General features: G+C 37.5%; 1 protein-coding gene across 1 annotated transcript; it reads left to right on the top strand.

Annotated features, from left to right (window-relative positions):
* Positions 1 to 27468: 27468 nt before the first annotated feature.
* Positions 27469 to 34809, top strand: SPRY3 (sprouty RTK signaling antagonist 3). The gene is made up of 2 exons (XM_036271566.1): positions 27469 to 27868; positions 33372 to 34809. Exon 2 carries the CDS (start codon positions 33475 to 33477, stop codon positions 34339 to 34341), a length of 867 nt encoding a protein of 288 aa, XP_036127459.1. The 5' UTR covers positions 27469 to 27868; positions 33372 to 33474; the 3' UTR covers positions 34342 to 34809.
* Positions 34810 to 72089: the final 37280 nt, after the last annotated feature.

Consider the following 72089-nt stretch of genomic DNA (forward strand, 5'->3'; position numbering starts at 1 on the left):
TTCTCTGCCAGAGCATTTGAAATACTGGGGATTTTTCTTATTTAGGTACCATTTTGATCTTAATTCAACAAACTGGTAAATAGAGATCTGTTTTTTGTTTTCCAGTAGATGGTGCTATAGCACAAGTTTTTTTTCCTTTTACCTGAACTACTGCTGCCTCTGGATTCACAGGGGTGGGGGGATGTGGTTGGCATGGAAATTAACTCCTGGATAACCAGGGTAATGATTGTCCCTGCTGAATCTGGGTTGCCTTGGTTTTGGCGCACCACCATTGTGGGGGTAGTGGGTGAAGGGCTGGGTTTGCAAGCTAGAAGTGCTGTGTCCTAGTTACTAATGGCCATAGGCCCACTGTGTTATTAGAGGCATCTCTGCTGCTGATACCAAGTTCTACCACAGTGGAAGGAGTCACCTTCTTGGGCATCAAGGCTGCTTCTGCCCCTCTTATCTTCCATTGAACCATAATGTGGGAGCCACATCCTAACACTACTATGTTGACTGGGGTCAGGGCAGCACCAAACATTGTCCTTCTCCCACCCCACCTCCTCTATGCATTACAATATGCCCACCTTCAGATGAACCAATGCATGGATCTCTGAGGTATGTCTGTGTGTTGAGCTGAGGAACTTTTTTCTGAATTGTAGTTGTTCAACTTGTTGTAAATTTAAGAGGAGATAAAAAGGGGTCTTCTCACTTGACCATGATGCTGACAGCAGAAAAGCCAAATATCTAAGTTTTTATTTAACTATTTCTCTATATTTGGACAATCTGTTTTCAAAATTTTTTGCAGCGTTGTAGAAAAATATTCTTGTACATGTCTTATAATACATGTGTGTGTTTTTCTCCAAGGAAGAAATGGAATTAGTGTGACATAGATTATTAACATGTTCAATTTTACTAAAATAGCCAGCATATACCCCAAAGTGGCTGTAATAATTTAGACTTTAACACTCTTGCTAAAATTAGATATTATCTTTCACATGTAACCTATGTAAAATCAATCTACCTCATGGTGTCAATATCCAAATGCTTGTCTAAAATACAAAATAAAAGTGTAAAATATAAAACTTACATTTTCCCTCTAAATATGCTTTTTACAACACATAGCACACTATCTTTCCAAAAATAATTTTCACTTATTTACTTTCCAAAATTCCCACTCATATGGCATAGAAGATAATCCAGTCTCTTTCTATCTCTCTCAAAATTGCCTAATACACTTATATCTAGCCGAAGTTAATTTTTCTTCTTTTAGTAGTTGTTTAAACTTTCGAGCGTAAGTCAAACAAATCCTGGTTTGTTCCATTTCTATCTCTTAACCATTATCCTGGTCTTTAGAACAAAGTCCAAGAACTGTGAGGACAAAATTCTCTTTAGTGGATTTGTGAGGATTAGAGGTTGTAAATACTTTTATTTTAATTCTTTTTCCTAGCATACGTGCTTGTGCAAAATGCAAGATTAGTTTTAAGTTTGAACTTTAAGCAGGAAGAATGCCTTTTCACAAGAGGGGTTTTAAAATTCCTCTCTTATGTACACAGTACACAGAAAAATGTAGATACTGAAGAAAAGAAAACATAGCTTCCAGGGAGAAAACAGATAAGAAGTACTCAGATCAGAACAGCTGCAACAAGTAGTACTAATAAGACCCTTTCTAGTTATGATTATTCTACTCATATAGTTTTAATAATTCTGAGCCTTTCAAGCAGGGCTTTCAGTATTCCCGTGATTGATTAACAGATATTTCTACAGTTCCTCCTATGTGCAAAGTCTAATATTGTTTAGTTTGTGAGAGAGGTGGAATAAGCATAGAAGACACAAGAGATATGGCATCTGCTCTTTACGACCTTTTGGTTTAGTTTTAGAGTGTCACTGTGATTAAAAGTACAGGCTCTGAGGTCAAACTTCATGGTGACATGACTTCACCACCTATTTGTCTGACCTTGGATATTTTAACTCTGAATTTCAGTTTCTTCATTTACAAAAGTACTAATAGTACCTATCTCATAAAACTGTTCTGAAATAAACAGTTTTTTCTATTCCTGGTATATCTTATGTAAAGGGTAAACAAAAACGTATCTGTCTTTTCTCTGATTCTCACCCACTTTTCCGTCAGAGAAATACAAATCAAAACCTCAATGAGATACCACTTCACACCCACTAGGATGGCAATAATAAAAAATTTTAATGGAAAATAGTGAGTGTTGGCAGGGCTGTGGAGAAATTAGAATCCTTGTACCTTGCGGGTGAAAATGTAAAATGCTGCAACTATTATAGAAAACTGTTTGATGATTCTTCAAAGTATTAAACATAGTTGCCACATGACACAAAAATTTGCATTCTTAACTATACCTACAAAAGAAGTTAAAACAGGTTTTCAAGCAAAAACTTTTTCATGAAAGTTCATAAGATTCCAATTCACAATAGCCAAAAGGGAGGAGACAACATAAATATTCATCAACAGAAAAATGGATAAAAAAAAGTGATCTATCCATAAATTGGTATATTATTCAGCTTTAAGGAATATAATTATGATACATGCTACAATATGAATGAACCTTGAGAACGAATGTTAAGTGAAATAAACCAACCACTAAAGGACAAGTAGTGTATGATTCCACTTATATATCTTAAATGTTTATATTATATAAAGAAAAAAAGTGTGTTTACATAGCCCAATTTTCTCTTCTCCTTTTGGGAGCTAGATTGCCCATAGGAAGGATGCAACACAAGGCATGCAATTTAGTGTGTCCTGGTGACTTTGGCAGGAGAGGGTACAGAGGGGAGGAGGAAGATGGAAGAGAGTCTGATTCAAGGTAACTTGCCACTCTAGGACTTTGGAAGTAAGCCCACTTGTGAACTAGGTAGAGGTTTGGGAAAATTAAGTCTGAATGTTCACAAAGTGTAACTCAATACAACTCTGAAACCGTGTGTGTGTGTGTGTGTGTGTGTGTGTGTGTGTGTGTGTGATTCCATGTAATCTTATAGTAGAAATTCCAGCCAAATGCTAAGAATAAGCAAGAATCTTGGAGAAACAAGAACAGCATGAACAGGGCAGACAAGATGCTATCTGAAAGATCTCCTGAGGTCATTTGTGTGAAAGAAGCCAACCTACCATAGTAATGGACAAGAAGTGATTAAGCAGCAGTAGAAGGGCTCTGCTTCCTGGGGCAATTGGGGTGACATTTTCAGGCAACAATCCTACCATCTATATCTCTGCAAAGTGTAGTATCGGTTTCACTTTGAATTTCAAGGAGAAGAGACTTTTCCTTGCAAACATAGTTTAAAGTGTTTCTCACAGTGTTGTGTTGTATAGAAAAACAGTAATCTCATGGAGAGAATTAGCCATGAAAATAAAACAAACAAACAAACAGGATAGAAAAGTACAATCCGGAAAACTAAAGTCAGAGAGAGAGAACCACAGTGTCACACAACCATTACTCACAATATTTAGACTCCAGCAGGGGTGGGGAACATCCAGCCTGTAGGCTGTATAAGGCCCACGATGTCAATACCAGGTAACATCACATGTCTCACCAAATTAGCCTGACCAAATATAGCAGGCTAATTTTTAAGTTGATAATTTTGTATGGCCCATGAATGATGTTATAAATATCCAAATGGCCCTTGGCAGAAAACAGGTTCCCCACCCCTGGTAAAGCATTACTAGAGGGAAACAAAGTCTTCCACAGGAAACCTGCTACACCAGTCTTAGCAATGGACTCCTTTCATTTGACCTAGGGTCATTCTACCTGTGGATTATTTTATAGAAACCTTTTCAGGTGACGCCTAGATTTTCAATCACCCTCAATTTATTGGATTGAGCCTCAGAGACTCTTTCTTATGTGTATCTGATTCAAATTTTATTTTAGATAAACATGCAATCAAAAAAGAATAGGATAGTAAAGTACTGAATGCAAAGGCCCTTTACTATTTTCCAATAATGTCTGAACTCATGTGTAAGGAATATAAAAGCCCCTTTCAATTCCTAGTCTCTTCCCACCACTCAGACATTCCTTATGGAGAATAGAGATTCGATGTGACTCCAGTCTCAGGAATAGCTCTTGAGAAAACCATCTTTCTCCAAGCTGGAGAAATTCATTTCATTCCACACCAATTTTAATTCCCTAAATTTTGTTTAAATGAAAGATAAGCAATTAGAATGGGTAAACTAGTTGGTGTTTTATAGAATGGTTTCCTTGAAGCAGAGGTAAAAGTCTTTGACTTATTGCCCTGGCCAGTTTTTCTCAGCGGTTAGAGCGTCGGCCTGTGGTCCTGAGAGACCCGGGTTCGGTTCTTGCTAAGGGCACGTATCTCGGTTGCAGTTTGTCCCCGGCCCTGGTCGGTCGTGTGGGTAGCAGCCACTCGATGTGTTCCTTTCACATCGATGTTTCTCTCTCTCTCTGTTCCTCTCTCTCCCTCCCACTCTACCTGAACAAAAAATGGAAAAAAAATGTCCTTGGGTGAGGATAAAAAAAAAAAAAAAAAGTCTTTGACTTATTGCTTAACTGTTTCTGTCACTAAGTGTGCATTGGAAACCTTGTAGTAATATTAAGTTACATTGCTACTGTGGAACCCATAAGACAGGGGTCTGGTATAAGGGCTATCATGAAACATAGCTACTGAAGGCCACTGACAACTTTTTATTGGTGTGGCTGAAAGCAACCAACAAGAATAACAGATAAAAACTTCTGTTGATGGGAGTAATCTGTGAGGACAGAAGCCAAAAATTCAGACTTGGGAGACCTTACTGTGGTATTCTAAGATACTTGGCCTTGTCATCAAAAAATAAAAAATAAAAAAATCAGCCCTGGTCAGTTTTGCGCTCAGTGGTTAGAGCATCAGCCTGTAGACCAGAGAGTCCCAGGTTCAGTTCCCACTAAGGGCATGTACCTCAGTTGTGGTTTGTCCCTGGCCCTGGTTGGGGTTGTGTGGGTGGCGACCACTCGATATGTCTCTCTCACATTGATGTTTCTCTCTCTCTCTTCCTCCCTCTTTCCCTCCTGCTCTATCTGAGATAAATTCAAGAAGAAAAAAAAGTCCTCGGGTGAGGATAAAAAAAAATCATTCTTGACATCAGGAGAGACTAATGATATTTCAATAGAGCTCTAAATGAGCAGATGAAACAATTTGACCTTGATAAATTTTTCTTAACCTTCATTGATCATCAATTTCCCCATCTGAACATAAGAATTCTTACCTCATAAATTTGTTGTGAAACATAATTGAGATAAAATGTATAATTAACCTTGCATAATGCTTGGTACATAATAAGTACCAAGGGTTATTAATATTATTATTTTCAGTAGTGAATATATCAGGGCTAAAAGCTCTGTAACACTGGGTAGGAACGTGAGCCAGCCATAGAAGCCTTGAATTGTAACCTGGCCTTCAGATTCCTCATCAGGAGGGTGGGACCAGGAGTAAGAGCGTTACACTTGGCACAAGTCCAAACTGCATGACTGCACAAACACTGTAACTGTTCTGTATTCAGACACATTTGAAAGATTTTTCCAGCATAAATTTCTAAATGTGCTGCTTGTTTTGTAATTTAATCTAGGGCAGCAGCAGCAGTGCTATCATTATTTACATTTCTGCCTTTCAGTCTTGGATCCAAGATATTTGCAGCAGTATGAATTGGCTCATAACAAAATTCTTCTCTTTTCTTAAAAAACATTTCACATTACCTTCTTTTATACCTGTAAGCAAATAACAATTAACAATCCTTTACATTGATTTGTTTTCTGGGACATTTGGTCAAAAATAATTTATAAAAATAAACTGATACACTAGGTAGTTTGACATTAAATTCTTCCTATTACTTTGATTTTTAAGGAATGATTTCAGTAGAGGGTAGCCTCATTAGCAACATACTAAGTTTCTAATATTATCACCTTTTTAATTATAACAAACAAAAGACAATATAAAGACCTTATAAAAATGGAACATCTTCTTGCTCTCAATTAACTTTTCTATTCTCCAGGATTTCATATCTCCAACAATAACTTGGATAGCTTTTAATCCTCACTTTATAATTGTAAGGGGGAGACAAAAATTTTTACTTTTGTATTTGTTAAGTCTTAAGGTGGTTCTAATAGTGACCAGTTACTTTTCACTTTTTGCTTTACCCTGGTTATATTGGGAGTCATATTCTCTAACTTTAATAAATAACTACACATCTGCATTAGTCTTTCTTTCCTAGGGTGGCCTGAAATTCTAGAAGTACTAATCTGGTTGATCTACAGTGGACTGCTGCATGACCCCAATAAATGAACTGCAGAATATGCAGCGAGTCTAGAATAGAAGCATGGGAATATGTAGTTTTTGAAGGATGAATGATTTAATAGTCAGGATTGATCTATGTAAGAAGGCTACTGGAAGTGTTTATTCTACATGCAATGTTTCCAGGTACTGTATTTCTGTCTATATTTCCATTCATTCCTTTTTTAAATCCTCATTCTCTCCTCTTGGATCTAAACTGTGGATCTGGGACACTATAGAACTCCAGTTTCAGCCCTCAAGTGCCCTCAGTATTACAACCTTTCTGAAGCATAACAAAATTTTTCTCTAAATTAAAAGGGAATCACAGGGCCTCACACTTAATGGCTCTTGATTTAAAGTTAATTTTCTTTCCTTAGATGCCTAAATTACCCAAGCCCATAATTACAGAATCTTTCTTTGGAAAAGACCCTAGAGCTTAATCTAATTTTCAACTCATTGCATGATTCATTATTACAGAATCAATGATAGTTTGTAAATCAGTCTCTGATTGAGTACCTTATAAGGAAGACTACTGCATTGGTTGTTGTTGTTGTTTTTAAAAAAAGTATATCTTAACATGAGGTAAAACCCTAAAATTTTCTTTGAGCAAAAGTTCATGGTTCCATATAAGAAGAGCCTGACCTATTTTCATTTAAAATGTTTTCCTAACAAATTATCTCTAAATGCATCACATGTAACATATTTTAACAGAAAGTATTCTTTGTGGTTTTATCTCTGTTAATCCATAGTCCATAATATTGTCCACTCTTTCAAGCTACCAGCCCTGATGCAGCATCTCAAACATCAGTGCCAAAACCAGAAGTGCATTCTCCTATTACATTAATAATAATTTTACAGTATGGTGGCAGGAAATGCACTTTCAGTCACTGGCTATAGCTATTATACTATACGGAAACAACTGCTTGGAAGGCAGCCAGGTCCTTTGGCTTAAAGGCCAACCATGAGGAAGACAAAGGTAATACAAGAAGGGAAACTGTGCCACCTGACCAAAAGCATTACTGAGACACTCTAAAGCAGGGCTTCTCAATTCTCTGTGGTAAAGAACCATTTATTTTCAATTCTAATCTGCCATTGACTTTTGTAAAATAGGAAATCATGCATTTGAGTATAACAGTAATGTCAAAATACTCTAAAAATGTCTAACTACTTACTTACCATCTGTATATTTGATCAGTATACTAATCATACTTGTATGATTTGTATGTTTATCATATTTATCTCATCAAGTATTGGTAACAAACACTTTTAGGACTGGTATTGGTCTGTGGAACATATGCTGAATAAGAAAGGATGAGAATTACATTAGGCAACCTAATCCTTTGAGTATAGTTCCAGTGACATGCTAGTTCAAGCATCCCTGCTTCTGGTAGGCACCAGATATGTTAAGTACAAATTGGTGGCTATGCTTAAGGTGATAGCAAACACCTGATTATATAGAGCATATCAATGAGACCAATTGCCAATTATAAATAATGTTTAAAGCAATTTAATGATGAAATCTTGGAATGTCATATATATATGGAGAAAATATGTTTGCCATATGTTTGCAGGTTGCATCAAATATCATTTTTTCATAGTTAAGAAATTACCAGAAACAGAGTTTAGATAGTGGCATGGCCAAACAAGCAAAAGAGAGACCTCCAAAAAAGTAATTTTGCTGGTAGAACCCTGGAATACCGTAGGTCAGAGGTAGCAAGAAGAGAAAGGGAATGGGTCATAGGATTATAGATGGCAGATTTAACTGGAAGACTGATAAACAGTTGCATGGATTCTCCTCATCACTGGTGTTTGACCCAGAATGAAAACTTGAAATGAAGAATTCTGACATTGAAGGCTTATCAGATTGGGCATTAGGGAATTTCTGGCTACTACATGGACTCAAGACTAATTAGAAGAGCACTATCTACCATCCAGCATGAAGAAGAAACTTTCTGGTTTTACCCTTTTTTCATGTGCAGTGAACTAGGGATATAGCAATCAGATTCTGCATTAACTGCCAAGAGAACAAGAATTTTTACATGTACAGAGGATATGAATTCAAGACACAGACACTTTTATTTATTTTTTTAATCCTCATCTAAGCACATGTTCATTGATCTTAGGAAGAGAGAGAGAGGAGAAAGAGAAAAAGATGTGAGAGAGAAACATGGATTGGTTGCTTCCAGTATGTGCCCTGACCAGGAATTGGACCCACAACCCTTTTGGTGCACAAGATGATGCTCCAACTAACTGAGCCAACCAGCCAGGGCAAGACACAGACCCTTTTAAATTTAGGTCTTCATGTGTACATATAAATAGATAATTAAGAATCACCAAATATTTAGTTAAAAAAACACTAAAGGAAGTCACCACACTCAACCAACACAGTAACTATCTAAGGAAATAGTAAATGGAGAAAGAAAGAAATCCATAAATATGGATAAATATTATTTAGAGAAAGACTTATAACACTCATATAATACATTATTAATACCCCATTCATAAAATAAAAAGAATTTTCTGTTCAAAAAGGGAAATCAGGGTTCTTATTTGTAAGCAATATAATCCATTCAGGCTAGTCTAAGCATAAGAAAATATTTATTGAGTGGTTACTGTGTGCCAACTATTCATTTAGAATTGGGGATACAGCATAAAGCAAAACAGACAAAATTCTTGTCCTTAAGGAGCTTATATTTCATTGGGATTTTAGAGACAATAAATAAGTGTATGATTCAGGACGTGATATCAAGCTGAGTAAAGGAGACAGCAAATGACAAGGGTGTGTGTATGTGTGTCTGTGTGTGTGCTATTATAGATGATGTGGTCAGAGAAGGCCTCTCTAATAAGGTACTGTTGAACTAGGAATTCAAGGAAGTGATGAGGTGAACCAAGAGGATAGAGGAAGAATGTTACAAGCAAAAGGAGTGTCTGGGATATATATATATATATATATATATATATATATATATATATATATGTGTGTGTGTGTGTGTGTGTGTGTTCTGATATCTGTAGAAACTTTTTTAAAAGTATTGCATTAACAATGGTTAAATCTCAGGTGTACAACTTTATAAAATGACATCTATATACTCTATTGTGTGCTCACCACCCAAAGCCTAGTCTCCTGTCACTGTGTGTGTGTTTGACAATTTTACCGTCTTTGTCCTCTCCCATCTCCCTCCTCTCTGGTAACCACCATTCTGTTGTCTGCATTTATGAGTTTGTTTGTTTTATTAATAGTAAGGAGACAACTGTGGCTTCAGTGGAGTGAATGAGGAAGAGTGGTAGATGTTGAAATGAAAGCGATAAGAATAGGCCAAATTATACGAGATCTTGTAGACCACTGTATTTTAGCTTTCAGTAAGATATATGAAAAACCACTGTAGGCTTATGTGCAGAAGACTGATGAAATTTAGCTTACATTTTAAAAGTTTCACTCTAGTGGCTGTGTAGACAATAGACTAGAAAGGGCAGAGGTAAAAGTAGGGAGACCAGTTAGTAGGCTATTACAGTGATACAGGAATGAAATGACTCTGACTTGGAGCAGGGTGTTAGCAGAGGAGATAAAGATTTGTGGTCAGACTCTGGATATATTTATTTATTTATTATCATCATTATTTTATATTAATCCTCAGCCAAGGATATTTTTTTCCATTGAGTTTTAGAGAGAGTAGAAGGGAGGGAAAGGGGGGAGAGGGAGAAAGAGAGAGAGAAAAAGAAACATTGATGTGAGACAGACACATCAGTTGGTTGCCTCCTGCACATGCGCAGACCAGGGCCGGGGACTGAACCTGCAACCCAGGTATGTGCCCTTGACTGAGAGTAGAACCCGAAACCCTTCGGTCTGTGAGCCAATGCTCTAACCACTGAGCCGTGCTAGCCAGGGCCAGACTCTGAATATATTTAAAGGGAACTATGGACAGGATTTTCCAGTGGATTGAATTTGGAGCATGAGAGAGAAAAGACAAGGATAACTCTAAGATGTTTCCTTGAGGAACTAGAATAACTAAGGAGCTATTTATTCTAATGAAGAAAATTGCAGAACTATTTTATTTTTGTTGGAGAATGAAAAGCTGAGTTTTTTGACATGTTAAGTAGGAGATGATGTCTATTAAACATCTAAGTGGAGATGTTGAGTAAGCAGTGGAATGTATTATTCCGGAGTTCAGGGGAGGGATCTTAGGCTATAGATACTAATTTGAGAGTCCTCTATATATAGAAGGCATTTAAAGTCATGAGACTGGATGAGATCAGCTAAAGAATGAGTGTAGAGAAGAGAAGAGGACCAAGGATTGAGTCTTTCATTACTTCAATATTTTTCAACTGGATACTAAAATATCACCAGAGAATACTGAGAATAAATACCCAATAAGATAGGAGCAGAAGTATAAAGAGATGTCCTGGAAGCCAAGTAAAAAAAGAGAGTATTCAAGGAGAGAGTATCCAAGGAGAGAGTAGCCAAATAATATATATGCATAACCCACAGGCACAGACAACAGTATGGTGATGGCCAGAGGGAAAGGGGTGTGGGAGCTGGGTGGAGATTAGCAAGGGGGTGGGAATGAGACATCTGTAATAGTGTCAACAATAAAAATAAAGTTAAATAAATAAATAATACTGCAAGTCAAGTATGATAAAGGCTGATAATTAACCTTTGAAATTAGCAATATAGAAGTCATTGGCAACCTTAACAAGGGTAGCTTATTTAAAAGGGTCATCAGGTGAGAGTGAGAAGGGAGTATGTACTAGATGTTGGAGGATTAGGGAAAGAGTAGATAGTACAAAATAGTCATCTAGAGAGTGGGTATAAAAATGTCATGGCTTTGCCAGGCAGCACTAAAGGCTCTCTGAGGTTAATTGTCATGAATTTGAAGACTAAAATTAAATGGATCAAACCACTTAACATGGAAACAGAATAAGTGGAGAATTGAATTTAATCAGGTTTGGGTTTTTCCCAGGTGAGTATGATGAATGGAAAGAGAGGCAAAGGAATTAATAGTATATGCCTGGGAGTGATTATAATGATGGACCATGAAATATAAAGTCAAGTAAGAAGGAAAGTAGCAGTAAAAAGTAGCAGGGTTAATGGACTGGAGGTCCCAGCTGGGTGAAGAAAATATTAGGAATCTGGCATCAGAAGCAGTGAGTAGAAAAGATAAGAAATGGTTTGAAAAGGGGATGCTGAAATTGGGATTATGTATATTGTGCAGTTATTTATTAAGGAAAGGCTGGAAAACCTAACTTAAGGCTGTTTCCAGAAACAATTGCCTAGGACTAATGCCACAGAACTTGCCTAATAAGAAAAACTGTTGCTTCCACATTAGATGCCAAGAAATTGACTTTACTGCAACAGCTACTGCTGCCAGCACTGATGCCACTACTTTAATTAAGAATTTGACCTTGCAATCTCTGCCATCCTTCAAAGCCAAGTTCCTTCACTACCACCTATTCCAGCAAAATGAAAACCACACAGTATTACTTTATGCATGTCTTCAATTCCAAATCAAAGTGTCATGTTAGGGCATCTTATTGGTAGACCAAGTCATATTCCTACTTCTTAGTTTCAGCACAGACTAAAAGTGTGAGGGTTTTTTTTGTTGTTGTTGTTTTGTTTTTTGTTTTGTTCTTTTATCCTCACCCGAGGACATTTTTCCATTCTTTGTACAGATAGAGTGGGAGGGAGAGAGAGGAAGAGATAGAGAGAGAGAAACATCGACGTGAAAGGGACACATCGAGTGGCTGCCACCGCACGACCAACCAGGGCCGGGGACAAACTGCAACCGAGGTACACGCCCTTAGCGGGAACCGAACCCGGGTCTCCCAGGACCGCAGGTCGACACTCTAACCGCTGAGCCAAACCGGCCAGGGATAAAAGTGTGAGTTTTGACTGCAACATTTGAGAGGTAAAAATTATAATGTAAGACTTTCCCAACTATAGAAAGGCTATTCATTATATGTTGGTCAGACACAAATGTCTGACAAATGTCTACTATAGAGGTTTTAGAAATTAAAAACATAATTGCCAAAAATGTACCCATTACTAAAGAGGTGACTGGCAGTATGCTAAAACAAGAATAACTTACTTGAAGATTGAATACAGAGATTCTCCCAGTATCCAATACCAAAACCAAATAAAAGGTAAGAAAACTTAGGAAACATACCAATCTTTATGAGAAAGCCAGCATCTGTTTAATGAAAATTTTAGGAAAGGAAGGTAAGATAAGGGCGACACAAAGATAGAGACAAGACAGAGACAGAGACAGAGAGACAGAAAGAAGATAAAAAGAACGGGAGTAAGGGAGGAGAGGAAGGAATCAACGAAATACTGAACTAAAATTTCCTTAAACTGAAGAATGACTTAAGTGTTCAGATTTAAAGAGCCTATTAAGTCTCCATCAGGATTAATGGGAAGAATGACACATACCTAGACAGATCTTAATAAAAATTTTAAGCTTTAAAGTAAAAAGAAAATATCCTCTTCAAGGAACCTTTGTACAGTGCATAAACTACACATTCCTATGGGGTAGCTCTGCTGGCTTACTAACATATCTCTCCACCAAAATAAATTCAAATGGATCAAATATTTATTGAAAAAAATGAAATTATCAAAATAGAAGAAGTAATAGAAGAAAACATGGGGAGATATGTCACAAAACCTAGATGTCAATTCCATAATGGGAAAAATTGATCAGTTTAACTACATAACAATTTAAAATATTTGCAAAGCATGAAGTATTATAAATAAAGTTAAAAGGTCAATGGCAAAGTGATAAATAATTAATGTTTGTGACAGAGGTCTAATTGCCTTCATGCTTTTTTGTGTGTGAGGGAGCTTAATATCTGTTTTCTTTCCTGCTTTAAAAAATTTATTGAATTTATTGGAGTGACATTGGTTAATAAATTATATAGGTTCCAGGTATATAATTCTATAATATATCATCTGTATATTGTATTGTGTGTTCACCAAATCAAGTCAAGTCTCCTTCCATCATCATTTATCCCCAATTTACCCTCTTCCACTTGCCCCTACTTTTCCTCTTGTAATCGCTATACTGTTGTCTGTGTCTGTGAGTTTGTGTTTTGTTTTGTTTTGTTTTGTTTTGTTTTGTTTTGTTTTGTTTCTCAATCTCTTCACCTATAAAACCCAAGCCCCAGCCCACTACGCTCTGACAGCTGTCAGTCTGTTCTCTGTATCTATGAGTCTGTTTCTATTTTCTTTGTTAGTTTATTTTGTTCATTAGATTCCACATATGAGTAAAATCATATGGTATTTGTCTTTCTCTGTCTGGAATATTTCACTTAGTATAATACTCTCCGGGTCCATCCATACTGTTGCAAAAGGTAAGCTTTCCTTCCTTTTTATGGCTGAGTAGTATTCCATTGTGTAAATGTATTTACTATATGCTTTATATTAATATAGATATTTAAATGTATATCTTACAGATCCATAATGAAACACAGTTCAATAGAAAAATGAACAAAGAACATAAAAATACAGTTCTCAAAATGAATATAAATAGCCAATTTTATTTATTTATTTATTTATTTATTTATTTATTTATTTATTTATTTATTTTTGTTACAGATGTTTCTCCTTTTTCCCTTTTCCCCCACTGATTCCCCCCTCCTCCTCCCTCCCTGCCCTTTCCCAAGATTGTTGTCCATGTCCACTGTTCATGCATACATGCATATAAGTTCTGTGGTTTATCTCTCCCCCACCACCACCCTCTTTAGGGGATTGTCAGTCTGTACCCCACTTCCACGTCTCTGGGACTAGCCCATTCCTCAGACTGTTATGTTCATTATATTCCACAAATAAGTGAGATCATATGAAACTTGTCTTTCTCTGTTTGGCTTGTTTCACATAGGATGATACTTTCCAGGTCCCTCCATGTATTCTCAAAGGATAAGAGATCTTTCTTTCTTACAGCTGCGTAGTACTCCATTGTGTATATGTACCACAGCTTTTTTATCCATTCGTCTACTGATGGACACTTGGGCTGTTTCCAGATCTTAGTGATTGTAAATAGTGCTGCTACAAACATGGGGGTACATATATTCTTTCTGATTGGTGTTTCGGGCTTCTTAGGGTATATTCCTAGAAGTGGGATCACTGGGTCAAATGGAAGATCAATTTTTAATTTTTTGAGGTGACACCATATTGTTTTCCATAGTGGTTGCACCAGTCTGCATTCCCACCAGCGGTGCACTAGAGTCCCCTTTTCTCCACACCCTCGCCAACACTTGTTGTTTGATGATTTGTTGATGGCGGCCATTCTGACAGGTGTGAGGTGATACCTCATTGTTGTTTCAGTTTGCATCTCTCTGATGATTAGTGATGATGAGCATTTCTTCATATGTCTCTTAGCCATTTGTATGTCCTGTTTGGAGAGGTGTCTATTTAGTTCCTCTGCCCATTTTTTAATTGTATTCTTTGTCTTCCTTTTGGTGAGTTGTATGAGCACTCTATATGTATTGGAAATTAACCTCTTATCTGATATATCATTGGCAATTATGCTCTCCCGTACAGTGGGTAGCCTTTCCATTTGGATGATTGTATCTTTCGCTGTGCAGAAGCTTTTGAGTTTGATGTACTCCCATGTGTTCATTTTTTCCTTTGTTTCTATTGCCTTAGGTGATGTGTCAGTGATAATTCTGCTGCGTATGATGTCTGAAATTTTGTTGCCCACAGTCTCTTCTATGATTTTTATGGATTCATGACTCACATTTAAGTCTTTTATCCATTTTGAGTTTATTCTAGTGTAGGGTGTAAGTTGATGGTCTAGTTTCATTTTTCTGCAAGTAGCTGTCCAATTTTCCCAGCACCATTTAGTAAAGAGGCTGTCCTTACTCCACTGTATGCTTTTGCCACCTTCGTCAAATATTAATTGAGCATATTGCCTTGGGTCCATTTCTGGGTTCTCTGTTCTGTTCCACTGGTCTATATACCTGTTCTTGTGCCAGTACCAGGCTGTTTTGATTATAGTGGCTTTGTAGTGTAACCTGAAATCTGGTATTGTGATCCCTCCAACTTTGTTCTTCCTTTTCAAGATTTAAATAGCCAATTTTAAATGAAAAAAAAAAATGTTACCCTTAAAAACAGGAACAAGACAGGGATGCCCACTTTCGCCACTCTTATTTAACATAGTACAGGAAGTCTTAGCCACAACAATCAGACAGGAAGAAAAAATAAAAGGGATCCAAATTGGAAAGGAGGAAGTGAAACTGTCATTATTTGCTGATGATATGATATTATACATAGAAAACCCTAAAGACTCCATCAGAAATCTATTAGACTTAATAAATGATTTGGCAAAGTAGCAGGATACAAAATTAACGTCAAGAATTCGATGGCATTCTTATACACCAATGACAAAGTCACAGAAAGAGAAACTAAAAAAACCATCCCATTTACCATTGCAGAAAAAAAATTAAGATACCTAGGAATAAACTTAACCAAAGAAGTAAAGGATCTATTTGCATAAAATTATAGGACATTGAAAAAGGAAATAGAGGAAGATATAAAAAAAGTGGAAGCACATACCTTGTTCATGGATTGGAAGAATTAACATCATTAAAATGTCCATATTACCCAAAGAAATCTATAGATTCAATGCAATCCCCATCAAAATACCAATGGCATATTTCACAGAACTAGAACAAATACTTCAAAAGTTCATATGGAACCAAAAAAGACCTCAAATAGCTACAACAATCTTGAAAAAGAAGGACAAAGTAAGTGGGATTACCATACCAAATATCAGGTTATACTACAAAGCTACAGTAATCGTAACAGCCTGGTACTGGCACAAGAACAGGCATATAGACCAGTGGAACAGAACAGAGAACCCAGAAATGGACCCAAGACATTATGCTCAATTAATATTTGACAAAGGAGGCAAGAGCATACAATGAAGTAAAGACAGCCTCTTTAATAAATGGTGTTGGGAAAATTGGACAGCTACATGCAAAAAAATGAAACTAGACCATCAACTTACACCCTACACAAGAATAAACTCAAAATGGATAAAAGACTTAAATGTGAGTCATGAATCCATAAAAATCATAGAAGAATATGTAGGCAACAAAATTTCAGACATCATATGCAGCAGAATTGTCACTGATACATCACCTAAGGCAATAGAAACAAAGGAGAAAATGAACACATGGGACTACATCGAACTCAAAAGCTTCTGCACAGCAAAAGATACAATCATCAAAATGGAAAGAGAACCAACTATATAGGAGAGCATAATTGTCAATGATATATCAGATAAGGGGTTAATTTTTCAAACATATAGAGAGCTCATAAAACTCACCAAAAGGAAGACAAGGAACCCAATTAAAAAATGGGCAGAGGAGCTAAATAGACACCTCTCCAAACAGGACATACAAATGGCCAAGAGACATATGAAGAAATGCTCAACATCACTAATCATCAGAGAGATGCAAATTAAAACAACAATGAGGTATCACCTCACACCTGTCAGAATGGCCACCATCAACAAATCATCAAAGAAGTGTTGGCGAGGGTGTGGAGAAAAGGGGATTCTGGTACACTGCTGATGGGAATGCAGACTGGTGCAGCTACTGTGGAAAACACTATGGTGTTACCTCGAAAAATTAAAAATTGAACTTCCAATTTACCCAGTGATCCCACTTCTAGGAATATACCCTAAGAAGCCTGAAACACCGATCATGAAGAATATATGTACCCCCATGTTCATAGCAGCACTATTTACAAAAGCTAAGATCTGGAAACAGTCCATCAGTAGACAAATGGATCAAAAAGCTGTGGTCTATATACACAATGGAGTACTATGCTGCTGTAAGAAAGAAAAATCTCTTATCCTTTGAGACAACATTGAGGGACCTGGAAAGCGTCATCCTAAGTGAAACAAGCCAAGCAGAGAAAGACAAATATCACATGATCTCACTTATTTGTAGAATATAATGAACATAACAGTCTGGGGAATTGGGTAGACTCAGAGACGCGGAAGTAGGGTACAGACTGACAACCCTCAGAAGTGAGGGTGGTGGGGGGAGGGGAGAGATAAACTAGAGTTTATTTGCATGTATGCATAACCCATGGACACGGACAACAAAGCGGAGTATGGGGTGGGGGGGATGGGGAGGAGGGTGTCAATGGGGATACAAGGAAAAACATCTGTAACAAAAATAAATTAATAAAAGAATTTAAAAATAAGTAAATGAAAAAATGTTACATCTCTTTTATATTTTAAAAAACCCAAGATACACATTTCTACTTTTCAGATGAAAAGGTCAAGAAATTTGATTATGTACTTGGGAAGAATGTGAGAAAATGAACATTATCCTAAAGTCTTGGTGGAAGTGTAAATTGGTGCAATTTTTTTTTTTTTTTGAGAAACATTGGATTATGTTAAGCAAAATTAAAATACATGTATTCTTTGTCCCAAGATTTTCACTTTAGAAATTTATTCTATGGAAAGTCTAGCACAAATATCCAAAAGTGTATGTTAAAGTATTTTTTTGCAGCACTGTTTGTAATACAGAAGTTCCTGTAATCATTCTAAATGTCCCATCAGTCAGGGATTAGACTTAGGCACTTTAGGCCAAGTAAAGAGGGACACATGACAGGAGTCTATTTTCATGAGGACTAAGGAGCCTCACAGATATATTCTTTTTAAAAATAGCTTTATTGAGATATAATTCACAGATAAGAAAACCTACCCACTTAAAATGAACAATTCAGTAGTTTTCTGTCTATTCAGAGTTATGCAACCATCACAACTATCTAATACCAGAACATTTTCATCAACCCCAAAAGAAACCACATACTCATTAGCAGTCACTCCCAATTTTCTCTTCTCCCCAGTTCCTGAATTCACTAATCTACTTCCTGTCTTCATGGAATTTTCTATTCTGGACATTCTATATAAATGGAATCTCACAATATGTGGTCTTTTGTGTCTGGCTTCTTTCACTTGTGATGTTTTCAAAGTTCATCCATGTTGTAGCATGAATCAGTCCTTTTTATGTCTGAGTAATAATTCATTGTGTGGCTAGACAAAATTTTATTTATCCAGTCATCAGGATGGTAGACATTTGGGTTGTTTCTAACTTTTAGCTATTCTGAATAATACTATTATAAATATTTGTGTACAAGTTTTTGTGTGAACATATGTTTAGAATTTTTTGGCCATATATTTTGGAATGGAAGTGCCAAATCATATGATAACTTCATGTTTACCATTTTGAACAACTTTCAAACTGTTTTCCAAAGTGGCTGTACCATTTTACAATCTCACCAGCAGTGTATGAGGCTTCCGGTTTCTCCATATCCTTGTCAACGCTTGTAATTCTGTTTTTATTTTAACTATCCTAGTGAGTATGAAGAAGTATCTAATTGTGTTTTGCTTTGCATTTTCCTGATAACTAATAATGTTGAGCAAATCTTTTCATGCACACATTGGCCATTTCTATGTCTTATTTGGATAAATGTTTATTCAAATCGTTTGCCCATTTTTCAATTCACTTAGTTTTGTTGTTGAGTTGAAAGATTTTTCTGTCTATTGTGGGTACAAGTTCCTTATCAGATATGTGACTTGTGAACATTTAATCCCATTCTGTTGGTTTAATTTTCATTTTCTTGATGATATGTTTGCAGCAAAAGAGGTTTTTATTTTAAGGAAGTACAATTTATCTATTTCTTCTTTTGTTGTGCGTGCTTTTATTATTGCATGTAAGAAGACTTTGCCTAATCTAAGGTCACAAAGTTTCATTCCTATGCTTTCTTCCAAGAAATTTGTAGTTTTAACCCATACAATGGGTCTATGATCCATTTTGAGTTAATTTGTGTGTATGGTTTGAAGTAGAGGTCCAACTTCATTCTTTTGCTTGTAGCTATCCAGTTGTTCCAGCACCATTTGTTCAAAAGACTGTTCTTTCCCCTATTAAATTGTCCTGATACTGCTCTAATTCATGAACATGAATGTTTTTCCATTTATTTAAGTCTTCTTTAATTTATTTTTATGTGTGTTTGCTTGTTTTTTTAATTTATCTTTATTGTTGAAAGTATTACAGATATTCCCTTTTTCCCCCTATTCACCCCCTCCTCCCCATTCCCACCCCCCACCTTCACACTATTGTCTGTGTCCATTGGTTATGCATATATGCATGTAAATTCTTTAATTTTTTTCAACATTTTATCATTTTCAGCACACAAGTCTTACACTTCTTTATTTAAATTAAAGTATTTTATTTTTTATGGTGCTATTGTAAATGAATTAGATTTCTTAATTTCTTTTTCAGATAGTACATAGTAGCTAGTGTTTAGAAATACAATTTGTTTTGTATATTAAGGTTGTATTTTGCCATCTACCTGAACGTGTGTGTGTGTGTGTGTGTGTGTGTGTGTGTGTGTGTATGTTTTAGAGAAGTTGCTCAAGAATTTTTCTACTATGGACTGTTGGGTAACAGTAGTGGAATTAAACAAGTCATTTGTATTGTTGAATAGTAATCCATTGTATGAATATAACCAATCCACCCCCCCCCCCCCCCCGTAGTAGATGCAAAATTTGCAATATATCTGTAGAAATTGCTTGTGTCTTGATAAATTCACATAGTCTAACTAGAAAATAGATTATTAGAGCCTAAAACTCAGAATTGTAATTCAAAATAAGCAGGAGAAAGTGAAAGCAAAAACTTTTTTCAATTCTTTTCATGTTTTATCTCAGTTTCTCTGAATTACTTCACTTTCACATTTTGCTTTAGTAAAAAGCAAAATTAACAAGAGTACAATTTTCTCAGTCAGCTGAAAGCTATTTCAGATCCTGTTACCCTTCCCATTTTTCCTTCCCCTGTAATGTCTCCCTATTTGTTTAGTAGGCATACAATACACACTAATCCTACTATAGAGAAGTAGTATGGCATAGGAGTTAAGAGTGAGAGCTCTGTAGTCAGACTGCCTAAGTTCAAAGTCCATTTATGGCATTATATTCACTATTTGGCCTAAGGAAACTTACCATTGCCTCTCTTGGCCCCTGTTGTCCCATCCTAAAATGGGGGTGATATTTAACGCCTTACTTGGAGGATGTTTTATTAGAGTTATATGTATAAAATACTTAGAAAAATACAGTGTTAGTGCTCAATAAATGCTAGCATGTCATTAATATTATATGACAATCAGTTGGCACATAAGAAGACAGACATAGCTATCTTCAGCCTGAGAAGATTTAAAAATAAATAAATGAAATATTTCATTTAGTCTTAGGGCATCTGTATTCTCTTGACCTATTGAGGGAGTGGGTTCCTAAGAAATTGTCTTCTTAAAACTTGAGGACTTCAAGAGGAAAGTGCCCAGGGGAGATATAGAGTAAAGGACATCAAGAAATCAGAGGAGAGAAATAGGAAAGAGAAGAAATTTAGGAGAAGAAACCAAGGAGGCCAGAGAAAGGAAAGTAGGTGGTTGGGGAGAGGGAGTATAACAATAATAAGTTTCATAAAGGTAGTGGAGAGGGGTGGGGAGGAGGGAGGGAGACTAACTTTGTAATACAGAGCTAAGAGCTTTATGGAAGTTTAACAGAAAAGAAACCCTTGTTTGAAAGGAAGAGACTGGCTATATTTAGTACTGGGTAGGATGTCAGTTCTGAAAATAAACTGCTCCCAGAACCGAATGTAATCCTCTATGCTGTTGTCACCTGTAACAAGCTGTCCTCCCTTTTAGGGGAGAATGGAACATGGACACATCAGTGACCTCAAAGCTCCTGCCATTTCCGATCACTGGCCCTGCTTTATCTCTTTACCTCATTGCTAAGTTTTAAATTTTCTCATTAATAGGGAGAAAAAAGTCACAGGGCTGAAGAAGGTGAAGGATATGCTGGTGTATATGTACAGCAGGCAAGTGTTCTGCTAAGTAAATACAAGAATCTAAATACCATGTGGCCAGATGCTTAGTAAAATATTCACCACCACTATGATACACTTTTGGTACATGAATGTGGACAGAGGGGCCCAGCAGGTAGTATGACAGGCCATATAAAAAGATGTTCTTGAAGCACACTATATGTGGCCTAGAGGTAAGTTCTGTGGAGATGACATGCCTGTGCAACTTAGGGCATGCAGCGAGGCCAAAGTCAGTATACATTAAGAAAAGATATTTAGATACACACACACACACACACACACACACACACATACACTTTGCGTTGGGAAAATATAGGTGATGCCTTTCACTGAAACAAAAAACAAAAACACAGAAGAAAAACAGGTATTTTTTAAATTTTATTTTAGCTTTTTTTAAATTTTATTTTTGTTACAGATGTTTCTCCTTTTTTCCCCATTGACACCTTCCTCCCCATCCCCCCCCCTCCGCCCCATTCCCAGCTTTGTTGTCCATGTCCACTGGTTATGCGTACATGCATATAAGTTCTGTGGTTTATCTCTTCCCTCCCCCCAACACCCCCTCTTCTGAGGGTTCTCAGTCTGTACCCTACTTCCATGGAAAAACAGGTATTTTGATGGAAGGAAATATAGCCAGAGTTCTAGAATTCTTACTTCCAATTCTATCTTCTCATCACTTCTACAGTTACTCCTCTCTCATATGACCCATTGTAATAACTTCCTAATTATTCTTCCTGCTTCCACCCTAAGTGCCTCTCCCAAATATATACACCATAGGGCAGCCAGAGTGATCTTTTAAAAATTACAGATCATATTGTATCACTCCTCTAGACAAAAACATACAATATCTTCTCAAAATATAAAATCATTAATATTGCCTATAGGACTCCACATGATCCAGCCCTCTGCTACCTCTCTGGTTTCATTTGCTGATCTCCTTGCTCTTCCTAGAACATGCCAAGCACAGTCTGGCCTCGGAGATTTGTATATACTGTTCCCTCCATGCAGGATTTGTCCCCATATAGCTTTATTCAAGACTCAGCTCAAATGTCACCTAATGAGAGAGACTTTCCATAACCACCATACATAAAATAGCAATCCCCTTTACATTATCTTTGATGGATTAAAAAAAAAAAAGATGATAGATGAAAATGTCTTATCGGCTGTTGGGTCTAGAGTTAAGCTAGGAGATCTGGACCAGAGATGTAGATTTGGAAGTTTCCATTTACTTCAGGCAAGGAAAATAGTGTTTATAATGGGTCTAGAGATAAGAGAAAACGTGGTATATTCAAGGGCTATATGGAATTCTTTGAAAATGTGGATTTTCTGGGTCTCACCCAATATCTCCTGAATAAGAATCTCTGGAGGTGAGGCTTAGCAATATGTAGACTGATAAAGTTCCACATATGATGCTGATGTGCAGCCCTGGTTGAGAACCACTGCTTGAAAGACACATGTACCTCCACCAAATTTACTACTAATTTCCAAATTTCCAAATTGAAGTACTTTATGTACTTCATGCATCTCACTTGATAAATCTGTTGGAACTGACGGTTAATCATTCTACTTCAAATGTACTTCCTTAGCTGCCAGACACCACATAGTCATGATTCTCCTGACTCCTTTCTGGTCATTCCTTTTCAGTCTGTTTTCTAGACTTCTTTCCTGTCGATCCCTTAAATACCTGTGTTCTCTGGGATTTTGACCTCTACCTTTCTGTCTTTCTAACATTCTACACACTCTCTGGCTAGGCTCATTCATTCACATAACTTAAATCTGTATACTATGCATGCCCATATTTCTGTTCTTGATCCATATCCTCTTTTAAGCTCAAAACCTGTGTTTAATATTTCCTAGATTACCATTTAGATATTACATAGGCATCTCAAACCCAATGTACTCAAATATCTTTAAATGTTCCCTCCATATTTTAGTAAATGATACAATGAATACTCCACATCTAATAAGTCCCCAAGTCTTGTTGATTCTATATTCTACTGATCATCCACTTTTCTTCATCCACACTGTCCCTATCTTGATCCAAGCCACAATGACCTCTCATCTGATTTAGTGACAGATTGCATTGCAGTTTATGTATTTACTTGTATATTTATTCTACTAGACTGTTAATAATGAGAGGATAAGGTCACTCATTTATTCATTTATTCATTTGACCTGTATGTATCTAGAGCCTACAATATATTACTATATGGTAATATTGTGTTACATTAATCTTTCTTCACATCAAGTATATTGCCTGACATTAAGTAGGTACTCAGTATATGTTTTTTTTATTGAATTACATCAAATCATACTATGTTACAGCTGAGAAAATAGGGCCTAGAGATGAGAAATGACCTTCCAAACCCACACAGCAGGTTAAGATACTGGAATTTATATTTTCTTACTCTTAGTCCAGCTTTTTCCCAAAGAACCACATTGTCCCTCTATCATACAATTCTATACTCTGCATCTTTTTCTCTCTGACTTTTCTATATCATTCTCTTATTGGTGATACTGTTCCTATATTTGTTTGCCAGTTTCTGTGGAAAACAAAATAATTATCACCATCCCCATAGGCTTCTTGGTTAAGAATTTGTATTTCTTTGGCATTGTTTACTTGTTCTGGCATCACCACTGCTGAATCAGGATGCTCATAGGTCAGCTTTTCATCTGGCACTTCCAAAGGGTTCCTCTTGACTTCAGTAGAGTATGGGTAGAACTGGCCTCATATAGGAACTTATAGGCTCTCAAATGGATTTGAGCTCTATTCTGGGAAAAAGAGAATGAGAGCCTGGCTGGTGTGGCTCAGCAGACTGAGCATCATCCCAGGGACTGAGAGATCCTGATTCAATTCTCGGTCAGGGCACATATGCGTGTTGTGGGTTTAATCCAAAATAGAAGGTGTGCAGAAGGCCGATCGATGTTTCTCTTTCATATCCATGTTTCTATCTCCCTCTCTCTCTAAAAAAATCAATAAAAACATATTTTTAAAAAGACAATGAGAAAATATTTTCAGAATTTGTGCAGAATACATGTTTTATGCAGATAAAATAAGAGAGAATTGGTTATAATTGTAGGCTGAAAGAATGTGATATTTGATTCGTTTTATGGATGAATATTCTGATAATGATTATTTTAGACACTGAATTGGACTATCAAACAAAGTTGGTTTTTCATGTATAATCTATTTCCACTTGCTACAATTTAGGAAAACCTAAATAAGCTTAGTACATTCCAGGAATATGAATAAAACATGTGGGTGGTGCCTTCTAGATAAAATTTCTGCTCCTAACTGGCTAAGGGTATGAGTGTAGGGTACCGTCTTAGAATGGTTTATAAAACGTTGTTTTCACATCTTTGTATTTTTGTTAATTATGTTATATCTGCTTGCAATAGTTTTTATTCATTCTTTTTCTATCAAATATTTTCTGAAAATCTTTTTTGTGCCAAGCATTATACTGAGTTTGGGAGATTCAGTGATGGTTCTTTTTGCAGTTCATCCTGTCATTCTTAATGTTACCTCTTGGCTTTTGCAAATGCTATTCCCTCTGCTGTAATGTCCTTCTCATTATTCAAATTTATATTTCAATGTCACCTTTTCTAGGAAGCATTCCATAACCCCCTCAATACTGGATAAGGTGTATTTCCTCTCTGCTCCCTTTCATAGCACTTACCCTTTATTATATTTGTCTATCTGTTATTCCTACTAAATTATGAGCCCCTGGAGAATAAGGATTCATTTATTAATTATATATTAATAAATAATATATAATTATTATATAGTTGACCATTGAATAATGCACCGATCCCTTGTGCAGTTGAACATCCATGTATAACTTATGATTCCCCCAAAATTTAAGTTGTCCTTCAGTATCTACAAAGAGCTTGGTTACTGAAATCACCCAGATACCAAAATGCATAGATGATCAAGTCCCCTAATAAAATGGAATAGAGCAATGCATACAGTTAGCTCTCCACATTCATAGACGCCCAACCACAGATCAAAAACAGTACAAGTATTTATTGAAACATTCAACCTGTCTTATGTTAAGAGGAAAGAAGTAGAATGTATAGAGTTGGAGAATAACTTGATTGACAGGCAGAGTAATTTAGACTTAATGTTCTAGAAATTAGAAATAACTTTTTAAAGAAAGGAATAAAGTGTGAAAATAAGCCACATTTAAGGAAGATATATTTAGCATATATTTGTTCAAATTTAAAGCTGGACTTTAAAAAATAAAAGGATTTCTAATTGAAATCAGTTTTTGCCTCTTCTATAGGCTACATTAGGGTGAGAAAAATTTATTAATATTCACATATACTGTTCATTGAGCATTTACTATATTTCAGACACATGATATACCTTTTAAATGCAAGACTTTATTCGATCTACAGGAAATAGCACAATCTTATGATGTAGGTACCTCTATTTTAAAGACGAAGAAACAGGCTCAGAGAGATGAATTGAGTTGCCTGAAGTCAGACAGCTCATAAAGTGAGAAAAAAAACTTGAACCCTGGTTTGTTTGACCTGAATCTAGTAAGTACAGCACTTGGTACAAAGTTGATGTGCAATAAATACCTGCTAAAAATGGGTGGATGAATATATCAGTAAATCTATCTTCTTCTGTGGATGAATTTACAGATTAGTTTTAATAGTTTTCATGATCTTGATAAGCTCAAGTCAATGTTAAGAATAAGGAAGAGGTTCGAGCCACAAAAGAGAAGAATTTACAAAGGAAGAGATCTGAATTTGTTTAGAAATTACATATATATAATGTTAGATGTACATTACATATACATTCACACACACATACATATTAGCAGAATATAGTTTGGAACAACTTTGACCTGACGGCACTCACATGCGCATGCAGACCCACATAAGCATTCATGTTTTTAATCCTGTGTTTTCTTTACCCCCCCCCCCCATGAGAGGGTGTAAATAGAATGTCAGAGCTAGAAGGTATCTTAGCAATTACCTAATCAGATCACCTCATGTATGTAGAAATTGAGGCACTAGAGGTAAAGTAAATTGCAAAGGTCACACAAAGAATTAGAGTAAGATTAAGAATCTGAGTTTCCTGACTCACAGGTTTGTTTTACTCTTAACTGTCACCATTTACCTTCTCAATTTTATCGATGGGATAACCAAAGCATCCTAAGAATGTTGATGGTCAAGCTCCTGCTACTTGTCCATTGAAGCAGGACTTGAAATCAGATCTCTTTTATTTTAAATATGAGGCTTGTTTTCATCTAAGTGCTTCTGTCTGGATGCCCAGAAGGAAGACCCCTTCCTGTTGAATTAAATAGTGAACTAAGGATAATTTACAGAAAACTTCATCTTTTTATTAAGAGAAAATGTTCAAAGCTACTTTATTTTCAGAAGCCTGGCAGTTCCAACCAGGCTCCCCAGAAACAGGGATTCTGTCTTTCTTATTGAAAGACACCTAGCACAAAGGAAGGTGCTCAAAAAGTATTTGTTGAATATATGACATACTAAAGGCAGAAAAGGAAAGTAGGTTGGTTAATGGTTTCCTAATAGATGATGGATGGATAATCTTTATTAGTGTTGAAAAAGTGGGAATGAATGTAGAAAAGAGGTGGGAGAAACCCTTAAACAAAGGAGAAGCTCTGTCTCCATCTGATTGAAGCTGCAATCACTCAGCAAGGGCTGAGTGACTTGGTAGGACTGTGGTTGGCAGAGATATTTAAATAAGGCCTCCTTAAAATTGTTACTCTCCACCCTGCCCCCATTCCCCTTTAAATTCTGTTTCAGTCATTACCCAGGGACCGGATACAGAGATTCCTATGGGGAGTTCTAATGGGTCGATTCAATTTCAACTGGATGACGCCACTTAGCCAAGCATTAAGAGCTACAGCTCCGGGAAAACAAACGACACAGAGAGAGGGAGAGAAATTATAACAAGGAGCAATAAATCCCTTCCCTCCCATCCTCCCCTATAACCCATTCACAAGACCTCCAGAAGTCATCTACATTCACAAAACAGCCAGCTAGCTGAGCTGAACACACTGCAATCTCACCTCCCTTCCCCCCGCTCTCTACAGATTATATACCAACACACCCTGGGCTATATAAATAATCACACACTATCTCTATCTATTGCTCTGTTGAGATACCCTGTGTCTACAACTGCAGTTTCTGCTGCTTCGGTTCATCTGTCAGATTGGAGGAGACAGAGGCGGAGGTGGAGGCGGAGGCAAAAGAGGAGGGGGAGGAGGTAAAGGAGGAAGAAGGGGAGGAGGGAAGGGGGAGGGGAAGAGGAGGGGAAGGAAAACGCTGGAGGAGGAGGGGGAGAAGGGGAGGAGAAAGAGGCGGAGGAGGAGGGAGAGGAGAAATAGGAGAAGGAGGAGGAGAAAGAAGAGGAGGAGGAGGTGAACAACTTACCCTGCTGAGCTTTCTTTGGGGAATACGTGCATCAAGATTTAGATCTGCAAGGAAAATCTATACAAAGTATCTGCCACTACAGGTCTGACTCTCCTCCCCCCACCACCGTTTTTTTTTTCCTTTCCGTTTTCTCTGCTGTGTCAGAAAGACCCAGACAGAACTATCTCTGTTTCTGGCTCCACTGCCGGTGAAGGAGTTTTCATTCAAGACTTTCTGTAAAGAGGTGGAGAAACCCAAAGACCAAGAGAAGAGGTCCTTTGAGCCAGATGGGGCATTAATTCTTCTGCTTTTCTCAGCATGGATAGATCCTTTCCTCAAGGTAAGCCATACGGATTAGCTCTTAAGGACCCCAGAATTCTTTCTATGCACAGATTGCCATTCATTCCAGCCATCGTCTGTGTGTGTGTGTGTGTGTGTGTGTGTGTGTTCGTGTGTATGTGTGTGTGTGTGTGCGCGCGTGTGTGCACGCGCACAAACGCAAGCGCGTGGGTAAAATGAAATGAAAACCATTTAAATGAGATTTAAATGAATCAGCTCTTGCAGAATACTGTTCTTACTGGATATTTATAAATCAAAATGGAACTTCAAAATAACCCTTATGTAGCCAAATGTCAATTTAATTTCTAGCCTATTGACCTTTCAATGCATTTTGGTGCTTGCCTAAGCCCCTTATAGTGCAGCCTAACCACGCAAACTGAGGATGTAGGGAGAGCCCATGCTGAGGCCAGTCTGGCTGCCCAGCGGGTATCCTGTCAGCGTGGGGCTAGTCGGCTATTGGCTCACAAGTCTGGGCTGTGCATCGTTCAGATTTCATCACATCACCTTGCCCTGGGTAGAAATGGCGCAAGCTGACACGGCATAACCCCCTACTTACATTGAGTCAGAGCAATGATTTAGAAATCTCTGGATCTATGCCTGGGTGTATGTGCACATGTATCTATGTGGCATATGGAAATTTTGTCAAAAGTGAGAACCTGTGAGCATGTCTAGTTAGCCAATAGGCATTCGATAGGACCTAGGGCAGTGATTTACACTCCTTTCTATTCTTCTAATTATAATGATCACTCACCTCTGCATGCTGTAAACCAAGTTGGATGAACAGAAAACAGACCTTGAACTCTTAAACCGAAAATCTATTTTGAAATGCAAACTACTGTTGCTTTTCTGGGTACATTGAAACTTCACTGTAACATAATGGGCTACCACATGAATTTAGATATACCAGGTGTTAAATCATGTTCCCAACAAGTTAGCAGCATACATACATACAAATAAGGTACAGGCTAGCAGTTTGTCTATAAGGAAGTATTAGGCTTTCCCCCTGTACCTCTAAATAAATATTTACTAAGACTTTATTGTAATGTTATATACATTTTGTTTTTTGTGTGTTCTGTTTTTTGCTCTCTCTAGCTGTGAAACAATCAAGATAGGGATCGGAGTGACTTGGAATTGGAGGTATTTTATTCAGAGTTCAGGAGTTGAGTAATGAGAAAGTGAAGAATTTAAAGGAAAGGAGATTCTTTATGAAAGACCTTTGAGACAGAAAAATCCAGCATAAAAAAAATTAGAGCATCAGGACAAGGAGCTTTTAAAACCTTCCTTTCAAATACCCTCATTTTGCAGATGAAGAAACTGAGGCCTGGAACAAAAATCACTTGCCCATAGTCACACGGCAAAGTAGAGATAAAGTTAGGACTAGAACTTAAGTTTCTTGTCTCCTATAACAACATTTGGGATTCAAAGATTTTTACTTCTTAAATGGACAACTATCGTTTTCTTCAGAATTAGAAGTGTGTGAATTCATTTGATATTACTATTTTTTTTGTATTGCTCATCACTAAAACCCCAGATATTTAAAAATGCAAGGTCTTAAAACTGCAAGACTCTCTGGTTTAAAATAAATTGCTATGATTCTTAATGAAACTATTAAAGTAATGAATAGGACTAGGGTAGCAAAGTGACAAGTTAAGAGTTAAATGTGGTGAGAACCTGGCAGCTCCAGCAAGATGTATGCGGTAGGAGGGAGGCCCAGTCAGTGGCTGAGAGGTTAGTAATGTAAACTATATACAACTTGGTATTTGTAAGGGGGGAGTGCTGTGATAGAGATGCAAATGCTTTTGCACAGAGAGGGATTTTTAGAGAGCAGACTTTGGAACAGTAGAACTAAGAAAACATATAAAGCCATAGCAGAAATTCCCCCTATGTTTGCTTTCAGTTATTCTGAGAAGGAGTGTATATAACAGCAGAGCACAGAAAAAAGCAACACACCCCAGAGCCGTTACACAGTAAGGTACAAAACAGCATTGAACCCATGGGAGTGGGAGAAAACAGGAGCGAGGCTCTCCTTCTCTCCCCTCCTCTTCTTTGAAATTGAGATTGAGTCATATTGTATCAGAAAGGATTTATCATAGGAATCAGAACTGTCTTAAGGTGTTAGCATAGAAGGCTTTAGATAGGGAAGTTTTCAACTTTCGTCTCAACATGGCAGTTGTTAGGTTCCAGGAAAAAAATACATTTTTCTTTCATTAACAAACAGTATTTCTTGAATGGATTTAGCTTTCTAGTCCCTAAATTGACATAAGAAAAGAAATTTCTGTTTAGGTTGAACATAGCAAATTTCAGGGCTACAGAAAAGCTGTTGAGAAAGCAATGAGCACCTGGCCAGAGGGACTGCGATGGGAGTGGGTTTACAATGCATCATTCATTACTGCAGAGGCACTACGTGACAGAAATCACTAGATCCCATCAATGTGCAGCCAAGACTTTTAATCGCCTTGGCCCCTATTTAATAATATGTGATATGTATATTCTGTCTCTCATTTAATAGAATATGGAATTGACCAACAGCACTGTCAGTTTCTTAACTATTGCTGCCCACAGTGAATGGCCCTTTAATGGGTGGATTCTAAATCATTAACATGCATGTAGTAGTAGTTTTTCATAGAATCTACATACTGCAACAATCTCTTGCCTATTCGTTTCTCAACACTTTTTCCCCTGTTACCTTCCCCTACAGTATCTATTTCAGTTCATCCTGTTAGGCAGATCAGATTCAGCACGTCCAGAATGGCAAACAATTTATTGTCATCCAATCCTGTTTTATCCTACTCAACACACTGATTTTACCCAGGTCCTACTGCCCACCATATTACAGATCTTCCACAAGCCATTCTAATAAAAGGTTTTGCAGGGCAAGAATAAACCTTCTGAGTTCATCCTGTCAATCCCCTTATCTGTAATCAAGACAGTAGTACTTCATCCCAGACTGATGCCCAAAACTTCCTTTAATCATTCAACCAAGCATTTCAATGCCTCAGTCTTGCAGCAATCTAATCAATATCCAAATATACCTTCTCAACCTAAACACCATATGCCCTTCTTCTGCCAAGACAGGATCCCTTTTGAACATGGTTCTGAGTCATTTCTATTATGACCTATATTCCTCCAAGCTTAGCGTTCAACCTACTGAGCATCTCCCTGAGATACCAGGTGATATCCCAGGAATCCCATATTATTATTTCCTATAGCTTTGAGACCTTGTGTGCCTTCCTTTGAGTCATTGATTCTTGGAATTTTCAATATGTTTTGAATCTAGTTTCCTTTGGGAAACCATTGAGTCTAATGAATTCAGAGTATGTTGTTCTTACGGTGTAAAGGACTTGAAGGGTCCCACACATTCTTTTTCTGATCAATGGTGCATACATCTATTTCTTATAAGTTTGTCAAAAGACTCTTCCCAATCCAAAGCTCCTATACCCACATGCCCTGCAAGTCAGCTGAACAATGTATCCTTGTTTATTTGAGTGTTCAAATGAAAACTACCCATTCTTTCCTAATACTCAGATTATGAATCTTAATCAAGATACAGCAAAGGTAGAGATGGGAGGCTTCAGGGGGCTATGAGTCCAAGTAAATAAAAAAAACACTTTGCTTTTGAATGACCAAATACATAAACAAGGACATGTTGCTTAATTAACTCTCAAGGACTGAAGATGTAGAAGGTATGATTGAAGAGAATTCTTTGTCAAATTATGTAGTTATATAATCATAAACAATAATGGGGCACAGTCCTTCAAAATCACCTAGTCCATCCCTATAATTACATAGATAATGAAACATGGCCCAAGCAAAGCAAGTGATTTGACAAAAGTTATACAGATATTTGAGTTTTAGGCTCTCCATACTGTTTATCTACATGCTGTGCTGCATTAAGTAACACCAAAACAACTCTCTAAAAAGTGAAATTATAGTCAGACTGGTTCTGTGATGTGATGTGCCAGAAAAGTTATTTTTAACCAAATTAAATCTTCTTTTCAAAAAATGAACAGATGTAAATTCAACTAAACAGGTTCGCATGGGAATATAGCCTCAAAAGGCAATGAGTCTGGTCATATTATTAGCCACTGAGTCTTTTATGAACTGCATCCTTATTTTTCCGGTTATTGAAATTTGGGCACACTTCAGTGTCATGTTTGCTTGCTTATAGAAACCTAATCAAGCACTATCCTCTCTCACTTGTTCATTTCTATTACTCATTCAATCTTTTCATCCCATACAGTAGTGTGAGTAATCAGTCTATTTTGAGACAATCTGAAATATGATGGATTTCAAATATGTACTTTATTCATGCTGTTGTTTCCTAGGTCCTAATGCCTCCATGATGACTCTTGAATTTGTGTTTAGGTTTCCTTGTGTACACCTTTTTGGCTGTTCAGTCTTCCAGGTAGTGCAATACAGTAATCTATTATGTGTACAATATTTTCCTCATGGTCACCATTATCAATACTAGGCTCAATCAAAACCTTCAGGGAATGACCATCAACTCTTCTTGATTGTGGTAAAATGGAGATACAAGCACATGCTTTCTTAGCTTAAATTTGGTAGAAAAACACTGCTGCTCTTTAAGAAAGCTAGTTTATTGTATTGTGTGAGGTAAAGATAGAGAAAATTACTCCAAGCAGATTCTGCCAAGTAAATCCTATCAATAAAAACTTGATTTAGGGTGGTAATAAATACAGTTATAAGTGATATTTAAAATCATTCAGGGCTCATCTTGTATGATTCTTTCAGCCCCAGTGATACTTCCATGTATAAAAAAGTTTGATCCTGGAGCCACACTGTCATTTAGAAAGAATTACCTCCTTAATAAGTTACATCAGCCTATAAGATGAAGAGAACTGCAAGATGATTAGTCTTGGCATCCTTGCACTCTTAGGAAGCCCTTTTTCCTATTATTCTACAGATAGCCTACTCTGCCCTCTGCGTCTCTGCCACATCTCTGCCATTATTGCATTTTGCTTGCTTGCCTAGATACATTGAATCAAGCAATGTCTTTAGTCACCTGTTTATTTATGCTTATCACAAATTTCAATGAAAAGAGAATTTTGATATATAATATGAGCAACTTCTCACAGAAGACTTTTGAGTCTTTCTCTTTTACATCAGCATTACTTTAGGAAGTGGCCTTTATGTTTGAAATTAGGGTCCATTTTTATTAGAATTTTGATGCTCAAGGACTAGATTTCTCTGTTAGCAAGCATCTGAATGAGATAGCTACTCCTGTGACCCTAGTCATGTGATGAAATACAAAAGAAATCAGTGATCTGATCTTTGCTCCCAAAGTGCTTTATAGTCTGGATGAGATGACTAGACTTGCCTGTAAAGAGGTAGGCGAGGTCATTTACAGAATAAATATGTAACATGAAATCTACCATAAAGTGATCCAAGGTAGTGGTAGTGATAGGGCCTGAGTTTTGTAGGTTCCCTACCAAGTATTCATGTCTCTGTGTTCTTATTAATTGTTTCTATTCCTTCTCTCCTAGGATTTTCTGATGTTCCCTAAGGTCAATGTAACTACAAGGGCTCTTTATCACCATAAGTGCCACCCTGACCCAAAGCCACTCAGAACTCAAGAATCAAGGCAAAATGGATGCTGCAGTGACAGATGACTTCCAACAAATTCTGCCTATTGAACAGCTGCGCTCTACTCACGCTAGCAATGATTATGTGGAACGGCCTCCAGCCCCCTGTAAACAGGCCCACTCCAGCCCTTCCCTTATTGTGCAAACCCACAAATCTGATTGGTCCTTGGCTACCATGCCTACTGCTCTCCCCCGCAGTCTCAGCCAGTGCCATCAATTGCAGCCCTTGCCTCAGCATCTGAGCCAATCTAGCATTGCCAGCTCAATGTCCCATAGCACCACTGCCTCTGATCAAAGGCTCTTGGCCAGCATTACGCCCTCACCTTCAGGCCAGTCCATCATCCGAACCCAGCCTGGAACAGGGGCCCACCCAAAGGCTGATGGTGCTCTGAAGGGAGAAGCTGAGCAATCGGCATTGCACCCCAGTGAGCACCTCTTCATCTGTGAGGAGTGTGGGCGCTGCAAGTGTGTCCTTTGCACAGCATCTCGCCCTCTCCCCTCTTGCTGGCTGTGCAACCAGCGTTGCCTTTGCTCTGCTGAGAGCCTCCTCGATTATGGCACTTGTCTCTGCTGTGTAAAGGGCCTCTTCTACCACTGCTCCACTGATGATGAAGACAACTGCGCTGATGAGCCCTGCTCCTGTGGGCCTAGCTCTTGCTTTGTCCGATGGGCAGCCATGAGCCTCATCTCCCTCTTCTTACCCTGCCTGTGCTGCTACCTGCCTACCCGTGGATGCCTCCATCTGTGCCAGCAGGGCTATGATAGCCTCAGGCGGCCAGGCTGCCGCTGTAAGAGGCACACCAACACTGTGTGCAGAAAAATCTCTTCTGGTAGTGCGCCCTTCCCCAAGGCCCAGGAGAAGTCTGTATGACCTTCCTACAAAATGGATCCAGAGCTTTCTCCTTCTAGCCCCCATCAGTAAAGAATAGGCCTCATCTTTGAAGAGGGGAAGGAGGAGTAAAGTAGCCAAAGTTAGGGCCTCACCAATTTTGTTCCTGCAGTGTCAGGGGAATGGCCAAGTACATCCTGGTGCAGGATGCCTTGTTTGTTCTCACTACCCTACTCCTCTTCAACCTTTTTGCACCCCGCCATATCAGCCCTTATGGCTGTCATGGCAAATTCAGGTGATATATAGGCATGAGATTTGAACACTGAGGACTGACAGAGCCAGCAACGTGGAGGTTTAGGGGCTCCCCAATGTAAAGCCTCTCGATGCAGGCTCTGAGTGTCACTCTGCTTTCCACAGTGCCTTTGGAAGCTTTCTTCTCAGATGGTTTCCACAGGCTCTTGTGGAACAATATTCAATATTCCAGGGAATCTGATCCCTTCTCCCTGTTGAGTGCCCTTGTCTTCTTTAGTCCTCTTTTTCTCCTCTCTCCTCTTCTTTCATTACTCTATTCTGTACTTCTTCCCCTTTCATTCTCACCCACTCTACTTTTACTTTTCCTCTTTACTTTTTCTCTCCCTTCCTTTTTACTCCTTCCCTCCCTCTCTCTCAGACTAATCCTTTCTCTGCCTGTCTTTCTATCTTGTTTAATCTATCTTTGCTCTCTTTACCTGTCCCTCTTTTTCTCTCTAACACACCCCAAAGTGCTGTTTTTCCATAGGTGTTTCCTTTGACACCAAACTTTGCTATGCTATACTAATTTTTATTAAGGGAAATGGATTACTGTAATGAACTGATCACTAGCAATAGTCTATATCCTGACGTGTGTGTGTGCACTCATAACCACACTTACCTGTTTGTGAGCATATGAAGCAAAATTATCTTATATTTCCAGGTTTAATGAGTTGGAGTTTTACTCCCTTTCCCAATAATAAACTTATAGTACTGACAGATTCCACTAGCATGCTGAGTAGGATAGTAAGTCAGGATGCTCATAACTTTGTATGTCTGACCCAAGTGCCAAAGGCAGACGTGCTTTATAGCTAAATGAACAAAGCAAAGGATATTAAAGAGGTCTGTTCTCTCTTAGAAGCTAACTGCCCTGAGACTGCATGGCTCGGGCCTTAATAATGGACATAAAAAATCATCAAACTCTAGAGCTGGAAGGAATCTTAACAGTTAATCTAGTTTAATGCCCTTATTTTACAGATGGGAAAACTGAGACCTGGAGATAGGAAGGGATTTGCTCAAGGCCACATACTGAGTTAATAGCAGAGTTGGGACTGGAATGCAGACCTTCTGACTCCTAGTACAATATTCTCTACCCTGTACCACAGTAAGTCATGGGACTTTTCTCCTAGGATTCTATTAACAATGACAGAAAGCCATTCCCATTCGATTTTCAGGAACCATGCCAAGGTAGTGTGGTGGTCTTTATGCAGTGCACAGTGGGTAGTTAATTAACTATCAGGTGTTGAGGCTTCCCCCAGTGGACATCACCTTTGACTCTGTCACCTTGTTGAAGCTCATGTGGAAAAGAAAAGAAAATTTAAGGAAGCCCTAACAAAGCTGTATCTTCGTCATTGTACCTACCTTTTGCTGCACACACTGCTTGCTCCTGGCTTTGTCTGCAATGGCAGTTGCCTGAGAACCTAAATTTCAGCAACAGTGGAAAACTGAAATGAAAGACATATAATGCAAGAAATGACTTCTCTTTTTAAAAATACCGAGAGCCTGTGCTGTGAATACCCTTCAATGGGAAAAGGCTGCAGTGGTGATGGCAGGCTCCTAAAGACTGATGTGAAAAGACACAAGAATTAGATACAGTTTTCCTCTGTAAGTGAATCCAACACTACAGAATTCAGAGATTGAGGGCACTTGCTTGAAATGAAGGTGCTCCAACTTAGTTTAAGACTTCCAGACTCTAACTTTATATATCATCTCTTAAAGTGTGCATGGATGTGTATTGCAGAGTGGAGAGGTGGGGAGAAACGTATAGTCATACACGGGGGGAAGAAAAAGAAGGGAACATCCATGTCCCTTTGTTGGATGTATACTATAGAAATACGTGCCACTCAGTCTTTGTTGGTTCTGAATCTTCCCGAAGTGTACTGACATTTGGGCTACGCACAGCTCCACACTTTCACTTTCACCTCCTCTTCTAGAATTGCTTTGCTCTATTTTTGTATATATAAATATGTTATGATGATTATTAATAATGTTAATGATATTGCTGCAAATGGTGCCATATATAAGGTTTGGCTTCTTGGAAATTTTATAAACCCAAACCAATACCTGTAACTTCTTATGTTGCTTTCAGATCCTTTAATTTTAAGTACTTTTAAAAAATCTTATAAATTTGCCTGATTGAACTTTGAACTTATATACCCCTAAAAGCTGTGCCCAGTTTTCTGGGTCAAGCTGGATGGTGATGAGTAGCAACACACACTTCTCTCCGCTTCTGCCTGAAATTTGCTTAGAGCTGAGATATATAAGGATTCTATGTCACTAGTGCATTGTTCCTGGAGCTAAAGTTATTCTATGGATGTTTGCTTATTAGTTTCAGGGCCCAAAATAACACAAGTCCCTCTTCCTTGATAGCTCCTTGATAACCCAATCCTGCAGTCCTTACTCAGGCAAATTGTGCACTGCCAGAGGGGCCCTGGGCTCTGCCATATACCCAGAAGAGCTCTTCTCAGTGTATTTCTAAATGGCCTTACACTTGGTAGAAGAAACTGAAGGGTTACTCAAATGTAGTTGCAATCTGCAATCTGCTGCTGAGTCAGGGCTTTCACTTGCGTCCAAGTTGGCCTGATGTGGACTGCATCTGGTTTACGTATAGATGGGTCCTGTTGGGGTGCGCGCACGGACATGTGAGTGAGTGTGCATATGTATCCCTTCTGTGATTTTATATATATATATATATATATATATATATATATATATATATATATATCTATCTTTGTAAATATATATATTCACACATCTCTATATATTTTAATGTATTGCACATGTATATTTAAAATATATATGAAAGAACTCTAAATCCTGCAGAGAGACTCTGTTTTCATTATTTTTCAACTTTGTGTCATGTACTGTATAAACAAGAATATCTAGAGGGTGTTTCCTGCTTAGCATTTTTTTGCAGTTAAGTCATCTGTTACCCCCTAACTCTACTGCTTTCTACATATTGGTCCCTTGATACATTTCATATGGCTTTAGCCAAGAGTTTTTCTTTGGTTTCAGCCCATCTTCCCTCATCAGGATAGCTATAATAAATATAATGAACACTTATATAGTACTTACTTTGTGCTAAGCATGATTTTAAGCACATTACCTATATCAGCTAATTTAGTGTTCACAGTCGTTCTATGATGTAGATACTATTACAATTGCCATTCTGCAGATGAGAAAACTGGAACACAGAGAGGCTAAGTGACTTTCAAAAGGTAACAAAGCTTGTAAATGGTGGAGCTAAGATTTGAACCTATGCTGTATGACTCCTGAGTTTATGCAGCAGAGTTAGGTGTAGAAGTCTGGATCACAGTGTAAACCCTTCTGGTATAACAAGGCTCAAATGGTAAATAGTCCTTTCCCTAACTCCAGTCCACCTCCAACCTAAGAGTTGAAACAAATGTGCTCTTGTGTTAAGAGTGAAGCAATAGTTAAAGACATATCTTAGCTCTCTTGCTTCCCGAGATGGTGACATTACAAAATTCTTCACTACTCCCTTTGAAAATATACTTGTAATAAGTTGCCATTTCTCAGACAGCTTGTGTTGTAGAGCTAGTAGAGAAGTATTTTCACTTGTGCCAGAGAGGGTAAGAGTTTATTTGGCCTTCTTTTTATAGACCCAGGAAACATAATGGTATTTTTTGCAAAAAGTAAAATTAAAGCTATTTTTGAAACTTGAGATTGGTTGGAGCTATTGACATTCAAGTTTACTGATTATATTGAGTGCATTCTTATGATTCAAATGTAAGCAATCCACTGATGAACATCGGACAGTATAATACCTTGCCTTTTTCCATCACCTCCCTCACACTGACAGTCTGGCATTATTTCAGGGCCAGAAAGACCCTTAAAAACATCTACTTTAACATCAACATTTTATAGTTGGAGAAAAAGATGAACAGAAAGGAAATATAACCTGTCCAAAGTCACATAGCTGAGTTTGGGAGGAACCATGACTTAATTCCAGACTTCCTAATATCCAGATGTCTTTGTCTGAGTTTCTTAGAAAATAGAGTTTAAAGCAGAAGCTTTTGTTCAATACCCAGGGAAGTAAGAGTAAGGAAAAAGAATAGTGAGGTAAGGAAGGAAGGATAGCAAACACAGAGGAATGTTTTGCTGTGTTGCCACAATCTGTTTCATGATATGCTAATTTCTTAGTCTCATATGTCAGGCCTACTGCATCTACATATAGCCCATCTGAGGGAGGTAAGAAGAAGAATTTATCTCATATCTTCCATTTCATTAGTCAAATACCTTCTGTGGGGGATATCATTTCCCCTATACTTTTGGATAGTGTATGTGTGGGTGCCCAAGCATGTACCTTGGCATCTCCTGCCTCAGCAGCATTGGGATAGCATTGTGGCTCCACTATAGACAGCAAGGTAGGTGTGTGGATATAGGGAGATATGAACTTAAAGTGGCATACTAGGCTGGTGCTTTTCCCTTTCATCTTAATCACATTCATTCAAAGTAAATTAAAGATAACCTACTGTCTTTAAAGTACATAAGGCTTTATTGTGGTGCTCAGAAATGTACTAAATTCACCTTCCTGGATCTATGTATTCTCTGACCTGCTTTGAAGGGCTTCTTTCTACATGGAAATTAAGTTCTAGTTCAACTAGAACAGTAACAAAGTCTCAAGGTAGCCTTCTTAGTATAAAAAAAAAAACTTTATCTTACTGAACTCTTCAAAAAGCATGTCTAAGCCAATGCATGTACATAAATTCACATGTGTTCATTTAGGCTCGATCAGCATACTAGCAGAAAAACTGGTCAAATAAATGAATTCAGGAAAAACTAGTTAAACAAGTTATTTTGCAACATGAAAATAAAACATTCTGTTGGTTGACTGAATTTTTATATATTTCAACAACTAATAATGATGACATCACATTAATACATTCTAAGAGTTATACTACCTTTTATTCTCATACACAATAATTCCCTGTGTCTTATAGACCATTCTTACATGAAGTCAAAGCATCTAGTTGATTTAAAAATAAGAACACCTCATTGATATGTTTTTATATCTATGGTCAGGTCATAAAAGGCACTGAATGCATTCCACTGGTTTAATTCTTACTTTTTTAATATAAGAAAAGATGAGCATAAGGGAATTCTGAAAAATTTCCAAGGTGAATAATGAAATTATGTTATCATTTCAAACAACCTACCAAAACTGTTCTCCAATGACTTCCACTTTAGTGATTCTGTTGATTACTTCTCAATTCTCATTGTACCTGACCTATAAACAGCATTTGACACAGTTGTCTACTCTGTCCTCGTAAAAAAACACAACTTGACTTCCAGGATAACACACACTGTTGCTTTTCCTCCTACTTTGCTGTCAGCTCCTTCTCTGTATTCTTTGCTGGATCCCCTCATCTCCCTCACCTTTTCATATTCAAGTATCTCATGGATTGGTCCTTGGAATCTGCTCTTTGGGCACCATTTACATGATGACTCAAAATTATATTTCCAGCCTGGACTGCTCCCTGTACTTCCCACTCATATATCCAACTGCCTATTTCACATCCCTACTCTGATATCTAGTAAGGATTTCAAACGTTACATGTTCAAAGCAAGCTCTTGATCTTTCTCTCCCTAAACCTGACCTTTGCATCCTCTCTTATCTCCTTTAATAACAATTCTAAGCTCCTAGTTTCTCGATCAAAAACTGTGAAGTAATCCACTAGACTTTTTATTAGTTGTGAATGTAACCAAAATTCTCGACCTCCAAATCCTAAATTAGTCTTTTACTCTGGTAATTTAGGCTGGATCACATGTGTACATTAGTACCCCCTTTTGAACCTCTGGGCCTAAGGTTTGATAAGACTGGAATCCTTGGTCCCTTTATCCTGATCTAGACCCATATCCTTATCTTGACCCTCAAATTTATCATCACAGCACTACCGCTGTTGCTGCTTTCAAATGCCACGATGGATAAAACAGCCCTTCAAAGGACATCTTGGGAATGACACTGCTCATTGTTTAGGGATCTTACTGTCATTAAAATCAAAGTTATATATGTTGCTCGCAAATGTACGTGATGATCAGGCCTCTGAAAAAGAATAGGGAAATTCTGACCCATGAGTTGTAACTCTCCAATTATTCAGGCAATCCTTTTGACTGTACCAGATAATGGTCATGTCTTTGATTGTAAGAGACACAGATGACAAGAATCTGGAAGTCCCCAAGTCATAGAAGAACTGGCTAACAATGCTGTTGCAGGTTACTAAGGAAAAAAACAACAACAGATATAGTCACTCAGGCAAACAGCCTGGTTTTATTAATATAGGGCTTTAACCCCAAGACACCTGTATGTTCTCCTATTGTGATAAGATGAGGTGAACCATACATGTATCCTGAGGTTCATTTGAAGTCTGTGTCCTAAAGTTTAAACTAAAGGGAGACTGAATGACTCCTTTGGCCCTTTTATCCCTAGGCCCACACTTTAATCTTAGCCTTCAAAATTTTACCATTCTGATGACAAAAAGCAACACTAAAAGGGAAATACAAGGAAAATAAGACTATTTTTTATAATACCAGAGATTAGTTGGCTTAAACAATTTTACTGTGTATTTTCTTCTAAAAGGTCCCCTTCCAATGTGGGTAAAAGCCTTCTAAGAAGGAAAAGTCTTCAGGTCCATCTTAATATATAAGCTATATTGAAGGAAAGAGAGAAAAAAGTAGTTGGCAAATGGGGGACCAGAAAGAAAACCAAAAGTTAAGAAAAGATAGCTATATAAAAGAATAAAGCTCTAAAATCAGTTTGTTTCTCTTACCTAAAACTCCATTTCACTAACCTCTTGATTATCTTTTAACTCCATTTTGTCCTTGACTTATATCAGCTCTATTTTTTTCTTCAAATTCCTACATCACTTCTGCTGGAATGATTCTGTGTGTGTGTGTGTGTGTGTGTGTGTGTGTGAGAGAGAGAGAGAGAGAGAGAGAGAGAGAGAGAGAGAGAGAGAGAGAGAGAGAGAGAGAGAGAGAGAGAGAGAGAGAGAGAGAGAGATGGAATGGAGCCCTTGAGCTCACCCCTAGAGGTTCAAAGTTATAGTATGCCTGCTAACACTCTCAATCTTTCAAACTCCCTTCTAGGACATGCCCCTCTACTAAATGACAAGGTTTTCTCATTCAGAGAGAAATACCAGACTGGATTTGTGACTTTCCTTGGATTGGCATCTTCTGAGTCAATGTGATGTTGTGCAAATCACAGTATCCTAAGACCAATTAAATCAGAATCTTTGGAGATGGAGCTGAGGAATGAGTTATGTTGTTTTTTTTAAAGCTCCCAGGTGACTGTAATACTGAAGCAGGGTTGAGAAAGCCAAATCATCTCATTCTATAAAAGCAGATACTGAGGCTCAGAGAGGGAAATTAACTTGCTCATAAACACACAGTGAGTTAGGAACAAAGTTAGGAGTATGAGAATCTAGGTCTGCTAACTCCTAGACCAGAGTTCTTACCTTTATACTATGCTGCTTTTCTCTCTACTCTGTGCCCTCCCTAGATCCTTGCTTGCCTCATATGTAAAATAATAAAGACTAGATATTTTGTGAGAGGCATTAAAGCAGAGCGTTTTTTAATGTCCAGGACGGTTATGCACAAACATGAAGGAATGTTATACTTGAGGAAATTAATGTAAAACACATATGTGAGGTGGAGTCTTAAAAACAACATAATAAAAGTTGTTTTTATTTTAGTAAGTCAATAATTTGGGTGTTGTGTCTGCCTAATAACATGCATCAAGATTTAACACTCGTGCTGGTTGTATGTACCTTTAAACAGAAAGTGGCCTTAGTGACAATCAAGGAAATTAGTAGTTAAGGACAGAGATCATTCTTTTCTTTCTTTTCCTCCCTCATTGAGAAAGGGCTTAAAAGGTATATAAAATGGAATATCTGGACTTCTTATACTCAATCAAGTACAACATGGCCTTAGTACTGAACTAGCCCAGAGTTTCTTTAGGACTATTCCTGAGGCCTCTCATGGGGTTAGAGGGAGAGATTAAAAAAAGAACCTCTCTTCTGAAAGGCAGTATGCACAGGAAGCCAGGGGGAGGGCTGTCCATTAAGAAGAGCTAGTGCTATAGAAGCCAGAAAGGAGGGAAGGGGCTTTCTGACTTGGTTAATCTGAGGAAGTAGATTATTTGGGGATCTAGTATCCCCAGAATGATCTGTAACTACAAAGAATACATTTTTTAAACTCCAGGACCCCAGAACACATTATCCAGACCCATTCCTGTTCTATCCATCCCAGATATTAGAAATTTCCAGAGGGGGCCACTTCTATTCCCCTAAGAGCCATACATCTGACTACTTGTTTATTTGGTAAAAATGGAATTCTGTACCATTTATAAAATGGACCTCTTGTGTCTTCCTTATTTTGAAAGCATAATACACATTCCTAATTCATTATTCATTTTTGCCAACTATTTTAAAGTATTTATTTGAAAGTTATTTTTAAATACAAAAATATATTTATTTAACAAAGCACTCCTTTATCCTCTTATCTGAGCCATGTTAACAAATTAAGAACAAGCCATGAATAAACTAGATATTTCTATATGTCACATTACAAGCTAGTTTTAAAAAATCTATTTAGTAATAATTTCATCTTGAAATACCTTCTTTTGTCAGGGGGAGGTACAGAAACAAGGAATTTGTGGGAATCAAAACCCCTAAAAATATGGTGATGGGCATTTATAATCTTGACTTGCCTCAGGCAGGGGCTGCCTTTCAGGTAACAATTATGAGACTATGGAAAAATTGGGTTGTTAGAGGCCATGTTTCAGAGGTCTATGATTTCCTAGAAAATACAACACAAAAGCTCCTTGCTAGCAGCTACACTGCCAATAGAGTGATTGTACTTTGCCCAAAACAATTGACACAAGAGCCTAGGATGAGCTGCATAAAATAGCATGTGAACAGAAAGAGAAATCAGATTGTCTGTAGTTCTTAAAATAAAAGAGGTCAAACTTTGTTGTGGTATCAGGCATTAACAGTAGGGACATTGAAATCTATTTCAAGAGAACATCAAATAAACAGAATGGAGATTGGAACTAAGAGAATAAAGGGTAATTACTGCATAAAAGGCTAGAACATAAACTAAAGTCCAGAAGCAACATTGAATTTAGAATCAGAAAATAAATGTAACAGCACACAAGACAATATAAAATAGGAGCCAACCTTGATGAACTTCACCCAAAGGATTATAGCTGGCTACACCATGAGCTCTGCACCTTGGATAAGTTACTTAAGTTTTTCTGTGTCTAGTTTTGAAACAAGGAATCATGGTTCTAAAAGTATTGTGCTTTTTTCCCTACTCTTTTCTATGTCTCTGGGTCTATTTTGTTCATTATATTCCACAAATAAGTGAGATCATGTGGTATTTGTCTTTCTCTGATTGGCTTGCACTTTTTTTTAAGAAAGGAAATTATATATATATTTAATTTAATGATGTCCTCTGTAAGTTTGGTTCATATATATAAATGCATATGGATATTTGTATACAGCTGATCTCTCTTTTTCGTTGTGGCTTTCAACTCAATCACATTATGTTTACACCAAGATAATAATCCTGGATGTTCCATTGCTCAGTCTGTCAGAGTATAAGATAAGATTAGCTCTTGAATTCATTAACAGTCATCTCTCTTTTAATGTCAGATAACATTTTTTAAAATTATTGAATTTATTGAGATGCCATTGGTTAATAAAATTATATAGGTTCCAGGTGTACAATTCTATAACACATAATCTGTGTGCTGTATTATGTGTTCAACACTCAAAATCAATTCTCCTTCTATCACAATTTATCCTCCCTTTACCTGCTTTTACCCCTCCCCCCACACCCCTCCCACCCCCTTTTCCTCTGGTAATTGCCATACTGTTGTCTGTGTCTATGAGTTATTGTTGTTTTTTGCTTAGTCCCTTTACTTTTTTCTTTTTCCAATTTTTATTAACTTATTTTTGTTACAGATGTTTCTCCTTTTTTTCCCTAGACACCCTCCTCCTCATCCCACCCCCCACCCCCCTAGCATTATTGTCTATATCCATTGGTTATGCAAACATGCATATAAGTTCTTTGGATCATCTTATCCATTCCCCCTGCTCCCCTGTTCTGAGGTTTGTCAGTCTGAACCATACTCCTTTCTATGTCACTGGGTCTATTTCATTGATCAGCCCACCTTGTTCATTATATTCCACAAATAAGTGAGATCATGTGGTATTTGTATTTCTTCTGATTGGTTTATTTCACTTAGCATGATACTCTTGATGTCCCTCCATGTTGTCTCAAAGGATAAGAGATCTTTCTTTCTTACAGCTGCATAGTATTCCATTGTATATATGTACCACAGCTTTTTTATCCACTCATCTATTGATGAACACTTGGGCTATTTCCAGATCTTAGAGATTGTAAATAGTGCTGCTATGAACATGGGGGTACATATATTCTTTCTGATTGGTGTTTCGGGCTTCTTAGGATATATTCCTAGCAGTGGGATCACTGGGTCAAATGGCAATTCAATTTTTATTTGTTGAGGAAACACCATGCTGTTTTTCATAGTGGCTGCACCAGTCTGCATTCCCACCAGCAGTGTACTATAGTCCTCTTTTCTCTACACCCTCCCCAGCACTTGTTGTTTGATGATTTGTTGATGGCAGCCATTCTGGCAAGTGTGAGGTGGTACCTTAACTTTTTTTGACCAGTCCCTCAAACTCCTTCCCCTGTAACAGCTGTCAGTCTGCTCTCTGTATCTATGCGTCTGTTTCAATATTGTTTGTTAGCTTATTTTGTTCATTAAATTCCACATATAAATGAAGTCATATTGTAACTTGTCTTTCTGTCATTGGCTTATTTAACTTAGCCTAATACTCTCCAGATCCATCCATGCTGTTGCAGAACGTAAGATTTCCTTCTTTTTTAGATCTAAATAATATTCCACTGTGTAAATGTACCACAGCTTTTTTAACCACTCATCTACTGATGACACTTGGGCTGCTTCCAAACATTGGCTAGTGTAAATAATGCTACAATGAACATATAGATGCATATATTCTTTCGAATCAGTGTTTCAGGTTTCTCTAGATGAATCTCCAGAAGTGAAATCACTGGGTCATAAGGCAGCTCCATTTTTTGATCAAACTCCACGCTAGTTTCCACAGTGGCTGCACCAATCTGCATTCCCAACAACAGGGCCCAAGGGTTTGCTTTTCTCCACATCCTCACCAACACTTATTGTTTGTTGATTTATTACAGCCATTATGACAGGTGTGAAGTTATGTCTTATTTTAATTTGCATCTCTCTGATGATTAGTGACATTGAGCATCTTTTCATATGTCTATTGGCCATCTACATGTCCTCTTTGGAGAAGTATCTATTCAGGTCCTTTGCCCATTTTTTAATTGGATTGTTTGCTTTTTTTCTTTAATTTGATGTAGTCCCATTTGTTATTTTTTTTCTTTTGTTTCCCCTGCCCAATGAGATATATAAGAAAAAATATTGCTATGTGAAATGACTGAGATCTTACTGTTTATGTTTTCTTCTAGGATTATTATGATTTCAAGTTTAACATTTAAGTATTTAATCCATTTTGCGTCTATTCTTGTGTATGATGTAAAGAGGTGGTCTAATTTCATTTTTTTGCATGTATCTGTCCAATTTTCCCAACACCATTTATTGAATAGTCTATCTTTACCCCATTGTATGTTCTTGCATCCTTTGTCAGATATTAATGATAATTGACCATAAAGGCATCAGTTTATTGCTGGGCTCTCTGTTCTGTTCCATTGATCTATATGTCTGTTTTTATGCCCGTATCATGTTGCTTTTATTACTATGGCTTTGAAGTATAGTTTGATATCAGGTAGAGTCATACTTCCAACTTTGTTCTTCTTTCTCAAGATCACTGTTGATATTAAGGGTCTTTTGTGGTTCCATATAAATTTTTGGAATATTTGTTCTAATTCTATAAAATACTCCATTGGTATCTTGATAGGAATTGCATTGAATCTATAGATTGCTTTGGGTATTATGAACATTTTAATGATTTTAAACATTTACATATTTAGGTGCTCCTATGTTGGGTGCATAAATTCTTCCTATCCTATCCACGAACACAGTATGTGCTTCCACTTATTTGTATCTTCCTCAATTTCATTTTCAGTGTCTTATTATTTTCCAAGTACAGGTCTTTTACATTCTTGGTTAAATTTATTCCTAGATATTGTAATTTTTTATGCAATTGTAAATGGGATTGTTTACTTAGTTTTTTTCTGATAGTTCATTATTGGTATAAAAGATGTGACTGATTTCTGGGTATTTAATTTATATCCCGGTACTTTACTGAATTCATTCATCAGTTCCAGTAGTTTTTTGGTGGAATCTTTAAGGTTCTCTACAGTATCATGTCATCTACAAATAATGACAGTTTTATTTCTTCCTTTCCAATTTGGATGCCTTTTATTTCTTCTTTTCTGATTGCTCTGGCTCCAGTACTATGTTGAATAAGAGTGGTGAAAGTGGACATCTCTGTCTTGTTTCTGATCTTAAGAGAAATACTTTAAGTTTTTGTCCACTAAATATGAGATTGACTGTGGATTTGTCACATAGGGCTTTATTATGTGGAGATGTGTTACCTTTATTCCCACTTTGCTAAAAGTTTTTTGTTTTTGTTTTTTTTTTTAATCACAAATAGGTGGTGGATTTTACCAAATGCTTTTCCTGCATCTATTGATATGATCATGCAATTTTTATGTGCTGAATCATGTAGCTTGATTTGTGGATATTGTAACAACTTTGAATCCCCAGAATAAATCCCACTTGATCACAGTGTATAATCTTTATAATGTGTTGCTGGATCCCATTTGCTAATATTTTGTTGAGGATTTTAGCATCTACATTCATCAGGAATATTGGTCTATAATTCTCTTTCTTTGTTGTGTCTTTATCTGGTTTTGGAATTCAGATAATACTGGCCTTGTAAAATGAACTTGGGATTCTTTCCCTCTCTTGAATTTTTGAAATTGTTTGAAAAGGATAGGTGTTAGTTCTTCTTTGAATGTTTAGTGATATTCACCTGTGAAGCCTTCTGGTTCAGAACTTTTGTTTGTTAAAAGTTTTTTTTTTTTTATTGCTTCAGTTTCATTAGTTGTAATCTGTCTATTCAGATTTTCTGATTTTTCCTGATTAAATTTTAGAAGATTACATATTTCTAAGAGTTTATCCACTTTATCCAGATTGTCCAATTTGTTGGCATCTAGTTGTTCATAATATTTTCTTACAATCCTTTGTATTTCTGTGAATTCATTTGTTACTTTGCCTATTTCATTTATGCTTTTATTTATTTTGGTCCTCTCTTTTTCTCTTTTTTATTAAATGTTTTTACTGATTTTTTTCAGAGAGAGAGGAAGGGACAGAAAGAGGAAGGGAGAGAGATGGAAACATCAATGTGAGAGAGATACATTGGTTAGCTGCATCCTGCATGCCTCCTATTGGGGATCAAGCCCACAACCTAGGCATGTGCCCTGACTGGGAATCGAACTGGGACCTCTCAGTCCATGGGACAATGCTCAGTCCACTGAGCCACACTAACTGGGCCTTGATGAGTCTAGATAAAGGTTTGTCAATCTTATTTATCTTTTCAAAAAACCAACTCTTGGTTTCATTGATCTTATTTATTGTATTTTGGACTCTTTTGTTTATTTCTTCTCTGATCTTTATTATTTCCTTTCTTCTACCCACTTTGGGCTTTGTCTGTTGTTCTTTTTCTAGTTCCTTTAAGTGTAAAGTTAGATTGTTTTTTTTTAAGATTTTTCTTGTTTCTTAAGGTAGGCCTTTAATGCTATGAATTTCCCTCATAAGACTGCTTTCACCGTGTTCCAAAGATTTTGTGTTGTTGTGTTCTCATTTTCATTTGTTTCAAGGTATCTTTTGTTTTTTTCCTTGATCTTATTGTTAACTCATTCATGTTTAGTCACATGTTTTTTAGCCTCACTGTGTTTCTGTGTTTTTCCGTTGTTTTGTTTGTTTGTTTGTTTCATTTTGTTTTTCTTGTGGTTGATTTCTAGTTTCATACCATTATGGTCAGAGAAGATGCTTGATATGATTTCAATCTTCTTAAATTTGTTGATACTTGTTTAGTGTCCTAACATGTGTTCTACCCTAGAGAATGTTCCATGTGCACTTGAACAGAAAGTGTATTCTACTGCTTTGGGGTGAAATGCTCTGAAGATATCAATTAAATCCATTTGATCTAGTGTGTCATTTAAAGCAGCTGTTCCTTTGTTGATTGTCTGTCTGGAAGATCTATTTATTGATGTTAGTAGGGTTTTAAAATCCCTTACTATGACTGTATTATTGTTAATCTCTTCCTTTATGTCCATCAAGATTTTGTTTGTTTGCTTGTTTGTTAATCCTCACCCAAGGATATTTATCCATTGATTTTTTTTTAGAGAAAATAGAAGTGAGGGGGAAAGAGAGCAAGAGAGATCGATGTGACCCAAATAAAAGAAAAGAACAAAACTCTAGGAAAAGAACTAAATGAAATGATGATATGCAAATCTAACAGATGCAGAGTTTAAACCACTGATTATAAAAATTCTCAATGAACTTAGTGAGGACCTCAAGAGCATAAAAAAGGGGCCAGTCAGAAATGAAGAATGCACAGTCCAGAAATGAAGAATGTATTAACTGAAATAAAGAATAATTTACAGGGAATCAATAGTAGAGTAAGTGAAAACAAGAAGTAAACCGTCGATTTGAAATATAAGGAAGCAAAAAACACCCAATCAGAACAGCAAGAAGAAAAAAGAATTATAAAAAATGAGGGTAGTGTAAGGAGCCTCTGGGACAACTTCAAGCATACCAACATTAGCATCATGGGGTGCTGGAAGGAGAAGAGAGAGAGCAAGAAATTGAAAACCTATTTGAAAAAAGAATGACAGAAAACTTCCCTAACTTGGTGAAGGAAACAGACATACAAGTTCAGGAAGCACAGGGAGTCCCAAACAAGTTGAACCTAAAGAGGCCCACACAAAACACATCATAATCAAAATGCAAAAGGTCAAAGACAAAGAGAGAATCTTAAAAGCAGCAAGAGAAAAGCAGTTAGTTACCTACAATGGAGCTCCCATAAAACTGTTAGCTGATTTCTCAAAGGAAACTTTGCAGGCCAAAAGGTAGTGGCAAGAAATATTCAAAGTGATTAAAAACATGGGCCTACAACCCACATCACTTTATCCTGCAAAGCTATCATTTAGAATGGATGGACATATAGTTTCCCAGACAAGAAAACAATAAAGGATTCATCACCACCAAACCAGTATTATATGAAATGTTGAAGGGTCTTCTTGAAGGAGAAGAAGAATAAAAATATGAACAATAAAATGGCAATTAACACATATCTATCAACAATCGAATCTATGAACAAGCAGAACAGAAACAGACTCATAGATACAGAGAACTTTTTGTTGCTTGCCAGATGGGTGAGAGCTGGGGGAATGGGTAAAAAAAGATGAAGGAATTAAGAAGTACAAATTGGTTGTAAGACTGATGAACCTCAAAGGGAAGGAAGGAGGGAGGGTGGGATGGGATAAACCAAAGAACTTCTATGCATATATGCATAACCAATGGACACCAACAAGTGTGGGGAAGGCAGGAGGAGGGTAGGATCAGGGAGGAGGGGGACAATAGGGGGAAAAGTGGGGACAGATGTAATACATTCCACAATAAAAATGAGTTTAAAAAAATTTTTTTTTAAATATTTAAAAAGTGATTATTGATAGGTATATATTTATCGCCGTTTCATTCTTTTTAACTTTGTTCCTCTGTTTTCTCCCCCCACTCCTCCTCCTCCTCCTTTCTTGTTCTTGTTCTTGTTCTTATTCTACTACTACTACTACTACTACTACTACTACTACCACTCTTCCTTCTCCTCCTTCTCCTTTCTTGTTCTTTTTTGTTCTTATTCTACTACTACTACTACTACTACTACTACTACTACTACTACTACTACCACCACTTTTCCTCCTCCTCCTCCTCCTTCTTAAAGAAGATCCTTTAACATTTCTTGTAATACTGTGTTGGTGGTGATGAACTTCTTTACCTTCTTTTTGCCTGGGAAACTCTTTATTTCTCCTTTAATTTTCAGTGATAGTCTTGCTGTTTAAGTAGCCTTGTTTTTATGTCCTTGCTTTATATCACTTTGAATATTTCATGCCAGTCCCTTCTGGCTTGAAATGTTTCTGTTGAGAAAACTGACAGTCTTATGGGAGGTCCCTTGTAGGTCACTCATTGTCATTCTCTTTCTGCTTTTAAGATTCTCACATTGTTAACATTTTCCATTTAACTATGGTGTGTCTTGGTGTGGGCCTCTTTGAATTCATCTTGTTTGGGACTTTTGGAGCTTCTTGGACTTGTGTGTCCTTTTGCTTCATCAGGTTAAGGAAGTTTTCAACCATTATTTCTTCAATTAGGTTCTTGATCCCTTGCTCTCTCTCTTCTCCTTGTGGTTCCCTTATGATGCAGATGTGTTATGCTTTATCTTGTCCCAAGATCCCTTAAACTAGCCTCTTTTTTTAAAATTCTTTTTTTTCTGCTCTGATTGGGAGTTTTCTGCTACCTTCTCTTCCAAATTGCTGATTTGTTCCTCTGCTTTATCCAACCTACTGTTTATTCCTTCTAGTATATTCTTTATTTCAGATATTGTATTCTTTTTTTCTGTCTGGTTCTTTTTTATGGTTTTATGTCCTTTTTGTGCTTGTTATCTCTTTGTTGAAATTCTCACTATGTTCCTTGAGCATCCTTATAACTATTATGTTGAACTCTATATGTGGTAAATTGCTTGCCCCCATTTCATTTAACTCTCTTTTTGGAGATTTCTCCTCTTCTTCCATTTGGGGCATGTTTCTTTGTTTCCACATTTGGGCTGCCTCTTTGTGTTTTTTCTATGTATTAGGTAGAGTTGCTATGACTTCTACTCCTGGTATGGTGGTCTTACATAGTAGGTGTCCTGTGGGACCCAGTGTCACAGTCTCCTTCATCACCTGAACTGGGAGCTCCAGGAATGTCCCTTATGTGTATTATGTGGGCCCGCCTGTTGTAATTGAGTCTTGATTGCTATTAACTCATTTGTGCATAAACTTGACACTCAGGCTGGCTGACTGTAAGGACCGACCCATACCACAGTGTATGAGCTGCTGTGAAGGTGCTGACCACATGAAGCGGAATTCACCTCAGCAGTGTTTGGTGCCTGCAGAGATATCCCTTTGGATATGTTGCTTGTAAGCTGACTGGATCCTCCTTTAATGTTGTCTGAAGCTGGCCACTGGCTGTGTTGGTTCTAGGGCCTCTTGAGAGGAACTCTGGTGCAGGCCAATGTCAGGCGCTACCTGTGCCTTACCCTGGGAAACCTGTTTGGAGCTACAAAGTGATCCAAAGTTTGTGGCTACCTGTGCTGGGCCTTGATCATGCAAGAAGGACCAAGCTGTGCACCAAGACTGCCTTTTACTACCACTGGGCCTGGCAGCAGTTCAAAAAAAGTTCTAAGACACCCCAGGATCCACCTTCACTTGCCTCCACCTGCCAGCTGCCTGTTAGGCTCAGTCACTGAAAGAGCCTCAGGCAGTTCTCGAGTTGCATGAGGCAGGTTCTCAGTCAGTCACAATCAGGTAGGGGCAAGTGATGTTCACCAGATCAATACAGGTTTAAACTTGGTGCCAGTGCTTGGTCTGAGGCTACTCAGCAAATGTCCCAGGGTATATCAAGACTGCCACCTACTGGGTGCCCACAGATCTTTGTGGTGGAGCAGGGTCTCAGGGAGTCATCAGGGTGAGGCCAGCAGTGTTTATCAGGCCCAAATACACTAACGTTTGGACATGTGAAAGGATGCACTGGTTGGGAGTGCGAGGGAAAAATGACCCCTATCCTAGAGCTACACAATTCAGTCTGTCTAAGATTCTGCTGGGAGGCCAAGCTTAGCAGAGCTGGACTCTGGGAGTTGGGAAGGTTGGGCTAGTGAATCTCCCATGAAGGCAAGGTGCTGGTCAGGCCAGGGGAAGATGGGAGGAGTAGCCCCAACTAAAGAATCACACAACTTAGTCTCTCCAGATTCTACCCAGACCTCTGCTCGTCAAAACCACTAGGAATCAGAGGTTGGGGCCACCAGGAGCCCAGAGAGTGAGGCTAGTGGATCTCCCATGAGGGGGAAGCACCAGTCAGGTTTACAGGAAAGTAGGGTAAGTGGCCCCACCCCAAAGCCATACCACTCAGTCACTAACATATCTTGAGTCTGTCTAGACCTCTACACCCCAGCCTATGCAGCCTACTCCTCTGGAGGGCATGAGCTTCATAGAGTGGGTTGAGAGTGAGTTCAGATGGTAGGGTTATTGCATTCCTCTAGGCTGATGCCATAAGGAGGGGAGTACTACATGCAAGATAGAGGGTATCTGCAGTGTGGGAGAGGAACTAAGCACAGGGGTCCTGGTGGCTGCCCCTTCAGCTGTCTCCCAAAAGCCACAGACCTGTTTTTTTCTTACACAACTCTAGTCTGTTACATCCTCCCTCTGCTGGAGCCTAGCATGAGTGGCTAGGAATGAGATTTTGTAAACTGGTCCTTTAAGAAGGCACCTGTCTCTAGAAGATTCCTGCCTCTCCCTGGCAGACAGCATCTCCAATGATTTTCACAGCCAAATGTTATGTGGGCACATTTTATTGGCTCTGGTGCTCTGGGCTGGGGAGCCTGGTTTCGGGTTGAGACTCTGGCTCCGTAGGGGGAACATTTTCAGCTGAGATATCCCTCCTGAATCTCAGCCACAGCCCACAGAAGCAGGGTCAGCCCTTTCATACTGTTGCCCTTCCTACCAGTCTCAATGCAGCTTCTTCCATAAATACTTGGTTATGAGACTTCTCTTCAGCTAGTCCTCTGATGGTTATTCAGGTTGTTTGTTCTACATTTTAGTTGTAATTCCAGTTTGATTCTGAGAGCAGGTAAATGTAACATCCACCTATTCTGCCACCAATTGAAACTCAGTCAAAAGTTTTGTGCTCTTAACTACTATAGACGTCTTTGCAGTATAAATGGGTATATGAGTAGAATCATAGTACATCCCAATTTGCATGGGACAGTCTTAGTTAATCCCAGAATATTTAATAGTGCCCTCTTACATTCTGAGAACTTATCTTGACATGACTTGTATATAATATATAATAATATGTTTAATTGGCTAACTTTATTAAAATAGTCACATAAAAAGAGATCTGCATAATTTCAGTGTTAGTTCTTCACTCCTATTATCCTCAAACACCACCCAAAATTAATGCCACCCCCTCCAATTTATTTTTATTTGTAATTATCCACGTCGAGCCCTTCTTAACCCAGCTTACATTCCCTGGTTTATCACAACACCCTTGACCTTGATCCTCTCTCCCTCAAGCACACTTGCCTAACAAAATCTGAACCTTAGTTAGATATAACCACTTGTTACACATTATAATCTGAACAGATAAAAATGGTTGGAGAAAAACACACAATCACAAATTTCAAGTAGGCTCTTAGTACCACCAGACATTTTTACTTTATTTTTTTTGATCACTTTCCAATTCCTCAACAAGCTTATTTCACGCCTCTCTCAACACACTTTCAATACTCCCACCTTCTCTATGTCTCCACTCCCAGCCTATGACCTTGCAACATATCATTGAGAAAATAGACACATTCTCCCTTGAACCTACTCCAGCCAGCCTTTTGAATCAACCCACCACTGAAATAGCTCTTGTCAATGTTACTAATGATTCTACCTTATTAAATCCAATAGTCAATTCTCAGTGTTCATCAATAGTCAATTCTCAGTGTTCATCTTACTAAAGTTAGCAGCATTTGTCTCGGCTGATCACAAACTCTATCTTAACCTGATAGCTTCCCCTCAAAAGCCTAGCAGAGCCTAAAAAAGGCACCTGCATACAGTTAGTTTATTTGTGGAGGTTATTCAGGAAACAGGAGAAGAATACTGAGAAGAATGAACAAGGAGAGGAGGGACCATCAATTCAAGGTTACTTTATTAGTTTGTTAACTACTGTAGACAACTGTGGATTTTTCCCTCTGAGGACTCTATATGGAACTGCATAGAATGTGCCCCAGAATTTTTCACTAGACATAAAAGAGTTTTATTTCATCATATTTGCTTTCCATTGACCAAGGGTTATCCTATAATGTGTTAAATCACTGGCATTTGCAGGTTTGTTTATGATCTAGAATCACTGAGCCAGCTCCTGCAGGTGTTCCTCCTGCCAGTAGCAGAGAATCCCCAAGGCAAGAAGCAATAGTATGAGATACAACTGAATATGGTAGCATCAAGTGACACGTGCATACAGCTTCAGCAGCAATGCCCTGAACAAAAAGGTACTCCAGGAGCATGTGAAATGGGGCATAAAAGATGTTTGACACACCTTCCCTCTAGAAATACATTCTTTACTTGGTGTTCAGCACACCATACTCTCCTAGTTTTCTTCTTACTTCATTGATCTCTCCTTCTACAAGTCCTTTAAATGGTTCTTCCTCATCTTCCTAAACTCTAAACATTACAGGCTTTAGCTTTAGTCTTCTTCTCTTCTTTATACTCACTCTCTTGGTGATCTCATCTAGCCTCCTGGATTTAAACACCATTTTTATATTCACAACTCTCAGATGTATAGGTCTATCCCTAATCTCTCCCCTGAACTCCAGAAAGCTGAAAATTTTAATAAAAGTAGAAAAATTAACATATTTAAAAGAACAATCTTGATTTCTATTCATTTGAAACCTGCTCTTCCCTCAATTTTTTCCCCACCTCAGTAAATAATGTCTTCATTCTTCCAATGACTCAAGCCAACCATTTGGAGGTATCTTTGATGTCTATCTTTTTCTCATATCAATAGATCAAACAAACCCTCTTGGCTCTGCCCTAAAAATAAATCCAGAATTTGACCACTTCTCTCTGTTATCACCACTACCACCTGGTCTGATTCACTGTTATCTCCTTCTTTGATAAGTTTAGTAGCTGCTTGATTCTAGTCTTGACCTCTCCCCCAAAATCTAATCCCAACAGAAAACCAGAGTGATTGTTCTAAAAATGAAGGCAAGATGTTGTCATTTTTCTACATAAAATCCTCCAAAAATCTTCCAATTCACTTAGAATCAGATTCATAAGTTTTTCATTATGGCTATGAGTCCCTACATGCTCTTCTTCGGATATCTACATGGCCTCATCTCTCACTTATTTCAGGAATCCACTCAAATGTCACTTTTTCAAGAAGTCCTTCCCTAACCACCCTAAATCAGCATTGCTTACTATTCTATTCTTTTGTTTTGTTTCAGTCCAGCCCCCCCCCCCCCATAGGACTTCATACTACCTGATTATATATTTTATTGTGAGTGAATAAATGGATATTGTGAGAATTCTAATTGGAGCAATCTTTATTGAAATCAACAAATATTGATTGAATGTCTCCTGGGTGCCAGACATTGCTATATGGACTGCTTCACATGGTTTCCTTTCAAAATTATTTATCTGCTTCTGGAATTACACTGCTTTCCCCTCAGCAGTTTTTAGTGGAGGCTGTTTATGCTCCTATATATGATTTCACTTCATTCCAAATGTATCTAGTCTCAAGAGAGGTGAAGATTTAAGTATTATCATCATAAAAAGTGTTTGTTGTAATTGGTAGTCTATGATCAAATGGAAAACACTAGGAGAATCTTTCCTTTAAAGTGATGCCTATCATCATTACAGAAAACAAAGAGACTTCTGCTGGCAAGACTTCAAATCATTAACAATGGCAGGTTCACTAGGCCTCTTTACTGTAAAAGTACTTCTAGAAAAGTATGTTTGGGAATAATTACAGTATAACAATAATAGATACCAATTATTGACTTCCTATTATGTTCCAGGTATAAAATTTAATCCTCATGACAACTTTATGACATTTTTTTTTATTACTATTGTTAACAGATGTGGAAATTGAGACTTTGGAAAGTTAAATGATTTGTATAGCCCAGTAAAATAACAAGCGGGGGAGTGTGGATTTTTCCTGCTGCATTAAGATATAATTGATACATTTTTTTTAATTGTATAATTTTTTTTTAATTTTTAATTTTTTTTTTGTTACAGATGTTTCTCCTTTTTTACCCCATTGGCATCCCCCTCCCCATCCCCCCGCCCTGTCCCCGGCTTTGTTGTCCATGTCCATTGGTTATGCATACATGCATATAAATTATGTGGTTTATCTCTTCCCACCCCTCCACCCCCTCTTTTGAGAGATGTCTGTGCCCTACTTCTATGTTTCTGGGTCTACTGTATTCCTCAGACTGTTATGTTCATTATATTCCGTATATAAGTGAGATCATGTGGTATTTGTCTTTTTCTGCTTGGCTTATTTCACTTAGGATAATACTTTCCAGGTCCCTCCATGTCGTCTCAAAGGCTAAGAGATCTTTCTTTCTTACAGTTGCATAGTACTCCATTGTGTATATGTACCACTGCTTTTATATCTATTCGTCTACTGATGGACACTTGGGCTGTTTCCAGATCTTAGCTATTGTAAATAGTGCTGCTATGAACATGGGGGTACATATATTCTCCCTGATTGGTGTTTCAGGCTTCTTAGGGTATATTCCTAGCAGTGGGATCACTGGGTCACATGGAAGTTCAATTTTAAATTTTTTGAGGTAACATCATATAGTTTTCCATAGTGGCTGCACCAGTCTGCATTCCCACCAGCAGTGTACTAGAGTCCCCTTTTCTCCACACCCTCGCCAACACTTGTTGTTTGATGATTTGTATAATTTAAGGTATACTACATGTTTTTATATATGCATATATTGTGAAATGACTACCATAATTCAGCTAATTAATATATCCACCCCCTCACATAGTTATCATTTTTGTATATTATATGTGCTGAGAGCACTTGAGATTCATTTAACAATTTCAAGCATTAAGTTAGTCTCATTATTTTATATTACATCTCCGGAACGTATACTGTATAAGTGAAACTTTGTATCCTTTGAACAACATCTCCCCATTTCCCCCCACATTCCAACCCCTGGTGATCACCATTCCATTCTCTGCCTATATGAGTTTGACATTTTTTTATTCTACATACAAATGAGACCAAAGAGTAATTTGTCTTTCTGCATCTGGTTTATTTCACTTAGTATTAGGACCTCCAGATTCATCACTCTTGTTTCAAATGACTGCATTACCTTTTTTTTGTAGATGTGACAAATATATGTTTTTTAATCTATTTATCTTTCAATAGACATGTAGATTTTTTTCCATATCTTAACTATTATAAATAATCCTGCAATGAACATGAGAGTGCAAATGTCACTTTAAGACACTGATTTCATTTCCTTTGGATATGTAGCCAAAAGTGGGATTGCTAGATCATCTGCAATTTATATTTTTAAATTTTTTTGAGGAAACGCCATACTATTTTCCACAGTGGCTGTACCAGTTTCATTCCCACTAACAGCTAAAAGGGTTCCCTTTTCTCAACATCCTTGCCAACATGTGTTATAATTTTTATTTTGATAATATCTTATTTAATAATAGATTCTTTGAAAATTTCTAACAGGTGTGAGGAGATACCTCATTGTAGTTTTGTTGTGCATTTCCCTGATTAGTGATGTTAAGTACCTTTTTCTATACCTTTTTGCCACTTGTATGTTTTCTTTGGAGAAATGTCTTCTTGGGTCCTGTGCCCATTTTTTAATCAGGTTAGTAGTAGTAGTAGTAGTGGTTGTTGTTGTCGTCGTCGTCGTCGTTGTCGTCGTCGTAAGTAAGAAGTAGTAGTATTTGCTATTTAGTAGTGAGTTCCTTATATAATTTTGGTTTTTAACCCCTTATTTGCAAATATCTTCTCCCATGCTGTACAATGTTTCTTCATTCTGTTGATTATTTTCTTTCTGTGCAGAAGCTTTTTGGTTTGATGTAATCCCACTTGTTTATTTTTGCTCTTGTTACCTGTGCTTTTGATATCATATCCCCCTCCAAAATATATTAAATTTCTGGCTGGTTTGCTTATCTGTTGCTTGCCATAACCATTATCAAGATCTCATAGCTAGCTTTTATGTTGTCATTCTCTAATAGTTTGCCACTGAGGTTGCTCTTATTTTTTTAAAAAATACCAGTCCTGGTGTTTTCCATGCTCAACTCTAAGTCAGGGGCACTTCCTCCAGCAGTGAAGCTGCTGTTCCTTATGACCTGCCTCATCTCTGGAAAATTACCATGGCATGGAGCTGGAAGTGGTTACAGGAACAGCCCCAGAATAAAATGCCACAGACTCCCATCATTCTTACTGAAGTTTACCAGTTTTCCTTGAATAGACTCTTCTCGATTTGTTTTATGCCTTTAGCTAATTTACAGAGTTCTATAATGGTTGTGTTTTTTTACAATTTAAAAGTAAATTTATTGTGATACCATTGGTTAAAAAGTTTATGAGATTCATCTTTAATGTTGTATACAGCATCAGCTCATTCAACCTCATTTCTGTATAGACATTTATAGTGTGACTATACCACAATTTATTCATGCATTCTTCGGTTGGTAGACATAAAAGTTGTTTCCAGCCTGAGAATGTGATGTATGGTAATTCCATGAACATTCTTGTACATGACTTTTGTAACACATATGCATGCAGTTCTGTTAGGTACATATACCTAGGAATAGAATGGTTGGTTCATAGAATATACATATAGTCAGCCTTATCAAATACTATCAAATTGTTTCCCAAACTCGCCTTTCAATAGTATGTCCATTCTCCTCAAGATCCCCTCCTACTTTTTGCCACTAGACTCATAATTAGGATCGGATCTCAACAGAGGAAATAATCCATGGATTTAGGGGAATAAGAATGATGTAGTGAATTTATCATATGTAATTTCTACACTCACTCTCAACCCTGCCATTCCCTATAATCACACTCTATCCCCCATGATGGCCCAGAGAACATTCTCTTTCCCAAGGCTTAGAGAATGATATTGGTGAGAGGAACACTCGTGTGATGGATACAGCAGTGCTCCTCTAAGAACTCAGTTTCAAGACCTAAGAAGTTCACAGACTCAGTATTAAGTGATAAAAGGGGAGGCTAAGTCCCTCAAAGACAGACCCTGCACTTTTTCTGTATGACTTTTTTCACTTAATATGCTATTATCAAGGTCCATCTATGTTGTCACAAGCATAAGTATTTCATCTTTTCTTATGGCTGATAGTATTCCTTTGTATATATGTACCACATCCTCTTTATCAACTCAGCTATCAAAGTACACTATAGTTGTTTCCATGTCTTGGACACCATGCATAATGCTGCAATGAATATAGAGGTGCATATATTTTGTGAATAAATATTTTCAACTTCTTTGGGTACATGCCCAGAAGAGGGGTTGCTGGGCCATATGGTAGTTCTACTCTTAATTTTTTGAGGCACCTCCACACTGTTTTCCATAGTGGCTGTACCAGTATACATACCGACCTAGATTATTTTTTATACAATTCTATAGTTTCTGTCTTTTATTTTATTTTTATTTTTTTAATTCATTTATTTATTTTTGTTACAGATGTTTCTCCTTTTTCCCCCACTGATTCCCACCTCCCCCTCCCTCCCCACCCTGTCCCTACCTTTGTTGTCCATGTCCACTGTTCATACATACATGAATATAAATTCTGTGGTTTATCTCTCCTTCCAGCCCCTCTTCAAGGGATTGTCAGGCTGTACCCCACTTCCACATCTTTGGGACTACCCTGTTCCCCAGACTGTAATGTTCATTATATTCCACAAATAAGTGAGATCATGTGATATTAGTCATTCTCTGCGTGGCTTTTTTCGCTTACGATAATACTATCCAGGTCCCTCCATGTTGTCTCAAAGGATAAGAGATCTTACTTTCTTACAGCTTCATAGTACTCCATTGGGGATATGTACCACAGCTTTATTATCCATTCATATACTGAAGGACACTTGGGCTGTTTCCAGATCTTAGCTATTGTAAATAGTGCTGCTACAAACATGGGGGTACATATATTCTTTCTAATTGGTGTTTCAGGCTTCTTAGGGTATATTCCTAGAAGTGGGATTACTGAGTCAAATGGCAGTTCAATTTATAATTTTTTGAGGTAACACTATAGTGTTTTCCATAGTGGCTGCACCAGTCTGCATTCCCACCAGCAGTGTACTAGAGTCAGTCCCCTTTTCTACACACCCTCACCAACACTTGTTGTTTGATGATTTGTTGATGGTGGCCATTCTGAGAAGTGTGATGTGATACCTCATAGTTGTTTTAATTTGCATCTCTCTGATGATTAGTGATGTTGAGTATTTCTTCATATATCTCTTAGCTATTTGTATGTCCTATTTGGAGAGGTGTCTGTTTAGTTCCTCTGTCCATATTTAACTGGGTTCCTTGTCTTCCTTTTGGTGAGTTGTATGAGCGCTCTCTATATATATTGGAAATTAACCCCTTTTCTGATATATCATTGGCAATTATGCTCTCCCATACAGTGGGTTGCCTTTACATTTTGATGACTGTCTTTTGGTGTGCAGAAGGTTTTGAGTTTGATGTAGTCCTATTTGTTCATTTTCTCCTTTGTTTCTATTGCCTTAGATTGATGTATCAGTGAAAATTCTGCTGCGTATGATGGCTAAAATTTTGTTGCCTACAGTTTCTTCTAGAATTTTTATGGATTCATGACTCACATTTAAGTCTTTTATCCCTTTTGAGTTTACTCTTGTGTATGGTGTAAGTTGATGGTCTAGTTTCATTTTTTTTTGCATGTAGCTGTCCAATTTTCCCAACACCATTTATTAAAGAGGCTGTCTTTACTCCACTGTATGCTCTTGCCACCTTTGTCAAATATTAATTGAGCATATTGCCTTGGGTCCATTTATGGGTTCTCTGTTCTGTTCCACTGGTCCATATGCTTGTTCTTGTGCCAGTACCAGGCTGTTTTGATTACAGTGGCTTTGTAGTATAACCTGAAATCTATTAATGTGATCCCTCCTACTTTGTTCTTCATTTGCAATACTGCTGTGGCTATTCGAGGTCGTTTTTGGATCCATATGAACTTTTGAAGTATTTGTTCTAGTTCTGTGAAGGATGCCGTTGGTATTTTGATGGGGATTGCATTGAATCTGTAGATTGCTTTGGGTAGTATGGACATTTTAATGATGTTACTTCTTCCAATCCATGAACAGGGTATGTGCTTCCACTTTTTTATATCTTCCTCTATTTCTTTTTTTAATGCCCTGTGGTTTTCTGTGAATAGGTCTTTTACTTCTTTGGTTAAGTTTATTCCAAGGTATCTTAATTTTTTTGCCACAATGGTAAATGGGATTGTTTTCTTAGTTTCTCTTTCTGCGAGTTCATCATTGATGTATAAAAATGCCATCGATTTCTTGACATTAATTTTCTATCCTGCTACTTTGCCAAATTCATTTATTAAGTCTACTAAATTTTTGATGGAATCTTTGGGGTTTTCTACCTATAGTATCATGTCATCTGCGAATAATGACAGTTTTGATTCCTCCTTTCCAATTTGTATCCCTTTCATTTTTTCTTCCTGTTTGATTGCTGTGGCTAAGACTTCCAGTACTATGTTAAGTAAGAGTGGGGAAAGTGGGCATCCTTGCCTTGTTCCTGTTCTTAAGGGAAATGCTTTTAGTTTTTGCCAATTGAGTATGATGCTGGCTGTAGGTCTTTCATATATAGCCTTTATTATGTCAAGATATGATCCCTCTATTCCCACATTGCTGAGCATTTTTATCAGAAATAGATACTACATTTTGTGAAAGGCTTTTCGGCATCTATTGATATGATCATGTGGTTTTTATTCTTCATTTTGTTTATGTGGTGTATCACATTTATTGATTTGTGAATATTGTACCAGCCTTGCATTTCTGGGATGAATCCCACTTGGTCATGGTGAATAATTTTTATGATGTGTTGCTGGATCCAATTTGCTAGTATATTGTTCAGAATTTTGGCATCTATGTGCATTAAGCATATTGGCCTGTAGTATTCTTTCTTTATAATGTCTTTTTCTGGTTTTGGAATTGGAATGATGCTGGCCTCATAGAACGTGTTTGGAAGCCTTCCTTCTTCTTGAATTTTTTGAAATAGTTTGAGGAGAATGGGTGTTAGTTCTTTTTTGAATGTTCGGTAAAACTCCCCCATGAAGCCTTGTGGGCCTGGGCTTTTGTTTGCCAGGAGAGTCTTGATTACATCTTCAATTTCTTCTCTTGTTATTGGTTTGTTCAAGTTTTCCATCTCTTCCTGGTCCAGTTTTGGGAGAGCATGTGTTTCTAGAAATTTGTCCATTTCGCTTAGATTGTCGAATTTGTTGCCATATAATCGTTTATAGTAGTTGTTAACGATTCTCTGTGCTTCTGTAGTGTCAGTTGCTACTTCTCCTCTTTCATTTCTGATTTTGTGTATTTGGGTTCTCTCTTTTTGTTTCTTGGTGAGTCTAGTTAAGGGTCCATCAATCTTGTTTATCTTTTCAAAAACCCAGCTGTTTGTTTTATTGATCTTTGAATTGTTTTTTTTTGGTCTCTATGTCATTTATTTCTGCTCTGATCTTTACTATTTTCTTCCTTCTACTTGCTCTGGGGTATTCTTTTTGTTTGCTTTCTAGTTCTTTAAGTTGTGAGGTTAGATGGTTTATTAGATATTTTTTCTTGCTTCTTGAGGTAGGTTTGTAATACTATGAACTTCCCTCTCAGAACTGCTTTTGATGCATCCCATAGATTTTGTGTTATTGTGTATTCATTTTCATTGGTTTTCAGGAAGTTTTTAATTTCTTCCCTGATCGCCTCAGTAACCCATTCATTGTTTAATAACATGCTATTTAGCATCCATGTGTTCAAATGTCTTTGCATGTTCTTGTTGCAATTGATGTCTAGTCATTGTGATCTGAGAAAATGCTTGATATGATTTCAATCTTCTTGAACTTGTAGAGACTTAGTTTGTTTCCTAACATGTGGTCTGTCTTTGAAAATGTCCCATGTGCACTTGAGAAGAATGTGAATTCTGTAGTTTTGGGGTGTAATTCTCTGTAGATATCTATTGAATCCATTTGGTCTAGTGCTTCATTTAGAGTCTCTGTTTCCTTTCTAATTTTTTGTGTAGAGGATCTATCCGGTGATGTCAGTGGGATGTTGAAATCACCGACTATGATTGTATTGCTGTCGATTTCTCCTTTGATGTCGTCCAGGAGATTTTTAATATATTTTGGTGCTCCTATATTGGGTGCATATATGTTTATCAAGGTTATATCTTCCTGTTGGATAGATCCTTTCAATATTATGTAGTGGACTTCTTTGTCTCTAGTTATGGCCTTCATTTTGAAATCTATTTTATCAGATATGAGTATTGCTACCCCAGCTCTTTTTTTTCTTTTTTGTTTGCTTGGAAGATTTTTTTCCATCCCTTCACTCTCAAACTATGTGAGTCTTTTGTTGTGAGGTCAGTCTCTTTTAAACAACATATAGATGAGTCATGCTTTCTTGTCCAATAAGCTACTCTGTGTCTTCTTATCGGAGCATTAAATCTATTTACATTTAAGGTGATTTTTGATATGTACTTATTTATTGCCATTTTTGTTTAGTGTGGTTATATTTTTCTTTCCATTTCTCTTATTAATTACAGTAGTCTTTTTATCATTTCTTGCAGTGCTGGTTTGGTGCTCATGTATTCTTTTAGGCTTTTTTTTTTTTTTGGTCTGGGAAGCTCTTTATTTGACTTTCTATTTTGAATGCTAGCCTTGCTGGGTAGAGTAGTCTTGGATTCAGATCCTTATTTTTTATGACCTTGATTACCTCATGCCATTCCCTTCTGGCCTATAGTGTTTGTGTTGAAAATTCAGCTGAGAGCCTTATGGGGGTTCCTGTGTAGGTAACCTGTTGCTTCTCTCTTGCTGCTTTTAGGATTCTCTCTTTCTTTAATTTTTGGCATTTTGATTACTATGTGTCTTGGTGTGGGCTTGTTTGGGTTCTTACTACTTGGGGCTCTCTGTGCTTTGTGAACTTGAATGTCTTTTTTTCTTCACCATATTAGGGAAGTTTTCTGTCACTATTTTTAAAAATATATTCTCTCATTTTCTTCTTCTTCAGGGACTCCTATGGTGCAAATATTATTACGTTTCTAGTTGTCCCACAATTCTCTTAATCTGTCTTTTTGTTTTTTAATTGTTTTTTCCTTTTGGTTTTCTGATTGCTTAATTTTTTCTACTCAGTCTCCTAATTCACTGATCTGGTCCTCCAGTTCTACTCTGCTGTTTAGACGTGCCAATGTGTTCTTTATTTCTGATATGTCATTCTTGATTTCTTCTTGATGTTTAATTTTCAACTTGTTGATTTTCAACATTTCTATGTCTTTACTCATGGTGCTCATGTCCTTACACATTCTGTCGAGCTTCCTCAAGATCATGGCTCTGAATTCTAGTTCTGTTAACTTGCTTAACTGCACCTCATTTATCTCATCATAGGTAGAGGTCTCTTGTTCTTTCATTTGGCTTTTGTTTCTGTGTTTCACCATTTTGGCTATCACAGATGGCTTTGGAGGCTGCCAAATTTTCCCTGTGGGTGTTGATGTTCTGCTGTTTCTGGCTCCCTCTCCTGCGTTTGGATGAGGCAGGGAGGACCCACATTAAACACCACTGTCAAGTCTTACTTTCCTGGTTAGAGTTGCTAGCCCAGGAATGGTACAGTTATCCTCTTCCTTTTTGCCTGGAGGCTATCAGTAGCTTCTCAGTTGAGTGAAAAACTCCCTCAGGTGTTCAGCATAAGGGGATTTCCTCAGGGTGGGGCAGATGTTGGTTGTTAATGGGCCTCGATTTGCATTTCAATGTCTACCCGGTGAGGTTGAATCTTCGAGGGAGGGGCCGCCACTTCTCCTCAGGGCCCTGGGAAGGAATAAGATGACCACAGTCCTACGTGGCTGCAACTGAGCAAAAGCTCTGAGCACCCCCATGTCCCTTGCATCCCCACACAGTTCCAGTCCAGTTTGCCCTCCCTCTGCCAGAGCCCAAGGTGAGTGGCTGTGGCTATTTTAGTGTCTCTCCTGGTTCTGCACTGTGTAGCCACTTGGGAGTTTAACCCGAGGGTGCTGCTCAATTAAGGTCACTGCAGTCTCTGGGCTCCCAGCCCCTCTCTCATGCCTGCACAAACCTACCAGGATTGAGTTAGGGTCCCGTGGTATATGGTCCTCACAAAGTGCTTTTCTGTTGCTTTTTCCTGATGATTTGTCTTTATTTTCATTGTAATTCCAGTTTGTTCCTGAAAGATGGTCTGTGTAGCTTCCAGTCACTCCACAACCATTTTGGAATCTCAATTTCTTGATGTTAGTTTTGTATCCTGCTACTTTGCCAACTTCATTTATAAAGTCTAGTAAATTTTTGATGGCGTCTTTGGGGTTTTCTACGTATAGTATCATGTCATCTGCGAATAATGACAGTTTCACTTCCTCCTTTCCCATTTGAATCCCTTTTATTTTTTCCTCCTCTCTGATTGCTGTGGCTAAGACTTCCAGTACTATGTTAAATAAGAGTGGCAAAAGTGGGCATCCTTGCCTTGTTCCTGTTTTTGAGGGAAATGTATAGCTTCTGTCTTTTAAAGAGACAATTGAGATTATCCATATTTTGTATAATGTTTGATATACTCGATTTATTTTTTGCATATTATTTTACACATTATTTAATTAACATATCATTTATTTTATATTGTTGTTTCCTATATTTCTTTTCCCCAAGTTTTTCTATTTGATCAAGATATTGATTCATTTTTTTTCCTTTTGTCACTTTATAAACTGTAATATGTTTCACCATTTTTTTAGTTTATTGTTACTTCAACTTTCAGATATGTATGTCTTTGTTTTGTTTTGTTTTGTTGTTTTTTATTAAGATTTGCTGCTTCTTCAATATTCTTTATTTGGAATATTCTCTTATTTATTTGGATATTTGGAACACTTGTACTTTTCTTCCTCTTCTAAATTTATTTCTTCCCAGATAAGACCTTTAGAAAATTTTTTGCTTCTCTGTTCTCACTCATTTGCTATTCAAAACTCTAATTTTTCATATATGATGCAGTATTTTTTTTATCCTCACCCGAGGACATTTTTCGATATTTTGTTCAGATAGAGTGAGAGGGAGAGAGAGAGAGAGAAGCATCGATGTGAAAGCAACACATCGAGTGGTTGCTACCCACACGACCCAACCAGGGCTGGGGACAAACTGCAACCAAGGTACGTGCCCTTAGCAGGAACCGAACCCGGGTCTCTCCGGACCGCAGGCCGACGCTCTAACCGCTGAGCCAAACCGGCCAGGGCTATGATGCAGTATTTATAGTATTAGTCATTAAACTTTTCCTATAAATATAGAACTTTGGTTTAAAGAGTCCTTATTTAACAGTTATGTTACCATTCCTAGATAATCAACTATTATCTACTTACATTTAACTATTACATAGAATATGCATACTTGTTGAAATGTTTTATCAACTCATAAATTGTTCTATTTTTTATTAATTTGATTGTTTTCCATATGTTATAATTTCTCCAGCTGGACCTGAAATTATTCACATATTTGATCTCCTGCATCTATATATCAGTGGAGATCTATACCATAGAGCTCTTATATATTGGTCCCTAGGTTTTTATCTACTTCACAGTGCAAAAAGTACTGCAAAAATTTTTTTCATTATAATTATCACAGTATCAAAAACGCCCAGACTACACGTGCCATTTGAACTAGGTAAGGCAGATAGTTGAAGTTGTTAATAGAAGGGAAAGTGAGCCTTGTTCATATATCCATCTCTCTAAAAATGAAAATTTCTCAGGTTGAAATGGCAGTTTATTTAAGGAAGCAGCAGATCCTTCTAAAAATGGAGAGGGTGGCCCTGGCTGGTTTGGCTCAGCAGTTAGAGTGTCGGCTGGCGGTCCAGAGAGACCCAGGTTCGGTTCCTGCTAAGGGCACATACCTCGGTTGCAGTTTATCCCCGGCCCTGGTTGGTCATGCGGGTGGCAGCCACTCAATGTGTCTCTTTCATGTCAATGTTTCTCTCTCTCTCTTCCTCTCTCTCCCTCCCACTCTATCTGAACAAAAAATGGAAAAATGTCCTTGGGTGAGGATTAAAAAATAAATAAATAAATAAATAAATAAGGAGAGGGTGGGTTCCAATATAGCAGCTGTTTAAGTGGGAGCTACACTGACCTTCTCCCAGGTCCAAACTGGAATTAAAACTAAAATATAGAAAAATCATCCTGAGTAATCAACTGAAGATGAGCTGTAGAGAACCCTGATAACCAGGGATATAAATAGGAGCTACATTAAGACTGGTAGGAAGTGTGGAGGCATGAGAGGGCTGGCTGGGCTCCTACAGGCAGCAGATGAAGTTCTGAAGGGATATCTCAGCTGAGGGGGCTCCCCTTGAGAAGTCTGGGGTCTAAAGCCCAGCTGGGTTCCCCAGCCCAGAGTTACAAAACTGGGAAAGGTGCCCACATGACATCTGGCTGTAAAAAGCACTGAAAGTTCTAGTTGGCAGAGAGAGATGGCTAGAAACACAGGTACCTCTTAAAGGGCCAATGCACTATATATTTTTTTCAGCCACTCACCTTGGGCTCCAGCAGAGGTAGGGCATAGTGAACTAAAGCTGTGCGAGGAGAGTCTGGGGTTGGTAGTTCTGGGGAGAGAGCTGAGAAGGTAGCTGACAGAATCCCTGTGCTGAGTCATTCCCCATGCTGTAGAAGCCATCATTCTCAGACAGTATTTTCCCACCAAGGCTTCAGCCTGAGGGGAAGCAATTGCTCCACCTTTTGGAAACTCTCTCACCCCTCCCTGTGGATTTTACACTTAGTGAGGACTACAGCCTGAGTCCAATTAAGTGACTGAGACTAAATATCAGCCTGAAGGCAGAGGCAGATCTCTGGGTGCTTTGAGTATTTGCCTGACCTGCTCCTCTGCCTGGATCTAGTGAAAGTAGACCTTGGTGTTCAGGTTGGTCCTTTCCATATTCACTCAGCCACAGCAGAGGGAGCTACAATCTGCAGATCACTGGTAGCTCCAAACAGGGTACTCAGCACCAGTCACAAACAGCAACTGACATTGGCCTGCACCAGAGACCATCTAAAGATGACCCAAACCAATAATGCAGAGGCCAACTTCAGAGCAAGACCAAATAAGTGTAACAAGCAGTATATCCACAGGTAGATTTTAGAAAGCTCCAAACCCTGCTGAGGCAAATTGGGCCTTACATAATAAGCACCTGAAAAGCAGCCTGTACACTGTGCTGGGGGTTGAGACTTACTGTCTGAGGGCCAAGCCAACATATGATGAACCAATAGCACTCAAGTATCAATTAATTACAATAGGAAGGCACACACAAAGGACATTATTAGAGCATCCAGGTCTGGTGATCAAGGAGACTGTGCCACTGCGTCACACAAGTCACCTACTACATAAGGCCACCCTTCCAAGACTGGGAGTTGTAGCAGAGCTACTTAATACAGAGACACAAACACAAACAGGCAGCCAAAATGTGGAGACAAAGAAACAAACCCAAATGAAAAACAAGAGAATTCTCCAGAAGAAGAGCTAAATAAAATGGAGGCAAGCAATTTATCAAATATAGAGTTCAGAGTAATGATTATAAGGATGTTCAACAGCATGAATAAATACATAGAAACTCTGAAAAACAACCATATACAGGAAGGAATAAACAGCAGCTTAGAAAAAGCTGAGGATCGAATCAGTGAATTAGAAGACAGGGTAGAAAAAATTCACTCAGTCAGAGAACCGAAAACAAACAACAAGGAAAAAAAGAGGAGGACAGCTAAAGGGAACTGTGGGCAAACATGAAACATAAAAACATCCACATCATAGGAGTACCAGAAGAAGAAGAAAGTGAGCAAGGGATAGAGAACCCATTTGAATAAATGGCAGAAAACTTTCCTAATTTGGTGAAGGAAAAAGTCACACAAGTTTAGGAAGCACAGAGAGTCCCAAGCAAGAAGAACTCAAAGAGGCCCTCACCAAGTATATCATAATTAAAATGCCAAAAAATATAGACAAAGAGAGAATCTTAAAGGCAGCAAGGAAAAAACAATATGTTGCCTACAAAGGAGCTACCATAAGGCTATCAGCTGACTTTTCAACAAAAACAGTACAGGTGAGAAGAAGGTAATGGCATGAAGCATTCAAGGTAATGAAAAGGAATGATATAAAATCAAGACTACTCTATCCAGCAAGGCTATTATTCAAAATAGAAGGTGAAATAAAGAGCTTCCCAGACCAAAAAAAAAAAGCTAAAAGGAATTTAATACCAACAAACCAGCATTGCAAGAAATATTAAAGGAACTGCTATAATAAGAAGAAATAAAGACAGAGAAACATAGGCATAAAGAGTAAAGATGGCAATATATAAGTGCCTATCAATAATAACCTTAAATGTAAGTGGATTAAATTATCCAATATTTACTTGGTTTTATTAGGGTTAGTGGTATAAAGAGATTTTAAAGTATACTCTAATATCTTCATAATTAAATACATGGTATTGGTATGTGAATAATCAGACCAGTTGAACAGAATGGAAAGTCCAGAAACAGACTTGATTATTTGGGAATTTACTATAGCAGATGGATTTAATTGACAGTTATAGAACATTTTACCCCAAAGCTGCAGAATATACACTATTCTCAGGTACACATAAGATAGTCTCAAAGATAGACAAAATGTTTGGACACAAACTAAAACTCTACAATTTCAAGAAGATTGCAATCATGTCAAGCATCTTGGATCACAATGGCATAAAACTAGAAACTAACTACAATAGAAACACTAAAAATCATTCAAACATATGGAGGCTAAATAGCATACTATTAAATAATTAATGGGTTAATAATGAGATCAAGGAAGAAATAAAAAAACTTCTTGGAAACCAGTGAAAATGAACACACAACAACCCCAAATCTATGGAAAACAGTGAAAGCAGTCCTGAGAGGAAAATTCATACATTACAAGCCTACCTCAAGAAACAAGAAAAATCTCTAATAAACTATCTAACCCTACAACTTAAAGGATTAAAAAGAGAACAACAAGAAAAGCCCAGAGTAAGTAGAAGGAAGGAAATAATAAAGATCAGAGTGTAAACAAATGACATACAGCCTAAAGAAAAATACAAAATATAAATAAAACTAAGAAATGGTTATTTAAAAAGATAAACAAGATTGATGAGCCTTTAGCCAGACTCATCAAGAAACAAAGAGAGAGAACCCAAATAAATAAAATCAGAAATGAAAGAGGTAAGGTAATAACTGACACCACAGAAATACAAAGGAATGTAAGAAAATACAGTGAACAATTATATGCCAACAATGTAGACAATCTAGGAAAAATGGACAAGTACCTAGAATCATATAATCTTCCTAAACGAGACCAGGAAGATTCACAAAACCTGAACAGACGAATATCAACTAATGAAATTAAAGCAATAATCAATAAATTCTTGGCAAACAAATGCCCCAGTCCAGACGGCTTCCCAGGAGAGTTTTACCAAACTTTGAAAGAAGAACTAACATCTTTCCTTCTCAAACTATTCCAAAAAACTCAAGAGGAAGGAAGACTTGCAAGCTTTTTTTTACAAAGTCAGCATTTTCCTAATTGAAAAACCACATAAAGACAATACAAAGAAAGAAAATTACAGGTGAATATTCCTGATGAATATAGATACTAAAATCTTCAACAAAATATTAGCAAAGTGGATCCAGCAATATATTAAGAAAATTATTCACCATGAACAAGTGGGATTTATCCCAGGGATGGAAAGCTAGTGTAATATTCACAATCAATAAATGGGATACACCACACAAAAAAATCAAAGATAAAAATCATATGATCATATTCACAGATGCAAAAAAAGCATTTGATAAAATCTAGCACCCGTTTTTGATTAAAACACTTAGCAAAGTGGGAATAGAATGATCATACCTCCACATAATAAGGGTCATATATGACAAACCTATAGCCAACATCATACTCAATGGGCAAAAAATAAGAGTTTTTCCTGAGAACAAGAATAAGATGGGGACGTCCTCTTTCACCACTCTTATTCAACATACTATTGGAATTATTGGCCATAGCAATCAGGCAAGAAGAAAAAATAAAAGGCATCCAAATTGGAAAGGAGGAAGTGAAACTGCCATTATTTGCAGATGACATGATATTGTACATAGAAAACCCTAAAAACTCCACCAAAAAAACTACTAGATTTAATAAATGAATTTGGCAAAGTAGCAGGATACAAAATTAACATCCAGAAATCAATGGTATTTTTATATACCAATATTGAATTCTCAGAGAGAAAAACTAAAAAAAAAATTTTTAAAAAAATCCTATTTACCATTGCAACAAAAAATGTTAAAATATCTAGGAAGAAACTTAACCAAGGAGGTAAAAGACCTGTACTCAGA

This window comes from Molossus molossus, unplaced genomic scaffold, assembly GCF_014108415.1.
Source record: "Molossus molossus isolate mMolMol1 unplaced genomic scaffold, mMolMol1.p scaffold_m16_p_2, whole genome shotgun sequence".
Lineage (NCBI taxonomy): Eukaryota > Metazoa > Chordata > Mammalia > Chiroptera > Molossidae > Molossus > Molossus molossus.

What these genes read in the sequence shown, in the direction of transcription:
- SPRY3 (XM_036271566.1), top strand. Translation starts at nt 33,475, where the DNA reads ATGGATGCTGCAGTGACAGATGACTTCCAACAAATTCTGCCTATTGAA.